Source organism: Triticum urartu, chromosome 4A (assembly GCF_056163025.1).
Source record: "Triticum urartu cultivar PI428250 chromosome 4A, HENAU_Tu73, whole genome shotgun sequence".
NCBI classification, from domain to species: Eukaryota; Viridiplantae; Streptophyta; class Magnoliopsida; order Poales; family Poaceae; genus Triticum; species Triticum urartu.
Genome location: NC_141876.1, coordinates 541,194,209 through 541,264,271, shown reverse-complemented (window position 1 = coordinate 541,264,271; position 70,063 = coordinate 541,194,209). Strand labels below are relative to the sequence as shown.

At 44.5% G+C, this 70,063-nt stretch overlaps 6 protein-coding genes and 1 pseudogene across 6 annotated transcripts; 4 read left to right on the top strand and 3 right to left on the bottom strand.

The window, feature by feature from the left end:
- The first annotated feature begins 10,242 nt into the window (after nt 1–10,242).
- LOC125554106 (serine carboxypeptidase-like 42) lies at nt 10,243–13,444 on the top strand. Its single transcript, XM_087518826.1, has 10 exons — nt 10,243–10,616; nt 11,295–11,402; nt 11,506–11,598; nt 11,694–11,786; nt 11,877–11,962; nt 12,074–12,352; nt 12,441–12,574; nt 12,720–12,812; nt 12,919–13,036; nt 13,138–13,444. Exons 1-10 carry the CDS (start codon nt 10,370–10,372, stop codon nt 13,300–13,302), a joined length of 1,416 nt encoding a protein of 471 aa, XP_087374952.1. The 5' UTR covers nt 10,243–10,369; the 3' UTR covers nt 13,303–13,444.
- Nucleotides 13,445–13,646: 202 nt separating this feature from the next.
- LOC147976487 (E3 ubiquitin-protein ligase SINA-like 10) lies at nt 13,647–14,474 on the top strand (annotated as a pseudogene).
- Nucleotides 14,475–14,695: 221 nt separating this feature from the next.
- Nucleotides 14,696–16,423, bottom strand: LOC147976486 (uncharacterized). Its single transcript, XM_087518825.1, has 2 exons — nt 15,472–16,423; nt 14,696–15,398 (listed from the first exon to the last, which is right to left on the bottom strand). Exons 1-2 carry the CDS (start codon nt 16,392–16,394, stop codon nt 14,759–14,761), a joined length of 1,563 nt encoding a protein of 520 aa, XP_087374951.1. The 5' UTR covers nt 16,395–16,423; the 3' UTR covers nt 14,696–14,758.
- Nucleotides 16,424–31,819: 15,396 nt separating this feature from the next.
- Nucleotides 31,820–35,725, top strand: LOC125552596 (aminotransferase ALD1 homolog). The gene is made up of 7 exons (XM_048716198.2): nt 31,820–32,031; nt 32,179–32,237; nt 32,339–32,406; nt 32,506–32,622; nt 34,170–34,232; nt 34,374–34,478; nt 34,573–35,725. The coding sequence occupies exons 1-7, from the start codon at nt 32,009–32,011 to the stop codon at nt 35,482–35,484; spliced, it is 1,347 nt and encodes a 448-aa protein (XP_048572155.1). The 5' UTR covers nt 31,820–32,008; the 3' UTR covers nt 35,485–35,725.
- Nucleotides 35,726–35,731: 6 nt separating this feature from the next.
- Nucleotides 35,732–39,579, bottom strand: LOC125552597 (RNase L inhibitor protein-like protein). The gene is made up of 10 exons (XM_048716199.2): nt 39,376–39,579; nt 39,073–39,110; nt 38,653–38,702; nt 38,512–38,577; nt 38,241–38,281; nt 37,750–37,886; nt 37,287–37,377; nt 36,760–36,831; nt 36,232–36,338; nt 35,732–36,109 (listed from the first exon to the last, which is right to left on the bottom strand). The coding sequence occupies exons 1-10, from the start codon at nt 39,462–39,464 to the stop codon at nt 35,946–35,948; spliced, it is 855 nt and encodes a 284-aa protein (XP_048572156.1). The 5' UTR covers nt 39,465–39,579; the 3' UTR covers nt 35,732–35,945.
- A 179-nt stretch (nt 39,580–39,758) lies between these two features.
- On the top strand, nt 39,759–49,291 carry LOC125552594 (RNA cytidine acetyltransferase 1). The gene is made up of 24 exons (XM_048716196.2): nt 39,759–40,290; nt 40,392–40,514; nt 40,658–40,831; nt 40,930–41,040; nt 41,131–41,264; nt 41,346–41,439; nt 41,523–41,621; nt 42,402–42,538; nt 42,615–42,709; nt 42,817–42,940; nt 43,025–43,112; nt 43,208–43,307; nt 43,398–43,450; nt 44,406–44,582; nt 44,694–44,731; nt 46,420–46,504; nt 46,754–46,933; nt 47,025–47,133; nt 47,367–47,436; nt 47,537–47,684; nt 48,054–48,182; nt 48,272–48,397; nt 48,574–48,636; nt 48,719–49,291. The coding sequence occupies exons 1-24, from the start codon at nt 39,922–39,924 to the stop codon at nt 48,962–48,964; spliced, it is 3,072 nt and encodes a 1,023-aa protein (XP_048572153.1). The 5' UTR covers nt 39,759–39,921; the 3' UTR covers nt 48,965–49,291.
- A 2,393-nt stretch (nt 49,292–51,684) lies between these two features.
- LOC125552595 (low affinity sulfate transporter 3) lies at nt 51,685–56,574 on the bottom strand. Its single transcript, XM_048716197.2, has 12 exons — nt 55,883–56,574; nt 55,634–55,682; nt 55,276–55,483; nt 54,988–55,162; nt 53,724–53,789; nt 53,396–53,626; nt 53,190–53,316; nt 52,824–53,110; nt 52,509–52,702; nt 52,335–52,420; nt 52,163–52,239; nt 51,685–52,051 (listed from the first exon to the last, which is right to left on the bottom strand). Exons 1-12 carry the CDS (start codon nt 56,219–56,221, stop codon nt 51,899–51,901), a joined length of 1,992 nt encoding a protein of 663 aa, XP_048572154.1. The 5' UTR covers nt 56,222–56,574; the 3' UTR covers nt 51,685–51,898.
- Between the last annotated feature and the right edge of the window lie 13,489 nt (nt 56,575–70,063).

Genomic DNA, 70,063 nt, shown 5'->3' with positions numbered 1-70,063 from the left:
AACGTGTGCTCGAACTCGGAGGTGCCGTAGTTTCGGTGCTTGATCGGTTGGATCGTGAAGACGTACGACTACTTCCTCTACGTTGTGTCAACGCTTCCGCAGTCGGTCTGCATGGGTACGTAGACAGCACTCTCCCCTCTCGTTGCTATGCATCACATGATCTTGCGTGTGCGTAGGAAATTTTTTGAAATTACTACGAAACCCAACAGTGGCATCCGAGCCTAGGTTATTTATGTTGATGTTATATGCACGAGTAGAACACAAGTGAGTTGTGGGCGATATAAGTCATACTGCCTACCAGCATGTCATACTTTGGTTCGGCGGCATCGTTGGACGAGACGACCCGGACCAACATTACGCGTACGCTTACGCGAGACCGGTTCCCCCGACGTGCTTTGCACATAGGTGGCTTGCGGGCGACTGTCTCTCCAACTTTAGTTGAACCAAGTATGGCTACGCCCGGTCCTTGTGAAGGTTAAAACGGAGTCTATTTGACAAACTATCGTTGTGGTTTTGATGCGTAGGTGAGATTGGTCCTTGCTTAAGCCCGTAGCAGCCACGTAAAACTTGCAACAACAAAGTAGAGGACGTCTAATTTGTTTTTGCAGGGCATGTTGTGATGTGATATGGTCAAGACATGATGCTGAATTTTATTGTATGAGATGATCATGTTTTGTAACCGAGTTATCGGCAACTGGCAGGGGCCATATGGTTGTCGCTTTATTGTATGCAATGCAATCGCGATGTAATGCTTTACTTTATTACTAAACGGTAGTGATAGTCGTGGAAGCATAAGATTGGCGAGACGACAACGATGCTACGATGGAGATCAAGGTGTCGCGCCGGTGACGATGATGATCATAACGGTGCTTCGGAGATGGAGATCACAAGCACAAGATGATGGCCATATCATATCACTTATATTGATTGCATGTGATGTTTATCCTTTTATGCATCTTATCTTGCTTTGATTGACGGTAGCATTATAAGATGATCTCTCACTAAATTATCAAGAAGTGTTCTCCCTGAGTATGCACCGTTGCCAAAGTTCGTCGTGCCCAGACACCACGTGATGATCGGGTGTGATAAGATCTACGTCCATCTACAACGGGTGCAAGCCAGTTTTGCACACGCAGAATACTCAGGTTAAACTTGACGAGTCTAGCATATGCAGATATGGCCTCGGAATACGGAGACCGAAAGGTCGAGCCTGAATCATATAGTAGATATGATCAACATAACGATGTTCACCATTGAAAACTACTCCATCTCACGTGATGATCGGTTATGGTTTAGTTGATTTGGATCACGTAATCACTTAGAGGATTAGAGGGATGTCTATCTAAGTGGGAGTTCTTTAAGTAATATGATTAATTGAACTTTAATTTATCATGAACTTAGTCCTCGTAGTATTAGCATATCTATGTTGTAGATCAATAGCTCGCGTTGTTGCTTTCATATGTTTATTTTGATATGTTCCTAGAGAAAATTGTGTTGAAAGATGTTAGTAGCAATGATGCGGATTGGATCCGTGATCTGAGGTTTGTCCTCATTGCTGCACAAAAGAATTATGTCCTTGATGCACCGCTAGGTGACAGACCTATTGCAGGAGCAGATGCAGACGTTATGAACGTTTGGCTGGCTCAATATGATGACTACTTGATAGTTTAAGTGCACCATGATTGACGACTTAGAATCGGGACTTCAAAGACGTTTTGAACGTCATGGACCATATGAGATGTTCCAGGAGTTGAAGTTAATATTTCAAGCAAATACCCGAGTTGAGAGATATGAAGTCTCCAACAAGTTCTATAGCTAAAAGATGGAGGGGAATCGCTCAACTAGTGAGCATGTGCTCAGATTGTCTGGGTACTACAATCGCTTGAATCAAGTGGGAGTTAATCTTCCAGATAAGATAGTGATTGACAGAATTCTCTAGTCACCATCACCAAGTTAGTAGAACTTCGTGATGAACTATAATATGCAAGGGATAACGGAAACAACTCCCAAGCTCTTCGTGATGCTGAAATCAACGAAGGTATAAATCAAGAAAAAACATCAAGTGTTGATGGTTGACAAGATCACTAGTTTCAAAGAAAGGGCAGAGGGAAGAAGGGGAACTTCAAGAAGAACAGCAAGCAAGTTGCTGCTCAAGTGAAGAAGCCCAAGTTTGGTCCTAAGCCTGAGACTAAGTGCTTCTACTGCAAAGGGACTGGTCACTGGAAGCGGAACTACCCCAAGTGATTGGCGAATAAGAAGGATGGCAAAGTGAACATAAGTATATTTGATATACATGTTATTGATGTGTACTTTACTAGTGTTTATAGCAAACCCTCAGTATTTGATACTAGTTCAGTTGCTAAGATTAGTAACTCGAAACGGGAGTTGCAGAATAAACAGAGACTAGTTAAGGGTGAAGTGACGATGTGTGTTGGAAGTGGTTCCAAGATTGATATGATCATCATCGTACACTCCCTATAATTTCGGGATTAGTGTTGAACCTAAATAAGTGTTATTTGGTGTTTGCGTTGAGCATGAATATGATTTGATCATGTTTATTGTAATACGGTTATTCATTTAAGTAAGAGAATAAATTGTTGTTCTGTTTATATGAATAAAACCTTATATGGTTACACACCCAATGAAAATAGTTCGTTGGATCTCGATCGTAGTGATACACATAATCATAATATTGAAACCAAAAGATGCAAAGTTAATAATGATAGTGCAACTTATTTGTAGCACTACTGTTTAGGTCATATTGGTGTAAAGCGCATGAAGAAACTCCATGCTGATGGGCTTTTGGAATCACTTGATTATGAATCAGTTGATGCTTGCGAACCATGCCTCATGGGCAAGATGACTAAGACTCTGTTCTTCGGAACAATGGAGCGAGCAACAGATTTGTTGGAAATCATACATACTGATGTATGTGGTCCGATGAATATTGAGGCTCGCGACAGGTATCATTATTTTCTGATCTTCATAGATGATTTGAGCAGATATGAGTATATCTACTTGATGAAACATAAGTCTGAAACATTTGAAAAGTTCAAAGAATTTCAGAGTGAAGTGAAAAATCATCGTAACAAGAAAATAAAGTTTCTACGATCTGATCGTAGAGAAGAGTGTTTGAGTTACGAGTTTGGCCTTCAGTTAAAAACAATGTGAAATAGTTTCACTACTCATGCCACCTGGAACACCACAATGTAATGGTGTGTCCGAACGTCATAACCATACTTTATTAGATATGGTGCGATCTATGATGTTTCTTACCGATCTACCACTATCGTTTTGGGGTTATGCATTAAAGACAGTTGCATTCACGTTAAAAGGGCACCATCAAAATCCGTTGAGACGACGCCTTATGAACTGTGGTTTGGCAAAAAACCAAAGTGGTCGTTTCTGAAAGTTTGGGGCTGCGATGCTTATGTGAAAAAGCTTCAACCTGATAAGCTCGAACCCAAATCGGAGAAATGTGTCTTCATAGGATATCCAAAGGAAACTATTGGATACACCTTCTATCACAGATCCGAAGGCAAGACTTTTGTTGCTAAATTCGGAAACTTTCTGGAAAAGGAGTTTCTCTCGAAAGAAGTGAGTGGGAGGAAAGTAGAAAACTTGATAAGGTAATTGTACCTTCTCCCTTATTGGAAAGTAGTTCATCACAGAAATCTGTTCTTGTGACTACTACACCAATTAGTGAGGAAGCTAATGATGATGATCATGTAACTTCAGATCAAGTTACTACTGAATCTCGTAGGTAAACCAGAGTGAGATCCGCACCAGAGTGGTACGGTAATCCTGTTCTGGAAGTCATGTTACTAGACCATGACGAACTTGCGAACTATGAGGAAGCGATGATGAGCCCAGATTCTGCGAAATGGTTTGAGGCCATGAAATCTGAGATATGATCCATGTATGAGAACAAAGTATGGACTTTGATGGATTTGCCCGATGATCGGCAAGCCATAGAAAATAAATGGATCTTCAAGAGGAAGACGGACGCTGATAGTAGTGTTACTATCTACGAAGCTAGAATTGTCGCAAAAGGTTTTTCGACAAGTTCAAGGTGTTGACTACGATGAGAGTTTCTCACTCGTATCTATGCTTGAGTCTGTCCGAATCATGTTAGTAATTGCCGCATTTTATGAAATCTGGCAAATGGATAGACAAAACTGCATTCCTTAATGGATTTATTAAAGAAGAGTTGTATATGATGCAACCAGAAGGTTTTGTCAATCTGAAAGGTGCTAACAAAATGTGCAAACTCCAGCGATCCATATGTGGACTGGTGCAAGCATCTCAGAGTTGGAATATACACTTTGATGAGTTGATCAAAGCATATAGTTTTATACAGACTTGCGGTGAAGCCTGTATTTACAAGAAAGTGAGTGGGAGCACTACAGCATTTCTGATAAGTATATGTGAATGACATATTGTTGATCGGAAATAATGTAGAATTATTCTGTAAAGCATAAAGGAGTGTTTGAAAGGAATTTTTCAAAGAAAGACTTTGGTGAAGCTGCTTACATATTGAGCTTCAAGATCTATAGAGATAGATCAAGACGCTTGATAAGTTTTTTTCAATGAGTACATACCCTGACAAGATTTTGAAATAGTTCAAAATGGAGTAGTCAAAGAAAGAGTTCTTGCCTGTATTACAAGGTGTGAAGTTGAGTAAGACTCAAAGCCCGACCACGGCAGAAGATAGAAAGAGAATGAAAGTCATTCCCTATGCCTCAGTCATAGGTTCTATAAAGTATGTCATGCTGTATACCAGATCTATTGTATACCCTGCACTGATTAAGCAAGGAAGTACGATAGTGATCTAGGAGTAGATCACTGGACAGCGGTCAGAATTATCCTTAGTGAAATAAGGATATGTTTCTCGATTATGGACATGACAAAAAGGTTCGTCATAAAAAGTTACGTTGATGCAAGTTTTGACACAGATCTGGATGACTCTAAGTCTCAATCTAGATACATATTGAAAGTGGGAGCAATTAGCTAGAGTAGCTCCATGCAGAGCATTGTAGACATAGAATTCGCAAAATACTTACGGATCTGTATGTGACAGACCCGTTGACTAATATTATCTCACAAGCAAAACATGATCACACCTTAGTACTCTTTGGGTGTTAATCACATAAACGATGTGAACTAGATTATTGACTCTAGTAAACCCTTTGGGTGTTGGTCACATATTGATGTGGACTATGGGTGCTAATCACATGGTGATGTGAACTATTGCTGTTAAATCACATGACGATGTGAACTAGATTATTGACTCTAGTGCAAGTGGGAGACTGAAGGAAATATGCCCTAGAGGCAATAATAAAGTTATTATTTATTTCCTTATATCATGATAAATGTTTATTATTCATGCTAGAATTGTATTAACCGGAAACATAATACATGTGTGAATACATAGACAAACAGAGTGTCACTAGTATGCCTCTACTTGACTAGCTCGTTAATCAAAGATGGTTATGTTTCCTAACCATGAACAAAGAGTTGTTATTTGATTAACGAGATCACATCATTAGTTGAATGATCTGATTGACATGACCCATTCCATTAGCTTAGCACCCGATCGTTTAGTATGTTGCTATTGCTTTCTTCATGACTTATACATGTTCCTATGACTATGAGATTATGCAACTCCCGTTTGCCGGAGGAACACTTTGGGTGCTACCAAACGTCACAACATAACTGGGTGATTATAAAGGAGCATTACAGGTGTCTCCAAAGGTAGATGTTGGGTTGGCGTATTTCGAGATTAGGATTTGTCACTCCAATTGTCGGAGAGGTATCTCTGGGCCCTCTCGGTAATGCACATCACATAAGCCTTGCAAGCATTGTAACTAATATGTTAGTTGCGAGATGATGTATTACGGAACGAGTAAAGAGACTTGCCGGTAACGAGGTTGAACTAGGTATTGGATACCGACGATCGAATCTCGGGCAAGTAACATACCGATGACAAAGGGAACAACGTATGTTGTTATGCGGTCTGACCGATAAAGATCTTCGTAGAATATGTAGGAGCCAATATGGGCATCCAGGTCCCGCTATTGGTTATTGACCGGAGACGTGTCTCGGTCATGTCTACATTGTTCTCGAACCCGTAGGGTCCGCATGCTTAAAGTTACGATGACAGTTGTTATGAGTTTTATGCATTTTGATGTACCGAATGTTGTTCGGAGTCCGAGATGAGATCACGGACATGACGAGGAACTCCGGAATGGTCCGGAGATAAAGTTTGATATATATGATAATAGTGTTTGGTCACCGGAAGGGTTCCGGAAATCACCGGAAGGGGTTCCGGATGTTTCCCGAAATGTTTGGGTACGAGAACACTTTATTTGGGCCAAAGGGGAAAGCCCACAAGGTTTTTGGAAAGCGCAAAAGGAAGTTTTGCGGAGTCCAGGGGCCAGACGCCAGGGTCCCTGGCGTCTGGGTCCAGACGCCGGGAACCTTGGCGTCTGGCCCTGGAGTCCGAGAAGGACTCTTGCCTTTCGGGTGAAACCGACTTTGTGTAGGCTTTTACTCCAAGTTTCGACCCCAGGGCTCAACATATAAATAGAGGGGCAGGGCTAGCACCAAAGAGAGATCAAGAAACACAAGTTGATCCACGTGATCTATTCCTTAGCCGTGTGCGGTGCCCCCAGCCACCATAGTCCTCAATAATACTGTAGCGGAGTTTAGCCGAAGCCCTACTGCTGTAGTACATCAAGATCGTCACCACGCCGTCGTGCTGACGAAACTCTTCCCCGACACTTTGCTGGATCGGAGTCTGGGGATCGTCATTGAGCTGAACGTGTGCTCGAACTCGGAGGTGCCGTAGTTTCGGTGCTTGATCGGTTGGATCGTGAAGACGTACGACTACTTCCTCTATGTTGTGTCATCGCTTCCGCAGTCGGTCTGCGTGGGTACGTAGACAGCACTCTCCCCTCTCGTTGCTATGCATCACATGATCTTGCGTGTGCATAGGAAAATTTTTGAAATTACTACGAAACCCAACAAATACTTACACTAATTTACTGCATCACCCTTTCCTCTTTAAGGGAAAACCAACGCAGTGCTCAAGAGGTAGCAGAGGGCCACCAGGGGGCCGACGAGGCAAGGGGGCGCGCCCAGGGGTAGGGCACGCCCCTCACCCTCGTGGCTGGTGGGTGGCCCCCTCTGGTACTTCTTGCGCTCAGTATTTTTTATATATTCTGGAAATAACTTCCGTGAAGTTTCAAGACTTTTGGAGCTGTGCAGAATATGTCTCTAATATTTGCTCATTTTTCAGCACAGAATTCCAGCTGCCGGCATTCTCCCTCTTTATGTAAACTTTGTAAAATAAGAGAGAATAGGCATAAGTATTGTGTCATAATGTGTAATAACAGCCCATAATGCAATAAGTATCGATATAAAAGCATGATGCAAAATGGACGTATCACACGCGGTCTCCGCCGCCGCCCGAGGCCGTCCCCATGGCTGCACCGACTTGCGCGCCGCCGTTGCGTCGCCCCTTCGGGCCGCAGCGCCACAGCCCGCGGTCCCAGGCGCCGCCCTGGGGTCTTCTGCCGTCGCTGCGTCGCCCCTTCGGTCGTAGCGCCGCGGCCCGCGGTCCACTCCGCCGTCACCCCGCGTCGACCTCCCGTGGTATGCGCCGCGCCATCTTCCTTGGCGCGAGAACGCCACCGTCCGCGTCGGTCTTCGTCACGCTATCAGGGTTCTTCGCCTACTTCAAGCATCGCTGCTGCGCTTCTAACCTAGCCGTCGTCGCTGTCGTCAGGCCGCCACCGCCGCTACCCCCGTAGCCGCTGCAGCCGCCCGTCCACTCCCTTCATCTTCGTCCAGCACCATCCCGTTGCTAGCGTCGCCGTCATCTACCCTGACCACTTCATCTACTCCGACAACCGCGGGCGACATTGGCCTCACGCCGATTGGCGTCGGAACCGTTGTCGAGTCCTTCTCCGCTGGCCTCTCCGACTTCTTCGACATGGCGTACAGCTCGTGCAGGTCCAAGTCTATGCATGCCAAGTGCTGGCAACATCGATGCGTGCCTTCGTCCACGATGTGTCCCCGGGCCTGGCAAGCCTGGTGCGGCGCTTCGTCAACTTCGTCTTCGTCCGTCTACGCATGCCCGGTGCTAGCAACACCGGTGTGTGCCCTCGTCTACGATGTGTCCCCGGGTTTGGCAAACCTGCCGCGACGCGTCGTCAACAACATCTCCTTACCAGCGCACCACTACTTCGACACCACTGCGCCCATGCTAACTCGGCGCCCCCTTGCGCCCGCGGCTCCACGGCGACTTCCTCGACACTAGCCACCCCGACTCGACATCGACCACGGCATTCTTCGCACGGCTACCTCGACCACGGCTCCACCACCCATGCTCTCGGCTACATCGACAAACGGCACAAAGGGTTACCGCCTACTTGAGCAACCTCGTTGGTTTTCACTCCAGCCACGACTCCGCGATGCGTCGACCGTTACGACTGTGGGGGGTGTCCGTCGGATTGCCTTTGGATTCTTCCCCAGTCTCATCGTCTGCGTTGCTACCGTCGTGACTGCGGGGGGATGTTGAGTAACGTGATTGTATTAGGAAACATAGGTTAGACTAGGAAATATTCTGACTTGCCTTGTACTCTAAATAGATCATGTACTCCTATATATATGCCCACGAGGCTCAAGCAATACAATAAACTATTTCACCAAATCCCTCTCTCCCTTCTAACACTACATATAGGCATAGAATATGTAGAGTTGGAAAGGGTTCCACACAAATGCCTTCACTTCAATATTTTTTTTCTCTGGCCCTGACCATGCGATTGATGGATGTGTGCATATATATGCAACACTGGATCAATTTCATGTCCATCCATCCAACTTGAGTATATCTGATGCATGCGTGCACATCAAATCTTACATTATGTTGACAAATTTAGACATATATAAGAGTATTTGCAAGCAAACCACAAACCGTACATTTTCAAAATCTGTTTTTTCTACATTTGTATCAGCTATGAACCAATAAATATTGTTTAATTTTCTATTTGATACAAAGTTCTAAAGAACATTGATCTGATGCATACTTTGGTACGGTGATAGGCTTGTTGATTTGGCGCTTGTCCATCTGCGACATACCTTACTTTTGTGGAAGGGTTGGATGAGTGCAAGCTGGATGTACCATTAACGACGGTGATGTGCATTGATTGGGGAGACGAAGATTATAAGAGGACAAGGAAGAAGAAACTATTTGATGTGCATGAGGATACTAAATGTAGTTATCTCACATGATTAATGTTGAACCAGTGGGATATTGATGCCCCCATTCCAACGCACGGACAATTGCCTAATATGTCTATCTCTATTTCTATCACTTAAAAAATAAGTAGTGTTTCTTTTTCTGTCAGGCAGAACTGTTTGTCAACCGGTTCCCACTTCCCATCATATCCCTCCATTGATTTTTTTTTCATCCATCTGAATTTTTCCCACCACGTCAGATATAATCACACCTCACAACACGCCGCTCAATACGGGCAAGATTCGAAAAACATTTATTTATACAATCACATCATACTGTTGCAATGCACAGGCATTATTCTTTCATCGATACAAAAAGACACATGGGCAGATTCAACAAATCTCGCCCATCAAACCATGTCAATGCAACGACCTATATTGCTTCAATGATGAACACTTAGCATATTTTAGCGTGCAATTAATATCACATCAAATATCAACGTATACAATATCCATGTAATTAATGCGTGATTGTTATCCTGCCTAATACCAATGTACAATTAATTTTCTTGATGATATTAACATGCATATTGCACGTATGCATTTACTTGTAAAATCGAATTTATTGTAGTATGGACAAAACATCACTCCATGTCATAATGAAATCACCTATGCATTTGGCATCGTAGATAGCAAACAATTGGAGTATGCCAACATTTACGGGGAGACTTTTCGACTCAAAAAGATAGTCTAGATTCATCATCTTATATCACAACATGTACCATATACATCCTCCAAAATCACAAATAATGATTCAATTCAATAGATATTACAACATTTTTCGGCGCCGCCGAATTTATCATCTCATAACCGGTGGGAAAGAAAAGGAAACAATGGAATCCAAGCCTAAACCAGCAACAACCTACGAATTAACTTTAAAAATCGGCGCTGTATCCTCGAAAAAAGAAAAAAAGTCCGCACTGTTTCCACGTCACGGGCGGAAAAGCTGCGTGCCCCCGGTATATATCACCCGAATTCTCGACTCAAGAACCCAGCCCACTAGGCCTCTCCGTCCTCCGATCCCTCGTCTCTCCCAATTCCGGTTGCTCTCGAGGTTCTCGCGGCAATGGCGGGCTCCTGGCGAGCTGCAGCGCTGGCGGTGGCCATGGTTTGTTGGGCCGCGAGCAGCTGCGTGCTCGGGTTCCCGGAGGAAGATTTGGTGGGGCGGCTGCCCGGGCAGCCGATCGTGGGGTTCAGGCAGTTCGCCGGGTACGTGGACGTGGACGGCAAGGCCGGGAGGAGCCTCTTCTACTACTTCGCCGAGGCGCAGGACCACGCCGCCGGCAAGCCGCTCACGCTCTGGCTCAACGGAGGTCTGTACCTAGTACCTACTCATTTCCTTGTACCTTTTCCTCCTCCACTCTACCTTTTTCTTGCACGTCCTGAACTGGAAACACAAACAACTTCCTCCCATTTGTTGACCATCCGATCCACACCTGCCAAGCAAAAAATAAATCAGTTTTGTGAGTATCTTTGAGGTCACCATCTTCACTACCTCCTCCGTTTATTTGCATATATAAAATTTGGTCAAAGTCAAACTAAACAAAGTTTGACCAAATTTATATTAAAAAAATCAACATCTACAATACTAAAATTATATGGTATATGAAAGTTAATTTCGTGATGCATCTAATAACATATTGTGAATATTGGTATTTTTCTATAAAGTTAGTCAAACATTTTAAAGTTTGACTTTGATCGAATTTTATATGCAAACTAAAAAGAAATGGAGGGAGTACCTTGGAGCCTTGCCTCATTGGGCTTTGTTTGTTGTGGTCCTTGAGAATTTTAAAAAGAAGCGAGGCACCATTTTTGCTTTCATTCCATGTATGCACACACACACACACACACACACAAAAGATTGTGCTTCTTTTCTTTGATGTAACACAGTACCTTGCTACACTACGATGTGCATAAAGATCTCAGTACATACTAAATATGGAAATGTGATTGCTAACTGTATGTTGCTGCAAAATTTCACTGATGTTCAGGTCCTGGCTGTTCTTCGGTTGGAGGCGGCGCGTTTACGGAGCTTGGCCCATTTTATCCCAGAGGAGATGGTAGAGGCCTTCGATTAAACAAGAAATCATGGAATAAAGGTTGAGCTTTTGACAAACATCTCTCCGATCACATCTTACAGGTGAAAGAATGTGTAGATCTTACTAAATCTTAGTTGCTTTATCTTTCTAAATAAATTCGCAGTGTCCAATCTTCTATTTGTTGAATCACCAGCTGGAGTTGGATGGTCCTACTCCAACACTTCGTCAGACTACAATACAGGAGATACACGGACTGGTAAACTGATGCGATATTGTGCACATCGCTGGATACCGGTTGTTAGCCTGAATACGTCGATGTGACCGTATGTTTCTTTAACTATATATATGCAGCTAATGATATGTACAAATTTCTGTTGGGTTGGTATAAGAAGTTCCCGGAGTACAGATCAACAAGCTTATTTCTCTCTGGAGAGAGCTACGCAGGTTAGGAAGGATTTCAAGTTCTACTCTACGAATCTACGTTTCAGTTATCTCTGTTCTATGGTGCGTGATTTTGCGTTAATAATAATGCAGGGCATCATATACCGCAGCTAACCGATGTTCTTCTCACGCACAATGAGAAATCAAAGGGTTTTAAGTTCAATATAAAGGGGGTAGCTGTAAGTAGTCAAACAAAGCCTGGTCCTCTCTTGAATCAACTATTATGGAACGGAGGGAGTACTTACTAGTTACTGGGACTATTTTGTTAACTCTGAGATTACCTTGAGTAGATCGGGAATCCGTTACTCGAGCTTGACAAGTATATCCGCGTGAGATATGAGTACTTCTGGTCTCATGGTATGATCTCCGATGAAATATTTCTGGCCATAAAGAAGGATTGTGATTTTGAGGATTACACATCCGGTAACCCCCACAATGAGAGCAAGTCATGCAATGATGCCATTGACGAGGCAATAGCTATGGTTGGAGAATATGTCGACGACTATGATGTCATTCGTGATGTCTGTTACCCATCAATTGTGATGCAGGAGCTACGATTGCGCAAATATGTATGCTCTTGCTTCCTCATGGTGCATGATATTTTACACCAGAACCTTTTGATTGCTCTTATGTGACTAGTGTTTTTGTGCAACCTAGGTGACCAAGATCAGTTTAGGAGTGGATGTTTGCATGTCATATGAAGGTAACTTCTACTTCAATCTTCCAGAAGTGCAGCATGCTCTTCATGCTAATAGAACACATCTACCTTATAGCTGGAGCATGTGCAGTGAGTAAGTGCTTCTATTGCTACTTCTGTCAAATACATCCGTTTGGCAGTTTCAGTAAATAAATATGTAAAGAGAGGAGAGTCGGAGTAAACAAACTGCTCATCTTTGTAACTCAAAATCACATGGACCATTTAAAATCATGTGCCAGTGTGCTGAATTTCACCGGAAAGGATGTTTACACCAACATCTTGCCTTTACTTCAGAGAATAGTGGAACAAAAGATACCAGTTTGGGTATTCAGGTATGTTAACTTACCTTTTCGTACTCCCATATACGAGTATATTTTTTCAGATAATTTCTTTCGTTCCATGTGCAATTTGCTATGACAATATGAATTAACGTTGCAGCGGCGATCAAGACTCTGTCGTGCCCCTCTTGCGCACCCGAACCCTTGTGCGAGAGCTAGCTCATGCAATGGGGCTGCCCGTCACAGTGCCGTACAGTAGTTGGTTCCGCAAAGGCCAGGTACACTACTATGCTATGAACACAAGTTGAACTGCAGATGTCCAATTTGATGATATGATAGAACATGAATGTAACATCTGTTGCTCTTCTTGATTTTCAAGGTTGGAGGCTGGGCAACCGAGTACGGTAATATGCTCACCTTTGCAACAGTGCGGGGCGCATCTCACATGGTGCCATTTTCACAGCCAGACCGAGCTCTCGGCCTATTTCGCTCGTTTGTGCTTGGACAGAGGCTCCCAAACACAACCCATCGACCCATTGACTAAGTGTACCTACAAAAGCAGCTGGATATAGAAAGAGAAGTTAAGTTCTCAATGATGTATAAGATGATCAATAAGTTCTTGATTCTGTAGAAACATTGGAAAAGTAATGCATGCATGCTAGCGAGTAGGAGTGTGATCTTTATCATATTTGCACCCCTGGAAGTCTGGAACACATATTCCAGAGTAATTGTACAAGCAATTATGTGGGTGTAGTTAATTTGGGGGGCACTTGCAAATGTAACTCTGTCTGAATCATTTCAGCGGTCCACACCAAATGAATGTTAAAAAGGTTCGTCAAGAGAAAATGTTGCCAGTTAGGTGACATTTACTTTATTGTTGCTAATGGAATGCTGGTATGATTTGCTGATCTTGTTGTTCAAAAGGCCAAACTTATTCAACAGCTTATCCAGGAACCCTTTTTTTTACTTGAGACAAATGTATTATGTAACAAACTTCTGTCCAGGGAGCACTAAAGTTACCTGCTCTCAAATGGCAGGGGCAGTTCCTTACCTTAATCAGGGTTATTTTCTAAACAAATTCAGCTGGACCAGTGTGCAAGGACACAAGGTCCAGAAAGCAGACCTGCATCAAGAGTAAAATATTCAAGCTAATCTGCATAGAAGGACAAAAAGAATACATTGCAATGCTTTTCCTGCTGGTCCAGGCTCAGCAGTAGGTGTCACGTTTGTTCTCAGGATGCTATCTTAATTTGCACAAAACATCGCACTGGAAAAGATTGTTAAGTTGATTAAGTCCTCATGCGCATATGCCAAGTGGGGCTGTATGCGCACAAATGAAAAATCATGAAGAGAAACTTGCCTTTTTGCTCCTTCAAACGTGCCCTGATCCTGGTTGTGGCTTCAAGGGGTGTTGGTCAGGCCACTTTCTTGTGAACCATAGTGCCGATTGCTTGCACTTGATCTACGGCCAGTCATTTGAAGTAAAGTGGGAGGTGTCCCTGCCTTTGTAGTTCTTCTTGTAGAGCCCCTGAACAACAACATGACGCCTTTCGGGGTTCACCTCAGGACTGACAATTTGAACTTAAGGCCTCTGTCACAAACACAGAGGAGTGTCACAAACACAGAGGAGTGGGGAGGTCTGTACCCTGCAGAAGCCTTTCTTTTGGTTTCATATATGATTTCTGCAGTTCTAGCAACCTCATTGTCTCAATGTAAACGTTTGTAGCACCGTAAACTTACTGTGCAAAGTAATTTCAGCAAGCTCATGTATATGTAAAATCATTGAGTTCCACCTGAAAATTACATCATTGCAAGGGCTAGTCTAAATTTATAGAAGAGTTCCTCAGTTCATTTATTTTATTCTCCAAATCCTTCTATACTACTCCCTTCCGATCCAAAATAAGTGTCGTGGTTTTAGTTTGACTAAAACCACGACACTTATTTTGGATCGGAGGGAGTACATAACTCTCTCATATTGTTTCATTGGCTATCTAGCTAGCTTATGAAACCCATTTACTCAAATCAACAGAGACACCATTCTCATCACACAGCAGGTCGATCCTGCACGGAGTATACACGTACGACTCCTGCACACAAGCGGGATGATAAACATCTGGTACCGGACAAAGATCACCAAGGTACTCAAGCTTGGAGGTGCTCAGGTAGTAGGCATAAGCGCAACGCTTGTACTGGTGGCCCAAGAACACAATCTCCTTATGAGGATGGTACCCCAAGAAATCCAGCCAACCAAAGGCGCCACCCCCTTCTTCTTCCTCGACATAGGCGCCATCATCGTCGCCGTTGTCAGAGTCCCATTCTCGGCATCTCTGTTCCGCAGATGATTTCCGTCTCCTGGGATCGTCCAGGATCCAAGACTTCTCAGTGTTTTGGAGGTTTTTGCGCATCAGTTGCCCGACGGAGGGCTCGAGGTCGGCGTGATGTGCCATCTCCCACACCGGCGTCGCCGTCGGTGATTCTTCTTCGGTCAGTACCCAAACCTGGAGATTTAGCATGTCGATGATGGTGCAGTAAACCCCCTTCCGAGACTTGCCCAGGCGTGGCATAGCCCACGGACGCTCGGCGACTTTGGTGACTCCTGGGGTTTTGATCACCACATACTTTCCCGTCAGCAGCGACAACCTGCAGCGTTGATGATGTAGCAAGCAAATTATCAGTGTCTATGGGATGCTGCTATGGTGATTGGTTCATGTACCTGATGATGAAACCGCCGCGGCAATGGACGTAGAGCGATTGCCGCCAGTAGACGGCGTCGCGGCGGCGCGGCCCGCAATCGGGTAGATAAAATCCCATAATGTAGCTGGATGACAGTGGATCCGACCACATGTCGGCCACCGTCCCGGCGGCGGCGCCTTCCCGGACGAACGCCCTGTAGTCCCACCGGCCGGTCTCGGACGAGAACACCTGCACCACGTACGGCGACGGCGGCCATTCCATAAGCCCCAAGGTGTCCTTGGCCTCGATGTGCTCGCGCTGACGGGGCCTCGCAGGCTTCCGCGGTTCGTCCTCCGAGTCCGAGGACAACCAGTCCTCCTCGTCGGTGACGATCTGAGGCGGCGGCGACGACTCAGAGTCCGCAAAGAAGAGCCGCGCAACGTTGAATGGCGGCAGCGGCGGCGGGTCGGTGGGTTCGGGGGCCTCGGGCTCGCCCGGCAGCTCGGGGAGCAGGAGCACCTCGTGGTGGAGAGACACGAATGGATCGAACACGAGGTAGGCGGCGGAAGCGACGCCCCAGGGCTCCGAGCACGGCGCGGGCGGCAGCACCGCCGACCTCCGCGTGGCCGGGTTGTAGACGAAGCGCGCGCCCTCGCTGGCCTCGCACAGGAGGAGCCCGTTGCAGTGGTCCAAGAAGGCGGTGCACCAGCTGGTCGGCGCATCGGCGAGTCGGGTGTCGACGCCGCCGGTGGGCCCCCCGCGCGCGAAGAAGTAGGTGCCGCGCGAGGCCTCGGGCATGTTGACGAAGGCGCCGCTCGGCGCGCCCGGCAGGAGGTGCGGGAGGAGCAGCCTGCCGGCGTCGATGGTGGCGCGCCAGTACCCACAGACGCGCCTGCACGGGGCGAGGTGGCGCGCCGGGACGCGGCGCAGGATGTCGGCGAGCAGCTCTTCGGGGAGATCCATCGCCGGCGGGCTCTCCGGATCTGCGCACGACCGCACGTACAGAGCGGCGGATGCGATGCGTGGAAGTTGTAGAACTTTATTTTTTTGTTGACAATTCGTGGAGTTTTTTTTTTTTTGAAAGCCCAGCCCAACATATATAAGTATAACTTTGCTCGGCAGTAAACCCTCTATGATTCTCAAAAAATGTAAATCCTCTTTTTTTAGACACAAAATGTAAATCCTCTATTATAACGAAATGAAATGATACACTTGGGCTACTGGTTTTCGACCTTCCATGTGATTTTCAGAAGGTTCCGACCGATTTTCCTTCATCTTCTTATGTTTTCTTTATTGAATTTTTTTCTAGTTTTATATTTTATTTTCTCCATTTTTTCCTTTTTAAATACAAGTCAATTTTTTGCAAATACATGTTGATGTTTATTATATACAAGTTGAATATTTTCCATGTACACATTTAACATTTTTCAAAGATATAATTAATGAACATTTATAATAATATATATTGTACATTTTTAATACATAGTTAAGATTTTTTAACACACATTCAACTTTTTAAATATCATGAACATTTTTGCAAACGTGCCAGCATCTCTTAAGTCTTTATAAATATTTTAATGGCACAAATATTTGATTGCTTATTTTTTTAAAATATGCATATCATTAAATATCTTTTCATGATACTTCAGAAAATTGTTCATGGCATTTAAAAATAAAAAAATAGAAAACAATGCTCGCACAAATTTAAAAAATGTTCATAACATATAAAAAATATGCGCGCCATTTATAAAATATTAATAAGTACTTAAAATGTTTGCACATTAAAAATGTTCATTTTGCATCTTAAAAGAATCTTCAACGTGCATTTTGAAATGTTCATTGTGTACCGACAATAAATGAATTTTGTACTACTCTATACAATATGTGCGGTATTCTATGGATGTCCTATTGGTTGCTCTGTGAATGCCGGTCCCTCCCAAAGAATGAGTCTTTGCACTATTCTGTCGAGGTCATATTGGTCGCTCCGTGCGATTAAATGTTGATCCCTCCCAAAGAGTGACTCACCGACTGGCCCAACCCAGATTACAAGCATGGAAGCTGGATTGTTTTCTATTCTACTGGTTAACAGTTGTTTTTTCCCTTAAAAACAACCTTTATTTTAATTTAAAAAGTGTAAAATAAAATTGGGAATTTATTTATGAACATAAACATTTTATTAAAAAATAACATATTTAAAAACTTGTGAATAGTTTTTTGAATTTTTTTAACATCTTGAGAAAAACATGAATTTATTTACAACTAGATTTTTTTATGAATATTGAACATTTAAAAAAACAGATTTTCTATTTTTTAACATTTTTAATAAAACATAAATATTCTTAACCATGGGATTTTCAAAAATGTTTTAAAAGACAAAAACTGAAACATGTAAATAAAATTCAAAAAAATAAAAAGTTAAAAAATAGACTATAACCATTTCCTGAAACAACAATTTGTAGCAAGCTAAACATGATAAACGAGCCGACCTATCTTATGTTCTATTTGATGACTCATTGTGCAATTGGGCCCTATTCTCAAGTAATAATTCTCGATGAGATCATGGGCACCGACAGTTAATGGGCCAGACATCCATGGTACGTGCCTCCACACCTGTTGCCCGCTCTTTCACTGATACAGATCTGAATAGAAAAGATCCCTCGGCACCGACCGACCATTGATCACGCGTTAGTGATAAGCCTTATCACTGACCGGCCTCTCCTGAGGTTTCAGTCATATTGACTTTTAGACTTGGCAAGATGGTTATCACATACCGGTCTAAAACTGACCGGTCAGTGATAGCTTAATAAGAAAAAGTACCAAAGATCACTAACTGGCTGCATAGTGTATTCAAATATGACCCTTTTCTCGATGGTAAGTATTGTTTCCTTCGCGGCCTGTTATAATCAATTATGCGCTGCCGCTCCACAGTGAAAACCTCACTGCCCATCCCCAACACCACTCTCTCCCTTCACCGCTCTCGTCACCACTCTCTCCCATCCGTCATGTTTTTGGCCACATGTATTCTTTCCTCTTTTACCTCCCATCTGCCCCGACAAGTATCGCTCGAAGAGAGTCTGGCTCCACGATCGACATCATGCAACACAAAGACGTAGATCGACCATCGCCCAACACGGTTGCGCCTTTACACCCTTCGTGGACACTGCCATTTCTGTTTCTGCACAACACATATCAAACTTGCAATTTTAATATCCGAAAGGCTACTCTACTCTCGCCCACGGTATTTTGCACTGTCTTACTATATGTTTCCTGATTTATTTTTTTCTTTTTTTGTCATTTTCTTTTTTTTTGTATTTCTATTTTTAAAGAAGTATAAATATTTTCTTGAAAAACTTGGACACTTCTAAAATTACATGAACAATTTTGACATGCATGAAACTTTTAAATTTTATACTAATGTTTTCAGAATACATGAACGGTTTTTAGTAGCATTAACATTTTAAAAATACAAGTTTTACCAAAATATTTTTATAAAAGTAGAGTAATTTTATTTTTATTTTCAATTTGATTATAATTTACATATTTTTCAGCAAATATCCCAAAAAAAAGTATGTGTGTGAATGTGCTGCACTGACGGTAGGGCCCACGTGGGCGATCGGTTCGGCCTACAAGTGCATGAGATAAGTTACATGAATGGGCCTTACATTATTAGACGAACATTGTGAGCCCATCACCAAATACTAAGTTTATCGGGATTAGAGTTAAATACATTGGAGATGCATTAACTTATCCTGCGCAATCAGTTTAGTGTCTAAAGTTGTAAAATACATTAAACTGGTACTCAAACTTGTATGTTCGTGCAAATACGGTATCTCCATCTGTATCCAAATGTCTGTCCTATCCGTGTGGTGTGCCAGCGTGGCAGTGCCCCACCTGATACGGGCTGAGAGTTGGGAATGTGCTGGGTGGCCCGCGTGTGAGGATTTTTTTTAATAGAAAACCCACTTATATTTTATTTAATCACATAGAAAAACCCCACAAATTAGGGTTTTTTTTTGCGTGATGTCGGATTGAACTGGTGACCTCATGATAATGGATTGCAGTGCACGCACGGGTTGTCCGCTCTGCCATACTCTGCTCAACAGATATTGCCAAGGTCGAACTCTATAAATTGCATTGCTATGCATAAAGTAACTTTGGAGCACCACCGCATTGTGTCCTTTTTTTCGAAGTTCAATGAAACGGTTTTTTACAGCTACAAAAATTATGAATTGATTCGTACGTGCACATAAAGAAGTGTAATATACCCGTGTGATTTTCATCAGAATCTATGTTTGTACGTGGGAGATAAAAAAGACAAATACATCCAAAAATCAGCTTGGTTTTTGGCTTGATTTTTGTATCTTTTTGCAGGGTATAATATAACATAATTTCATACGAAATGTGAAAATCACTTAGAGTGCATGCATATGTTTTTTTTGTGTGAAAACAATCAACTCATTTCAAACCTTTAAGTGACACTTTTTAGCCTTTCAAAAAAAGCATTCGTAGTGGCGACCGTGCTCCAAAAATCTGCTTTGGTTACTATGTACCTCTTCAATTGATATTTCTTTATATATGATGCTTCTATGGACCTGCAGAAGTTTTATTTTTGAAGTTCTTTATTTTTAGTTTTCATATTATTTTTACCATGCAAGAAAAAAGAAATATAAGAAAAATACAACTGCCATAAACTTAAACAAAGTGTTAGTGCATTTGAGAAATGGTCAACATGTTTTTAAAAATTGGTTCTCATGTATTTAAAACTACAACATGTTTTTGTTTTTTTTTTGTTTTGCATTAAAAATTGGCAATGTGTATTTTTTTAAAATTTCAACGTGTATTAAAAATAATTCTGTAACATATTGAATAATTGTATTAAAAAGTTCAACACAATCCTTTTAATGCATGTTGAATAGTTTACAAAATACAACTTTTTCAATTTGTTACTAATTAAGTATTTTAGAAATACAATGAAGATAAACAATAATAGTGTGTGCTTGTTGTCCAAAATGAACAGACATAAATTGACACAATATTTTCTAATATAGGCTGGACTATTTCAGTTCCCATAAATTTTTGAAAAAGTTCTTCTCTACCTCTTTAAAGTACACAATAAGTAAAATTAAAAATATATTTAAAATAAGAAATAATTCATATTGTATTTTTCATATGGGAAAATTTTATGCGCCACGAAACTAAACAGAAACCTGGAAATGAAATAAAAACAGCTTGAATGAAGCATTGAAGGGGTTCCGTTGAGTAAATTCAGCTTGAATGAAGCGTTAAAGGCTTCACGGCATCTCCAACAGCCGCGTCAAAAAACACGCATGCAGTAAACTGGCGTTTTAACACGCGTGGGGCGTTTTCACGCACTCCAGCGTTGGTAGGAAAATAGCGCGCGGGAAATAATTACGTGCGTGCGGGAAAAGGCGGCAGCTCGCGCGCTACTTTTGGCGCGCCACGTCCCGCGCGCCTATAAATTGCGGCGCTCGCCACGCGGCTATTCTCATCTGCACGCGCGCTCTCCCCTGCTTTCTCGTAGCTTATTTTTCTTCCTCGCCACTCCAGCGCCCCGCCACCGACGCGCCACCATGCCGCCGCGCCGCCGAGGAGCGTCGGGCTACCGCAGCGTCCGTCAGCGCCCCAACGGCTGGTACTACGCCAAGATCTGGTCCGACGACGTCCGGCTCGGCCTCGGCACCTTCTAGACTACGCACGAGGCCGCCCGCGCGTACGACGCGGCGGCGTGATGCCTAGACAGGCCGAGCGCGCAGATGAACTTTCAGGACATCCACACGCGCGTCAGCAGGCGCAAGACGTCGCCCCTCAGCCTTGTCTTATCACGGACCAGGACCATGCGGAGCACACTAGGAGGCAGCGCCGCCTCCTCATCGCTGAGGAGGACGAGTGAGGCATGGCGGAGTGGCACCGGCGCCACCCGGAGGACGTCGCCAACAAGCAAGCCTACTGGGCGAAGAAGACGGCAAAGCGCCGCGCGAATCGGTTAGGCAGGCATTGGCGGAAGGCTCTGGCGTTATCGCAGTGCGATATCGTTGAAGCAGGTGGGCAGTCGATTTTTATGGATAATAATTCTTGCTGGGAGGACATGTGGCTCGATACCTCGAACCAGACGAGCGAGGATGATGATGAGGAGGAGGAGGAGGACGACGACGACTGGGAGTGGGTTGTAGTTGCAGTATCTAGTCGTTTTTTATTTATGTCATTGCATCGTAGTTTTATCTATCTATGCTATGGAACTATGTAAAATATCTATGTATCGTTCTTATCTATAAATTATGTATCGTTTTTATTTTAAAAAAGTATGTACGCAATGTTCGTGCGATAGTGCGCGCCGCATTTTAGCGCGGCTGCTGTAGCTACGTGCACGCGCTAAATTTTAACGCGGCTGCTGGAGTCAGCGCTGCCCGACACACTTCTTTAGACGATGGACGCTCTGCAAAGCACTTTCAGCGCGCCGCGCGTTGGGCTGGTGTTGGAGATGCTCTCGAGCAAGCCGTGTCATTGCGCCATCATATCTCGAGGGGTCAACGACGAACGGACGTACGGCCGGGGGGAAAGCTAGCTAGGTAGGCAAACCGTGCTCAAGCTAGTTTCAATTCAAGCCCGTCCGTCCTCGACGGTTCAAATTCACGCCGAGGAAAAGGAGGGCCGGTCTCGGTTCAAGTTGCACCAACGAGCTCGCTCGCTCGCTAGCTAGCTAGCCAGCAGGGCCCGTTCGTTCACCCACGCGCCGACGTCCAGATAGCAACCCAGTCGGTCCCTTTCCAGCACGTAGTACGTGCGTTGCGTTGGATCAAACGCTAGGTGCTCGTCGCACACTCGCACGCACTGACCGACGGCCACGCGTTGAGTCGGATTTCCGTCCTCCCTATAGCTTTCTTACAGGAGGAAAACTTTTTCACCGCTTCCTGGACGTACGGCACACGCACGCGCGCAGGCTCCGCGTGTGTACGCACGTGACGTGACGAACGTCGCTGACGGGTATGGAAGAGACTGACTCCATTAGAGAACAGAGACGTACGGCGACGACGACGTACGGCACGGCGGTTTTACCGGCCGGCGACTGTGGCGTACGCTTGGCTGGTCAAAGCAGATGGCTCTCGACCCATCGATCGGCTCCCGTTAACAGTCTATCCACATGGATTGCCGAAGAAATGCACTGCCATATCTAACTTTATTTAACATCAAAACGGAAGATCCCGGGAACGTACGCGTGTGTTCCCGTTCCAACTTTAGTCGCCAGTGTCCCTCTCCCAAGTACTACTTACACTGGTTACTTCCTACACATGGGTTTTTACCCAGCACGCACGCACGATGGGGAGAGTTACTTGCCAGTGCGTGCGTCCAAGCCCAATGCACGAGCTGTCGAGCGCTGGATCCACACATCGATCGGTGACAGTGATACTGACAGCCGAGCCACCACCAGTTTTACTCCCCTCAGACATTGCATCATTGCATGGAGCCATCTCATCATCTCTGGAACATTGCATGCAAGATGCAACCATCTCATCTCTCCTCCACGTGGGCATCTGGAAGAAACAGTCTATCCGCATGACCGCATTGACACGCACGCCCGGCCGGAGCTCAAGACGTCACGGCATGGCATTGCAACTTGCGCGGTGCGCGCCCACACGTAAACTTTGAGTCCGTGCATGCATGCATGCATGCATGTGAGCACCGACCGACCAATCCAACAAGACCCCGGCCGTGCATGCACTTTTTTTTTTAGAACGAAGCCTCACGACGAGCCCGACTTTGAATTAACAAAGCCATCAACCGACCAGGATTACAGCAACAACCTACTTACAGGAGCAGAAAAAGAAAAAAAACAGCTAATGTATACATGGTGCTCTGCAACAGCTAGCTAGCTTCACGCAACCTACAAGTAAAGATGAAGAAAAACTAAAACCCAGGAGCAGCTTGAAGAGAGTGAAGCCCTCCATCGATCGCAATCCATCGCTCAGTGACACCAGGGAGGCCTTGAGAAGACACAGCTTGCAGATTGGAAAAAACACGTTGTCAGCTCCATGGGCTGCGGCCAAAACGGATACACCCTTCTCCATCTCCGAAAGGGGCTCCCTGCCCCCTCGCCTGGCTCGAGGCGCCGATCCGTCGGAAGATGGAAACGCTCTCCCTAGAGCTAGGATGATTAACCGTCACCGAAGCCATCGGGAAGACCAAACCAGAGCGCCGCGAACATGCAGCGCCAGGCTCAACAAGGAGAACCTTGGCACTGAGAGGAACTGCACACGAGGAGAAGCAAATGCACGGCGCGAGACTGTTGATGACAAAGCTGCAATGGAGGAAGCCTAAACAGCCTCCAACCACGTAGCCGCCGAACGCCTACCAACGGAGCAGACTCGCCATCGCCCCAAAACTCATCCAAGGCGGCACCTTCATGAAGGAGACGGTGCCACGGGCGTCACTGCCGCCCAATCCTGATGGATTTTGGCTTTCGCCCGGAAACGAGCAGGGGAGAAAGGCAAAAGGGGGAGGGAAGTACCAAAACGGCGCCTACATGTAGGGGACGGCGCCCGCGGGCGTCGCCGCCGTCATGGCCGGCTGAGTCGGCCTGGATTTCTCCGGGCACTCCACCGCCCCCAGCCCCGGCTTCAAACACGGCGCCATCAGCCAGGGACGACCGAAGACCGGATCTGAGAAGGGATCTGAGCATTGGAGGTGAAGGCGTCAGATCCGGACGGGGGGCCCCGCAGCCCGGCGTCCAGCAGCCTCCACCCGCCGCCACCTTGCCGCCCGAGCGGCCAAGGCAGCCGGCCAGCACTCGCAGCCGCCGCTGGCTGAGAACGGCGTCGCGCCACCACCCGAGGCCGCCGCCTCGGCTCCGGAGCCCCCCGCGCGCGACGGAGCAGGCAGATCCTCGCCGCCATCTTCCTCGGTGGCCGCGCGGCTTGCCGGCGACCCCCTCCGCGAGGTAGAGGGGAAGGGAAGGGGGCCCGGCGGCGGCTAGGGTTGGCGCCGCCCGAGTCGCCCCTGCGGGAGCGACGCGGGGGCCGGGGGGAAGAACTTCCCGTGCATGCACCTACGTCAACGATCGATGGACACCACTTCAGCTGGACCACACCATCAAATTCGAATGCTTTGCGCGTCGGTTTCCAAGTGCAGCTTAGTCTCACTACACGTACGTATGTACAGTTGCGAGGAAATTAAGCTCGCGCCCATGCAAGGTTAGGTGAAGCAAGTTCTTACACATTTCCGGGACAGTGCATGCCTAATCTCATCGTTATTTTCTCGTACGGAATACAACATTTGCTAGGACGATAACCAAGAAATTTCATTGGTACTTTCCGGGAGTATATGTTACCTCGCCGGCGCTATTGCAAGGACGATGGCTTAACTATTTTGCCAGTAGCTCAGAGTGAAAAACGTACTGCTTGAAACGCGCGCTCGCAGACCAAAGAAAATGAAAAGCTACTGAAACGCTGTCGGCCGTAGAATCAATGCTCAAGTTTTGAACTGAAACACGTTTTTTTTTGCGAAATAACTCTTTATTACTCAAAAATTAGGATCATAGTTTGACCATTAGTCCTATCAAATTTGCCATGAAATGACTAGCACTATTGCCACTACGACGTATATGAGTAATAGAACGTACTTGTAAACCTTCCTTTTCTAAAAAGAAACGTACTTGTAAACCTGTGAGAGTTGCCAATCGACCGAGGAAAGCTCTACGTGGAAGAAAGAGATCGAATATCTATGCACGAAAACTCGTAAACATAAGAGTGAATACCAATGGACAATGGACAATGGTTCAATTCCTTTTTTTTTTTGCAGGGCAATGGTTCAATTCCTTGACTCTTCTACGACTGAGAACGTGGAATGTTCAACCAAAAACGATTGCACTACGGCAGTGGACACTGTAGTACTGTCCAAGAGACCAACATACGTAAGAAAAATATCATTTCATGAGCGCATTACCTTTTTAGGGCGACTTTGTGACCCATTTTGCTCAGATGGAATATATCTGCTCATTATTACGTTCCAAGTATGCGCTCATTATTGGCCAATAATTTCTTCACCCCCTAAAAGAAACTATTTTTTTAGAACACTCCCTAAAAAAACTAGTTGATCAACAAAGTCCTACCTACTAGTGAGGATATGATATCTAAACATGCATGAACAATTAAGAAATATCACACGCGTTTGCTTGCTTGAATAGTATCCCCGTCAAACTTCACCTCAGAAATTCATCTGGAAATTCCCGCAAAAAAACATATGTGAATCTGATTTTTTTTAGTAAATGCTAGCAAAAGTATATCTTACAAGAGGTAAATCAATGCATACATTTCAGTTTTTTTAAGAGAAAAACTTTGTGCGCATAGAGGATGAGTAGAAATGCACAGATGCAAACTCTGGGAAAGATAAATTTATGTGCTTATAACTTTTTAAGGACTGATTTATTATTGCTGTAAAATTATATTTTATTTTGGGTTGTGTTTGACGTGTTGGGTATGTGCATTGTGCTATGCAGAGGTTAGGCATTCCTTAAATGCGGTTGTACCACCTCAACATATTCAACTGAATGAAATGCCCTTTATCGGAAAAAATAGTTTATTGCTTTAACTTGAGCAATTTGTATTTTAAGTTACACAACTTGTGTTGTAACAGTTTAATTTCCGATTTATCTCTAGCTCGTAAGCTGTCAATATTTCCCCCCCAAATATTATGATGTGTATCTACCTATCCTTTACACACATAACACTTTTTATAGTTTTTTTAAAACTTGAAAATGTGTTTTTTGTGTGAAATTTTCATTATTGGTTTTATCTGAATCTAGGTTCAAATAAACAAAATCCCATGGCACCTATTCATGTTGTGTGCACTACCAAAATAAGTTTTGTAGGTGTTTTAGTCTTAGAATCTTTGCCTAGCATTCTATGTAGAGAATTATGTGATGCACTTTCCTCACTGTTTGAGGGATAACAAACGAATTTTTTGGTGTAGGCGTGGTTACACATTTGTTTGGTCGCCATATCAGGCTCATCTTTGGCCCGTGGATGGTTTTGGTCGTGGTTGTATGGTAGTCTCTCATTGGTTGGTTGAGGGCTTGGGCGCTGCTTGGGAATATGTTTCCGATTGCCCTTGGTTGTGGTTGGCTTCACCTTCCATGCTCACGTGCATGCTTCTGCTTCCCCTGGTTTATGCCTGCTCAACCCTATGGCCCCTCTTCCTTGGCCTGGGTGGAGGTAGATCTTGTGGCGTTGGGCAGGTGCCCTCGTTGATCGGTGATGTTGCGTTCTTGTGCAATTGGTTTGGCTCAAGGCTTGTGGTGGATCCGTCCTTGTGTTGCAGTCATTGCACGTCGTGGTTTTTGTAGTCGAGTTTTGGTCATGTTGCTTTGCTATTGCATTTCAGACTTTGTAGTGGATGGTTCTCGCTTTCATGTCTTGTGATGCACCTTTTTCTCTAGTCTAGGTTGGGTTCAGTCGTCACACCATGATCCTTTGTTGTTCAGGTCTTCGGTCATTATCGTGCCACCATGGTGTGGCATTATTTTTTTAGAAAAGGGTAATCATCCCCGGCCTCTGCATCATCAATACCCTAAAAACGAGAGCAAACGATGACATGGTGTTCTAGACAATGTGTGCGTAACCGACTGCCTGGCTGACATAGCTAGTGAAATGCCAAGTACTCGCATGCTGGTCTCATGCTAACTAACCAAACAACAATGCATTAGAGCAGGTGTACTGTTTACACGCAAAGTAGGCAACACACTGCATATACGTGTATAATTTGCAGTGTGAATGCATTATAAGTTGACGAGAGCAACGACTTGTTAATGGGTTGGTCGTATATGAGTGAGCTCACAAAGATTAGGTTTGGGTTTATTGACTAAATCCCTCGAATGTATCAGCAAGAAGACCGACTACTGCTAGGACAAATCAGGAAGGAGGACTTTGTGGCCAAAAACAGTTTAGGCAAGAAGACAGAAGATGACCAGGCAGAATTCAAGGATATATACATACATACATACATACATATAATGTCAAGGCAAGCTGAACCAGTGCAGATGCATGTTAGGTTTCAGCATCATGTTGCCTGCACTGGATGGACTTGTCAACAACCAATAGCTAGCTGCTACCTGTAAAGTCCTATTAGGTATACTATACTTAATAAAAGTTGGTTATGTGGATGAACAAATAGTTCTAACTTGACTCTTCTGGTTCTCAGGAGGCCTCCCTTGCTTATTCATCCACTTAAAACAACACATTTTGTGTTCAGGAGGCCTTCCTGCATTAGATATTGTTCTTTTTGAGGTTAGGCGGCTAGGACTAATAATAGATACAAATATTAGCAATTGTTGCCACATTAAAACGTAATCTTTTTTTTTGCGGGGGACATTAAAACTTAACTTGGAGCATTCCCTTGAAGAAAAGAAAATATGGGCCGGGGCTGGGAGATAGATCAAAACTTCAGCTATCCAAAGCTTGTACCTCTACCTTCTTCAGAATGGCAAAGTAAATTTATTTTTACAGAATAGGAACAAAACACAGGTCCAAATTATTCCTTACAAGGACCTTTCAACAAATCTGGTTTAGTACGGTTTCACAGCTCATTGCCAAGACTTGGTACTGAGAACTTTACGGGTGGTCGTGGTCAACATAGAAAATCTCACTACACATGCAAAGCAGCTAATCACACAATGAAGCTGCCCACGAGGAATCACAGTGAAAATTCCCAGTCAGAATAGTCCGGGTACTTGCTTGCTGGAAACTAGCACATGGGTATATATGTCCCTTTTGCCCATGGAGGGACCATATAGTACATGCACTGTCCACCACTAAAAATCCATCGCAGTCCATCTCAAACCAAAAAAAGAAAAAATAAATCCATCACGTTTCTCTCTTTTGTGTAGCTCAAATGTCAACTTATTTTACCATCAAACATTGCACGTGTAGTATACATCCACATTAACGTGTCAAATTTGCCCCCACAAAAAAAACATGTCAAATTTGTTTTACCACATTTTGAAACTTTAGAATGTGATTGTGGAACTATTCAAAATAAAGTGCCCACTGGCACCCGTGTTTTGCTTCTAGATGTAATATATAATCAAGAAACACTATTGGTCGATGATGCAACTGGTGGTAGCTAGGTTAGCCATGGTGAATTTGAAATTTTCCAACCTCTTCCGGTCTTCGACAAACAAGATGGGCGCGTGCGCGCGCGCGCACACACACACACATGCATGGCGTTGCATTCGGTTTTTTAAATGGGAAATAAAATCATTTGTAGCTCTTCTAGGGTTTAGTGTCACCACACTCATTTGGTTCCCTCGCAACAGGCACGGGTTGACCGAGCGAGGTGTTGCTAGAGGTGCAGAGATGCTGGTTGTTGGATGGTCTACCCTTCATTGGTGAGATATGGCGTAGAAACTATCGAGACATTTCTATGGAGGTCAAAACCCTTGTTTCGATCTTTACCATTAACACTTTGATCCACAAGCTACCAAATGTGTCATTTTATTTATTGAAGATGTTGTTTGAAGATTGACTTTTAGGGCGGGAGCCCTTCTTATGACCTTTGCTGGTTGAAAAAAGATCGTCATTTGATTTCTTTAAGGTGTTGTCTTGGAGTACTAATTTGAGAAAGGGTGATCTTGCCTCCCCCCCCCCCCCCCCCGGTCCTCGCGTCATCCCCTTGGGCGACTCGGGGGCGACTAGGGTTCCGCCGCCGCCACCACCCCTTCCTCCCCCTCGCCGCTACCAGAGACGGCCGCCGGGAAGCCCGTGCGGACGCCGGTGAAGGTGGCGGCGGGGATCTCGGCGCTCCTCCCCCTCTTGGAGGCATGTGGTTCCTTGGGCGGCGGCCCTTGCCAGAGAGGCAACGTCGTCGGGCGGTGGGCGGCGTTCGCAGGGGGTGCTGGCCAGCCTGCCCGGCCGTGCGGGCGGCGGGTGGCTGGTGGAATTCGGCCACGGCGCGAACTACTTCGTCAGATCTGGAGGTGCGAAATCCCTATTCCCTGCGGCTTCTCTCTCGCCTCCGTGGTGGGCTAGCTTTGCCTGGCTCCGGCGTTGGTGTGTGTTGGTGGTCAGCCAGGGAACCGGGGGAAACCTTGGCCGGTCCGGCCGGCCCGGCGGCGGCAACGCCCAAGGGCGCTGCTTTCCTCCATGGGGGCGCAGCCGAGGTCCCCTGCTTTCCACCCCGATCCCCCTGCCCGGGTGAATACCTTTATCCCCGATGGATTTGGCGGCGGCGGCGCCTTGCACGTCGTGACCTTGCTGGAGGCGTCGTCAAGGGTGCGGGGCTCGGTCGGGAGGTTATGCAGGTGAGGGATTGCGCTACCTCCTCTGCGTCGTCCGATTCCTGAAGCTTGTCTCCAACTAGTTGGGCTTGGACTGTGGCGGAGTAGCCGGCGAGGTATATCCCAAATCGATGTGGTCATCCCATGTCCACCTTGCGTTGCGAGGGCGACATTCTTCCAGCTCTAGGGTGAGCTTCTCGAAATCCTGACGGTGCGGCGCCTACGAGCCATGGCGAGGGGGAAGGGTCCCTCTTCGGTGATTGAGAAGGAAGATGTTGGTTCCTCTCTTCTCTAAGTGTTCCTGGAGCTCGGTCCATCCTCGAAGGTCGGCTATGTCCTGATGCGCTGCTCCGTTTCTGCTACATATGATCCTAGTGTGGAGTGCTCGGCCTTTACTAGCTGTATTCATTTGTGGCCTGTGGAGGTTGTAGTGAGTAGTCTTTCCAGTGTTCCCCGTTGTATCGTTCTGACCGTTGTAAGTTGGGTTGTCTGCTGTAACTCCTGGCCGGTTGATGGCTTTGTTAATTCAAAGCCGGGCGAGCCTTCGTTCTAAAAAAAAAGGTACTAATTTGATGATGTGCCGAGTGACCAGTGTTCCATAGCGACGAGGTGTGGTAGATGAAAACAAGAATTTTGCGATCCAAGGAGCATGTGATCATGATATAGCAACTTAGTGAAAAGTCATATTTGTGAGTTCTGAATAAGTATGGAGAAAATCAGGCAAGTAATCATACATGTAGACACGTGCACATATAAAATTTGGTAGAAAATTATGATGTTCTCCGAGCTGAGAAAAATTAATTGATGAAGTTACTATAGATTGAGCTTTAGTAATTAAGTTACACTTATGTAATGTAAAAATGTCTTGAAGTTACAGTAAGTACAGGCCGCGGATGATCACATTATTTTACCAAAATTCACATGTATGTGACCCTATATCTGTACTCTTCATGTATGTTTTCTTTTCACAATTTTTAGAAACCGACTTTTGGCTAAGTTACACATACCATGATAATAAGATCTTAGAATCCATTTGCTATTTCTGTGAAAGTTGATAGATAAGCTAATTGTCAAGGCCAGGGTCTCAAACAACAGTTGCCGCGAGACCTGGTTTTCGCGTTATGCAACTTCAACGTATGTTTTTGTACATAATTATTTAGTTGATGCAAAATCCTCCACTTCGATTTCTTCTACATATACAAACACAAATTATTACGGGAAAACTTTGTTTTTGACACTCTAGATTTTGCTCACTTTGCTTATGCCATTCTAGAATTTGATCTATCACTTTTATAACTCTTAGCTTTTGACAATACATTACAAATGCCATTTCGTGGCAAAAGTAATAATTTTTTTTTTACTTTTGCCACTCTTAGATTTGACAATGTATCAGAATTGCCAATCTAAAATTGTTGCTTTTGCCATGGAATGGCAATTGTGATGTATTGTCAAAAACTAAGAATGACAACAGTGAAATGTCAAATTTTAGAGTGGCAAAAGTAAAGTGGTCAAAAGCTAGAGTGGCAAAAACAAAGTTTTCCCAATTATTACTCCCTCCGTCTGAAATAGCTTGTCTCTCATATGAATGTATCTAGCATCAAGTTAGTGCTAGATATATTCATTTGAAAGACAAGTTTGGGACAAGATTTTTCGGATGGAGGGAGTACTCTTCACCTAGCCAGCTAGCCATGCTCCGAAACCTTCACCTCCAGGATATACAGGAAGATTTCAACATCTGAATTTTATGACCAAATTCAGACGCATGGTTTGGTGCCCTTTGCCAGGAAAAATCACACATGTAGTCTGTCCACTAGCGAGCACACGTGGCGCGCGTTCGGGCCGCGCCAGGTGTGGACACCCCAAACCAAGATTTTGTCCATGGGGGGACAAACCGCGCCTAGCCGAAGACTGCCTAAACCGCAGCTGGCGATCGTATTCGTATCCTCTTGAAAAGAAATTCAGCTCTTGGCTTTGCTTCCGACCATGGACGGCATTTTTCAAAGCGGACCAGCCGGTGGCGAGGGCTACTTTTCAACGCCGGTTAGCTAGCTAGCTAGCTACTAGCTAGGCTCTTCTATAAAATCCGGCATTGCTCGCGTTGCTCTCTTGCCAGTTGCCACCTTTGGTTAGTCGTGTCTGCTCCTCCCAGCCCTATAAATACACCCAGGAGCTCCATTGTTTCTTGCCTCCTAGAGCTACCTCTTGCTGCTAGCTATTGCGACCACGCACCAAGAGACTCTCTGAATCAAGAGGCTCTCAGCCGACCAGTCCAAGGCTCCCGCATCGACCGATCATGCCGACGAACATGATCTCCAAGTATGTACTTACAATCGCGCTTTTTCGTTGTGTGTATAGACCATGGATCAATGATCCTTGCGTGCATCGACTGGTTGTGTGTAATCGCTTTTTCGTTGTGTGTAATTGATGTTTCCCTTGTTTTGTTTGATCTGATCGTCCAAGCAGGGTGCTTGAGAAGGATGTCCTTCCACTGGATGTTGCGCCTCCTGCAAAGAGGGGACCAGGTACTTACTGTTTGATCCTTGTAGCATTAGCAGTAGTACTCTTGCCATCTCCGAATGTTTGGCCATCTCTGAATTTGTGCTTGTGCATCCTAACAATTCAGCCTCGCGGACGAGCGTGCGTCGCAATCCAAACATGGAGAAGCTTCAGAACGGCTACTTATTCCCGGAGGCACGTACAGAAGATTTAGGGATTTCACTGGCCATTTGAGCATGCACGGATGTTCTTCACTCACTAACTAATATGTCATCCTTTTGGTACGTGGTTCAGATTAGCATGAGACGTGAAGCACACGAGAAGAAGTACCCGGACGCCAAGGTCATCAGCTTGGGCATCGGGGACACGACCCAGCCCATACCAAGCATCGTCACTTCGGCCATGGCCGAGGTATATATACTACTCATACATCCTTCCATATATTACTTCCAACACCACCAACATGTAGTAGAAGCTAAATTCCTTTTACCCTTGAACATGCGTACGTATATATATGAATGCAAAACCACATGATCGTTTTATAGCAGAAATGGCACTACATCAAATCTAAACGAGATATATAACCCTCTCACATCATATCTCATTGGATTTAATTCTTATCGTAATCTTATCATAAAGGCATCCACGTACGTACCCCTGCAGTGCTAGCCAAATACAACACGGGAGCTGATTAATTAGTCGAGTCTATTTTCATCCTCAAAAGTCTATTTCATGTGCAAATGCCCAATAATTGCATGGATATTTCTGACGATCTCTGTACAAGGCATACATATGTATATCATAAAGGGAATGGTTGGCAGGAACCTGGATAGCTAGGTTAAATTCCTGGTACTGCAACGGCCAAGATAATTCACCAACTACACTAATTAACTACTAGTACTATATAGAGTATATACAGGTCATTGGCCACCAAGACCATATTGTCCATCCTTGCTCTGCATCCCATCATCAGTAGTCCTCTGCCGAATGCTCCAAACAATTTTTATAGATACTAGTATTAATTAGGGTGACTTATCTGATCCTCGCTGGTTAACTACATGTATACACGTGCACAGAAGACCTTTCTCCCAAGCAGAGAAGGAGGCCACGTGTCGTACGTCGTCGTGATAGACAGCAAGTGCAACAGTGCAAGCCTAGCTAACTAGATTCTGAAGCTCCATCATACAACAGCATCAGATTGGACTTGTCAAACCCTTATCTCCAATGGCAGTCTCTTTCTTTACATGCTGCATACATTTGTCTGCTTCCATATGCCTACCATGCAATGCAACCTTTCTTTCTTTGTCAAGCCTGCCCGCACCTTTGATTTTCCTCGTCTGTGCTGCCACAAACCCCCTAAAATTGGAAGTGGATACGAGAAGATTATTTAGGTGTACTTGCATCATTCATCTCTGATCGGGTCCAGGAGATACTATATCACAGGCACGGTAGGATAAGGTGCCTGCCACTGCATGTGCACGGCTGCTCTATGTAACTATGCATGTGTATAAGCGGTCCTCGTGGACTAGTCTATGCTACCAGATTTGTGCTCGATCTTTAATTTGTGATGATCGATCGCATGTTTGTTGCACTACATCTGCGCCTGGCCAACCCTAATCCTGGAATAAGTACGCTGAAAGTGCTTGCAAATCTCGTATTACTACTGATCAGCTAATGCATGGCTGTGTCCAGCAGATATACACTGCATTTTATCATTTTATGTGGCCGGCCATGCTTGTTCTGTTACGTCACACAACGAAAAGGCGACGACTGAGACCCGACAACAGATTTACGCTTTGCTTGCTTGCGCTGCTTGACTTTGATACTTACTTCTACGTGGCTAGCTGAAATTGACCAACAAATTTGTTTCCAGAACAGTTTTGGCTGAAGGATTAACTGTGGTAAAAGAAAATGAAATAAAATTTCATGGCTTACAAAATTTCCTCCTATTCTTGCAGTACGCGCTTGCGTTATCAACTCCCGAAGGGTACCAAGGCTATGGGCCAGAGCAAGGCCAGAAGGTAATTTATTAATCTGCAGTCTGCAGTAAAATACTCTTTTATTTACCATCATACTGTTCTTGAAGAAAAGGCTTCTAAGTTCTAACCGTAACAAGAGATGATGAAGCGCCTCAGAAAACTAACACATGCATGTGCATGCAGAGTCTGAGGAAGGCCATCGCTGACGTAGTGTACCCAAACATGGGGATACGAGACACCGAGGTGTTCATCTCCGACGGAGCGCAGTGCGACATTGCGCGCCTTCAGGTTCAGCAAAGCCACCGGTTTCCATGAACGATCGAGGTTCGGTGTTCAAGTAAATGTAAAAACCTCACCTTGTTTCTCCATCCTTGTGATGCAGATGATGTTCGGGCGGGACGTGACCATCGCCGTGCAGGACCCCACGTTCCCGGGGTACGTGGACAACGGCGTGATCATGGGGCAGACGGGGCCGGCGGTGGTCGACGAGGAGTCCGGCGGCAGCCGGTACGCCGGGATCGAGTACATGCGGTGCGCGCCGGAGAACGCCTTCTTCCCGGACCTCTCGCGCGTCCGCCGCACCGACGTCATCTTCTTCTGCTCGCCCAACAACCCCACGGGCCACGCCGCCTCCCGCGACCAGCTGCGGCAGCTCGTCGACTTCGCGCGCCGCAACGGCTCCATCGTCGTCTTCGACTCCGCCTACGCCTCCTACGTCTCCCCCGGCGCCGGCGGCGACGACGGCGACAAGCCGCGGTCCATCTACGAGGTGCCGGGGGCGCGGGAGGTGGCCATCGAGATCTCCTCCTTCTCCAAGTTCGCCGGGTTCACGGGGGTGCGGCTGGGGTGGGCCGTGGTGCCCGACGAGCTGCTCTACGCCGACGGCACCCGCCTGGCCCGGGACTTCGACCGCGTGGTGACCACCTGCTTCAACGGCGCGTCCAGCGTGGCGCAGGCGGGCGGGCTGGCGTGCCTGGCCACGGAGGAGGGCCGCGCCGCCGTGGCGCGCGTGGTGGCCGGGTACAAGGAGAACGCGCGGGTGCTGGTGGGCACCTTCCAGGCGCTGGGCAAGGAGGTGTACGGCGGCGACGACTCGCCCTACGTCTGGGTGCGCCTCTTCCCCGGCCGCCGCTCCTGGGACGTGTTCGCCGAGATCCTCGAGAAGACGCACGTCATCACCGTGCCGGGGAGCGGCTTCGGCCCCGGCGGCGAGGGCTTCGTCAGGGTCAGCGCCTTCAACAGCCGGGACCGGGTCGTCGAGGCCTGCGCCAGGCTCACCAGCTTCCTCGCCTGAACCCTCCGTCGACCGTCGTACGTCTCGTATCGTGCAGTGGCGCAGCACTTTTTGCTTACTCATTCATGCATACGCACGCACGTTCGTACAATAACGCTGCGAGATACGACAACGCGTTCACACGTGAGGATACATACAGGCTCGTGCTGATCAACTACGTTTATGTACTGGACAATCATATATGTATGCTCTAATGAGAGTGCTCATTGGTTAATATACGGATGGAACAATAATGGGAACATATATATGGTCTAAATCAACGCACTCGTGTTCTCAAAGAGAGTGTGTGTGTTTACAGTTTACACTCACATATACTGGTACACGAATCCCTGAAAAGAAAAATACATCTACTGTTACACGAAGCAAGCAAGCAATACGAGTGTACAGAGATAGATTGTTTTCAGATCCACGACCAACACCTCAAGAGACCTGGATCTTATTTTGATTCGGACAAACAAACATCATTTCGCGTCGGTAATCCCTTCGTTTTCAGTTTCACTTTCCTCTTCACTTTCTTCGTCCTCGCTAAGGTCCAAGTGGTTCATGTTCTCTTCCAGAGGGGGCAAGCCATCGTCAGATTCAGAATCTGATCCTTCCTCTGTGCTTCGGTGTGGTTTATCTGCCACTGTGATGCACAAATAACAACAAAAGTAAAATCAATGTCCGCAGAACCAATCTTAGCACAATTTGCGTATGGATAGATTTTTGCCAAAATTCTAATGCTCTGAGATGCAATGTGGTTGTTACCGTTTACAGGTGACTTTGAAACACTAGATGCGCTTGACAGCCACGAGTTCTGCACGTTGATTATCTCGGTGCCATTTTCACACTTGGAGTATGCTTTCAGCAGATCCCTGCACATTATTACAAGGGAAATGGTGTGAAAACCTGACCTAATACATTACGTAAATGAAACATGTTCTGTATGAAGAATTCAGGCTAGTTAATGTGAAGGGTAGATAGTGCACAATTTGGGTATTGCATTCAAACTAAGATGATTGAATGCTGGATAAACTAAAATATGCAGCAAAGTGCCCTATCGTGGCACCATCACTGATTGCTAGTGATTAGGTCAGCAGTTAGCATGTATGACCAGAAATTAATTTGCTTCATCTATGTAATACTAACAATCATTGGGTTTTTGCGTCTTGCAGGACAATGGTACATTCAACCATCTCATTGCTTACACTACCCATAAATAAGTAGAATGGTGTACATAGTCTAAACTTCATTACAAACCTACATGTGATACAAAAAAGTAGTTAGTGGACTGACCTGTTAAGTGATAAGAATGAGTGACCCCACTTGAATTTCGCAAGCAGCTGTTCTCCTGTCTCTTCCTCCCCACTGCGAATATAGTTATAACATAAGCTAAAACCATGGCAGAAAATAACTAGCACTATCCTGAACCACGAATTCACACGCTGGATATGTCACACCATAGATTCAGACCTACTCCTTCCGTTCCTAAATACAAGTCTTTTTAGAGATTCCAATGCGGACTACATACGGAGCAAAATGAGTGAATCTACACTCTAAGATATGTCTATATACATCCGTATGTAGTTCTTATTGAAATTTCTAAAAAGACTTATATTTAGGAACGGAGGAAGTACAATTTAACTGAACATTTGGGAGAAAGTTTAGGCACTAAACCAGTTCGTCAACAACAAAATGCCCAAAACTGTCACATCTCAAAAGCCTAGAAGTAATATCATAGCTCAAAGCACCAACTTATGATTTTTTTATCTACATCAATAGCTTAACAAACAATTCTAGATAAGTGAGGCTAGAAAATTTACCATATTATGAGGGCTGCTGACAAAGCTTCCACACAGGAAAGCTGACATGGCCGGCCATAATTTACAGGGTTTGCTGCTACCAACCATGGCACTGCAAACAGTAGAATAAAACATACAATTTAATGAATCCACACAGATCTACAAGAGGCAAAGCCTTGCGACAGGAACTAATTATGAACCTAATTTTGGTTAAAGGGAAACAAGGCAAAAAAAGACTTCCTATGAAAGCATGCCAAAGTTATGTTCTAAAATATAAACTGAAAGAGCAGGGAGAGTCTGGAACTTTGACTCGAAGGGATGCATGACCCAATGATAAATTTACAAATAACAACTAGTTAACCATCTTACTTGTCTGCTATGTGTAGTTCATGCAAAACAGGTATGAGAAAATAATCCCACATTTCTAAATCAAAATACAATGATACACCTCCTTAGTGGATTTACTTAAATACGATGATCTTACAGAGACGAGGAGCACCACAACGGAGTTTCACAAAAGGGACATCATCTAAACGTGCCCAAGAACAATCAACCACGGCCAATCCTTTTCGTTGCACGATAGGATGATCTTCCTTGGACACACAATGTGTCCCAACAGGGCTGAAAGCAAAAGAAGGAAAACAATCAGCTGGAGTAAATATGTATCTCAAAGGCCAAGTTTACATGAGCATGTTTAGCTTATTTTACAAGTTTTAAAAGATTACCAAACTGAGAGAAATCACAAAACTTAGCTTCACACAGCTTCACAGTAACCAACGCTTTAGAAACTTATATAGGATAACCTAACTGAGAGAAATCAGAAAACTAAGCTTCAAAGAGTTTCAGATGATTCGCATATCACACAGCTTCACAGTAACCAACGCTTTAGAAACTTATATAGGATAACCTGACTGAGAGAAATCAGAAAACTAAGCTTCAAAGAGTTTCAGATGATTCGCATATCTAATGGATTACCTGAGAACAACACCACCAAAACCATTCGTAACTCGCAACTCCTGCAAGACAAACAACAAACTTGTTAGAGAAAGCATGTCGTAAGAAGAGTATAATTTACTAAAAGCATAGAAGAATCAGCTTGATGATATTAACTGACCTTGACTCTATACATGTGCATGCAGTATGTGTAGTTTACTTTTTCTTATTTTCTATTTTAGCAGGTACCTCGGTTTTGAGAGGAGGGAAAGAGTTTTGAATTTTAGATGTTGTGAACCAAGTGGTGCCTTACCTTTAACAGCCCAAATCTTGAAAGCTTGCGACCAGTGCATCTTTTAGCATCGCATTGCCCAAAGTCCTATAAATAAACACAAAGAGCTTACACAGACTGTCAAATGAGCAGCATAAGAAGAATTGAAAACATCATACCTACCCACATTGCAAGCTGAATTTTTGGGCTATTAGATTCCTCTTCGGCGTTGTCTGGAAAATCAAAATAGCATTATCAATACTAAGGTTTCAGGAATGTTGTAAACTGTAAAGCAATTTCATGAAGCTCACGAGTCCCAATATGGATTTGACCGCAGCCTACACTGTTTATATAACTGCGACGTTGCATCCAATAAGTAGTACCACTATAGTTTATGAGCTACTCGTATTAAACTCCAGTAAATTGTAACCTATGAAATAACTCCGGTCAATAAATGAATGGAATTCAGGTGGCATCTCAATTTACGAGCGGTATATTTTCGTCTAAACGCATCTCAATTTCACATAGCAATTTGTCAATCATAAGCCTGTTTAAAAGCAAGAGCTGTCCATAAACAACCGGGAAGTTCCAGGGAATTTGTACCTTCCTGCCTTGGAAGTGATGTCCCAGGAGCATCATCGCTGAAATTGAAGATAAAAGAATGTTATTTTACTCCCGTTTTTTTTTTCTAGAATATGTTTCCAAATTCGCAACTTCAACTGAAGCATACATTTCATCCTCTCCGCATCACTGCGATCAGCTAAACACGAGTGAAACCTAGTCTAACTGCTAAAGCCACGGCCCGAAAATTCGAGCAAAATCCTACAGGCCCTTAAGCAGAGACCTAGAGAAAGGCAGAGCTCTTTGGACTGGAAACTAACTAGCACTCGGAGGAAGTGGAGTTACCACGAGGCTTCTTGCTTGGTGCGGCGCGAAGAGGAGGAGGAGGAGGACGACGAGGATCCACGCCCGCGCCTATTGCGGTGGTACCCCATCCTGGAAGACTTGCCAGCGGCGAACCCCCCTCTTCCGGCGGCGGTGGCGGCGGTGTTTGGCTCGGGAGAGAAAGCCCTGAGCCCCTGAGAAAACTTCGGTGGAGCCCGCGTATAGCCTCTCTGCGCGTGGGTCCCTTAACACAGTTGGGCTGGGCGGGGTCGGGCCTACGAAAATGACCACGGAAGTTGGGCTGTGGGCCCAATTTAGCAGGCCGCAGTTCTACAGCCCATTCCACCGCAGAGGCCAGAGAGCGCTCTCGCCGGAAGAAATGGGGGCATCTGGACCGTCGAAGGCACACGCATCCGGCCGTCCACGCTCCCGGTTCCCCTCCTCCTCTCCGTCCCGTCATATCAGGTGGACGCCGGCAGCCGGAAAACCCTAGCTAAACCCCGTCCCTCCCAATCCCCATTCACGAGAAAGAACCGGCGAGCGGCGGCGGCGGCGGCGGCGGCGAGGATGAGGAAGAAGGTGGACGAGCGCATCCGCACGCTGATCGAGAACGGCGTGCGGCAGCGGCAGCGGTCCATGTTCATCATCGTCGGCGACAAGTCGCGCGACCAGATCGTCAACCTCAACTACATGCTGGCCAAGTCCCGCGTCAAGTCGCGCCCCTCCGTGCTCTGGTGCTACCGCAACAAGCTCGAGATCAGCAGCCACCGGAAGAAGCGCGCCAAGCAGATCAAGAAGCTCATGCAGCGCGGCCTCATGGACCCCGAGAAGGCCGACCCCTTCTCCCTCTTCCTCGAGACCTCCGACATCACCTACTGCATGTACAAGGACTCGGAGAGGGTCCTCGGCAACACATTTGGCATGTGCATACTGCAGGTATGATGATGGCTTCAGAGGCTGCGGTTTCGCTGTTTTGCGGGGATGTTGCTTGTCTGTGGTGCTCTGCCTGAAACTGACTGTGTGTTTGCTCTCTGCAGGACTTCGAGGCGCTGACGCCGAACCTTCTGGCCAGGACCATTGAGACCGTTGAGGGCGGTGGTTTGGTCATCCTGCTGCTCTCTTCGCTCTCCTCGCTGACCAGTCTCTACACGATGGTTATGGTGAGCTCATTTTTCTGTCGCGGCGTTCGTTCGCTATTGCTGCGTGATCCAATTTCATTTGATTCAATGCTGTTGATTAGCTTCTTTGCCCCCTCCCTGTCCTGCTAAGCTAAATTAAACTCACATGGTCCTTGTGCTAACAGGATGTACACGAAAGGTTCCGAACAGAGTCTCATACTCAGGCAGCCACAAGGTTCAACGAAAGGTTCTTGCTGTCCATAGCGTCATGCAAAGCATGTATTGTGATGGATGATGAACTCAACATTCTGCCTATATCATCTCACATGAAATTTATACAACCAGTTACAAAGAATGAGGTATGAGGTTCAGCTGGTGAAATTATGCATTTCTTGAAAATTCTATTTGTGCCAATTTGGTCATCTAAGACATGCATATTTTATTATCATGTGTTTAGGATTCTGAGGGATTGTCTGAAAGGGAACGAGAGTTGAAAGACCTAAAAGATCAATTCCGTGAAGACTTCCCGGTTGGCCCTTTAATCGGAAAGTGTTGCACAATGGATCAGGTACAATTTGCCTTTTACCCTGTCCAAATTTTCCTTAAGTCATGTTTTTTTATTGGTCATAAACTCAAAACTGAAAAACAATATATGCAGGGTAAAGCTGTTATCAATTTCCTAGACTCTATTTTGGACAAGTCCCTTAGGAGCACGGTTGCCTTGCTCGCTGCTCGTGGACGTGGGAAATCAGCTGCCCTTGGTCTTGCTATTGCTGGAGCCATCGCAGCTGGGTAAAGCTTAACTCAGTTGTGTTATTTATGTTTTTCATTTCATGTGTTCCTCTCGTTGAGGCTAATGATTTGTCTTTGTAGGTATTCAAATATATTTGTCACCGCACCAAGTCCTGAGAACTTAAATACACTATTTGATTTTGTCTGCAAAGGACTAAATGCAATGGAGTACAAGGTATATGTCTAATATTTTGTCTTGTTGTCAAAGTTTAAACACATGCTATGTGAACGCATCTGTGCTTCATTTCCCCCTTTCAGGAGCATTTGCATTATGATGTAGTGAAGAGTTCAGATCCAAATCTCAGGAAAGCAATAATACAAATAAACGTCCATAAGCAACATCGTCAAACAATCCAGGTAATAATAAATTAGTAAAACTACTAGTTGGTTGCTACCAGCCTACCACTTCTGCTCCTTCTGGGATGTTTAGCTTTTAGAATCTAACTTCATAGTGAATTGGTGAAGGACTTCAGCTTCTATGTTCAAAGGGATTCAAAGGGATCCTTTAGCTTCCCTGGAAAGCCTTGGAAGTTAAATTTCTAAAGCAAGAACTTAAAAGACTTTGGCTGCTTTAAGATAAAGCTTACATAGTTATGCCCTCGACAATGGTGGCAACTAGTTTGATTATTTACTTATCAAGATCCTGCTATTCCTGAGAACCATAGTTCATCTTTGCTTAGCTGATGTACAGATGAAAATATGGTATTGATGTGTTGTCTGCTTTAGCTGCTTTTTAGTAGATTGATATTCAATAATCTAACAGCTGAAGAGCCGCTGAGGATTGGAACCTTCTAGCCTTGCTAGGCGCCATTATGACTATTGCTTAATTCTTATGAAGTGTCTGCTCATATCTTGTACTACTAATAAAAGTACAAGTTAGGGTTTGATCCAAACCATCTCTCCATCCAAAAAGATCAGATCTGTAGATGAGAAATTAAGCTTACGTTTATGCCCTACGCTTATACTAATTACCCTTAATTTCATCTGATTTCAAATCGTCTCCAAAAACTAATTAAACTGGGGCTCATTCAATGCTGAAATGGTTTGAAAAGGGAGGGATGTAGACATATTTTGTACTGTTGAACATCACTTTGCTTAGCATCTGTGAACTGGTTCTAAAGTTTCTAATGTTTGCAGTATATGAAACCACATGATCATGGAAAGCTTTCTCAAGTTGAACTTCTTGTCATTGATGAAGCTGCCGCTATTCCATTGCCAATTGTTAAAGCCTTGCTTGGCCCATATCTTGTTTTCCTATCTTCCACTGTCAACGGGTATGATTGCTTTCAGTTACTAATGCTCTAGAACCATAAATCATGGGAGTGATCATTCTGGATATTTTTATTGAAGGTATGAAGGGACAGGCCGATCCTTGTCTTTGAAACTCCTCCAGCAGTTAGAATCCCAAAGCCAGCCATCAGCTTCAAGTGATGGACCCAGTTCCAGTAAGAGTCGTCTTGCTCTCATCTATAAATGAGTTGTCTACATTTGAAAGAACCTTCTGAATATTTGGATGGTTTACACGTGCCTTTTGCTTTATTTTGGTTTGTAGGCAGGCTGTTTAAAAAAATTGAATTGAATGAATCCATTAGGTATGCCTCTGGTGATCCTATTGAAACCTGGCTTAACGAGTTACTTTGTTTGGACCTTGCAAACTCCATTCCAAATATCAGTAGGTAAGTCATGTTGTTTCTTGTGGTGTTGTACATCTATTTTCTTGTACCGCCGTGTGTTTAGCAACCAAACCTGGTTTTCTTTAGGCTACCTCATCCAGAACACTGTCAGCTGTATTATGTCAACCGGGACACACTTTTCTCATATCACAAGGAGAGTGAGGTATTTTTACAGGTATGAACTAAAGATGTTCTGTGTTCCTTGTAATTATGTGCATTAGTTTTACATGTCTCTAAATGGATATTTATTCTGCATACTTAATATTTCAGCGGATGATGGCACTTTATGTTGCTTCTCACTACAAAAACTCACCTAATGACTTGCAATTAATGGCTGATGCACCCGCACATCACCTTTTTGTACTGCTCGGTATGGACCAAATTGTTCTGCAACCTCACCTCTTTATTATGGTAACACTATTACTCTATACTAACGCGTGTTCTGTTCTGTATATGTTAGGCCCAGTTAATGAGTCCGAAAACCAGCTCCCGGATATTTTGTGCGTGATTCAGGTTTGGATACTTTGTCCTGATTATCTATGGAGGATCTTATATTGAATTTTTCTCTGGACGATTGCCATTGGGTGGTTTTAATTCTTAGTTATTTAACTAATATGCTATTTTACCTTCGTTTCTGATGGGGGTCACGTGTGTTTGAACAAAATATTCTACCTTAGTTTTGTAGTCGAGCAAACTGGGATTTTTCTGTTGACTGTTGAAGTGGTAAATCGCTGCCTGCGCATACTAGACCTATGTTTTTAAAGCGTCCCTAAGGCGACGCCTAGGCGTCGAAGCGCTCCCCCTCCGCTTTGGAAAATCGACCGCTTTGGGTGCCTAGGCGTCCAAAGCGCCCGCCTAGGCGCCAAAGCGCCCCCCCTCCCTAAGGCGGTAAGGCGTCGCCTTAAAAACATAGTACTAGACATATTTCTTACCTGAAATCATGTACCCTTTATAAGTTAGAATGTTTTGTTACTTCGTTGGAGCGTTCACAAGTTACAGGGTGCAATGAGCATAACAATGATTTCTGCCTATTACCGATGTCTGCCTCAGATGCACAACACACTGTAAATAGAAATTAGACGTAGCTGGATCAGATTTTTGGACAGTTTGGTTTGACATAACTTAAATATATTTCTTTTTTACTTTCAATTTTATTTTTCTTCTAATATCATGCCGTACTGCTTCAGAGTTTTATCTCATACTATGTTATGTTACTGGTTTACTGCCATTTTTTCTGATACTCTTGTAGTTCTGTGAAAAATTATAGCTATTGTCTTACTTGAACTAATTGGTTTTGTGCTACTGATTAAACTCACCATCCAAGGTCTGTTTGTATTCCTATACCTTCCACCTTCAAGGCATGGGCAATCCACTTAGTTCATCTAGCAATTGAGATTAGATCATACTAGATAGTGTATACACGCAATCTCGGCATTTTAAGTTGTTAGAGCTTGTTTGGAATTTTCAGGTCTGCCTGGAAGGACAAATATCTCGAAAATCAGCTATCAGAAGCCTAAATGAGGGCCATGCGCCTTCCGGTGATCAAATTCCATGGAAGTTTTGTGAACAATTTCAAGACAATGTATTTCCCAGTCTATCAGGAGCTCGAATAGTACGAATCGCTGTTCATCCAAGTGCCCTGAGGGTAGGCTTTTTTGCCTCTATTGGATGTGATTCAATACCTATGTTAACATCACTCCATGCTAATGTCTGAAAAACACCACTCCTTGTTCTAATGCTCTCCTTTTTAACGCAGCTTGGGTATGGTTCTGCTGCTGTCAAACTTTTATCAAGGTTATACACTGCTCCTTTTCTTACTACATCTATGCCTTTATCAGTTGATGCTCTTACAATTTCTTTTAAGTCCAATTTGATGATTAATTAGACTGTTGTTATTCCAAAGAAAGGAAATGGGGCAGCTCTGTAGTTGCTTCTTTGCTCGGTATCATCCCAAACAAATAAGTTTGTTAAAATATTATTACTTTCACGTATTGTGCCCCAGTGTCTTTGTTAGTGGTTTGAAAGTCCTTTTTGCCGTTGTTGGCGTTGGGCTTGCTGCCATGTGGGCTTGACTTGTGTGCACTTAATAGTAGGCTAGTAACATCATTTTGTGATGGAGAGAGTAATGGCAGGCCCATATTGTCCGGCAGTTGGAATGGATTTCGTCTCCTGCATCGTGCAGAAACCATGCAGATTGAGGGGAGCAGACTTGGCTGGCTCTGGATCACGAGGCAAATCGGATGATAGTGTACAATCGCTGTAGTGTGATTGCTCCCTCGGAAATGATCAATGTAGATAAAACAGCAGGCGTAGCTCACTCCTCACTGCCGTTCACTGAACCTTGATCTTTAGCATTCTTTTGCTGGGCGATTCTCAACCAGCAATGTAGCACGTAGCTTGTTTTAATGTGGGAACTCATCACCCTCTCCGCGGTGCAGTGGCAGTGACCCATGTTGGGAAAGCGGTGTCAGCCCTGAAAGTGCAGCAGCGCACAGCTTAGGAGGTGTTGGGTATGTGTCGGCTGGGTCCTGGCTCCTAGTGATGGATGTGGTGTACATTTCTACCAGTATTTCAGAAAATTGCCATGTCAGAGGAGTATACTGTTTTTTAGTGCAAAACTGCAGGGGAGACCCTGACAGTAGTAAGATGTGTGGACCGCCTCGATACTTTGAGTACGCCTGGACCTGCGTCCTGCTTGTATTGGAGAAACTCTTATTTTCTCAGGTCAATACTTCTGGTATACTCCCCAATATCTCTATGACGTGTCTAACCCTAATCCTCTACTTCAGTCCGGGTAACAATCCTTTCTCACCATACCCATCACACTCCGTGAATGCCCACACAGTGCAAATCCCCCCTCCGTTGTGTGCGATCTGAGCACCACCACTGCTCAATCCCAGATCTTAGCGGAGCTGTTCCCATCAGTGAGCGCGCCCCCCCCCTCCCCCCCCCCCCCCTCCTGTTACCCTCTCTATCTCTTCTCCCTTCTTGTCGGGCAGGTTAGTTAGCGGTAGTAGTTCTACAGTTGGAAGCTCTAGCTCAAAATGCAGGAGCACTAGAGGAGCCTCCATATGACAAAGAAAACCACAAGGGTATTCATTTACTTCTGAATTTATTCTCTATGTAAAAACGTATCCACGTTTTGGGAAATTCCGTATGGTAGTATCAGGTTGTGTAGCAACCTAGTTGTCTGGCATAGGTTAGATTGGAGAACCAGGGCAGTTATGGAGAACCTTGGATGGAAAATGTAATGGCATTCCCATAAATGTTGTTTGGAGTGGTACTGGCAAGAGGTACCTTTCAGGTAGTATTTGCATAGCATAATTTTCCCTAGTAGCTAGTTCATGTCAAACTAGAGGAGCCTTCATAGCACAAGGGTAGTATTTGTATAGCATAAATACTAAACTCAACTTGTCAGATTATTTAAGCTTAATCCATTCCCAGTTTATTGACAAATACATATTATTTTATTGGTTTTAAAGTTATTATCAAGGAGAAATGACAGTATTTAAAGATGCGGAGGAAGATGAAGAGCCTGATGTTACAGTTTCTGAAGCTGCAGAGAAGGTAACTTGGGGATAAATCTTTGTGTGGCAGCTTGATGTTCAATTATTATAATATACCTGGTTCTGATTTTGTATTTTATACTTCAAACAAAATTAACCTGATATGCATTTGTGCATTTTTTTATGTATTTGGTTATGTAAGAATTTTAAGGATTTTTACAACCTTGTTTGCTTATTACGGCTGCCATAATTGTATGGCTTCTGCTCCTCCTCAAGTCTGTATACTCAAGTTCTGTATATGTTCTTGCAGGCTTCTCTCCTAGAAGAGAGCATAAAACCTAGGGCAAATCTTCCACCACTCCTTGTTAATCTTGAGGATCGTCGTCCCGAAAAGCTCCATTACCTTGGTGTATCTTTCGGGTTGACACAAGAGCTTTTCCGGTTTTGGCGGAAGCACAGCTTCTATCCATTCTATGTGGGCCAGATTCCAGTAATGATCTAATCTGATTACTCCATGAGCTTCTTTGTTACCCTCTCTGTTCTTTTATCATGTGCATTAATTTGCTATTTCTGTTTCCTAGAGTGCTGTTACTGGCGAGCATACCTGTATGGCCTTGAGTCCCTTAAATAGTGATGACATCAAAGCTGGTGATTCAATTCAACTTGGATTTTTGGAGCCATTTTATAAAGGTATTGCCTGAGAGTTCTTGTTACAGTTTGTAGCACATGGCATTTTGAATTGCGGCTGTTTGAGTGGTAACTGTATACATCAAATCGAATAGAAAGGGCATTGATTGGTCTCTTTTTTTTGCCTTGGCTGATAGATGCACAAGATAGTATTGCTTGCTTCTGTTACACAGCATGCTTTTGCTTTAGAAACACACTTTTACTCCACTAGCTAAGTTTGAAAGCAATATTTTCAGATTTCAGACAGAGGTTCAGGCGGCTTTTGGGAACATCTTTCCGGCATCTCAACTTTAAGCTTGCAATGAGGTGTGTTTTCTTAGCAAAAAACATGTGCTTTAACCTTCATATTGTTCTCTTAGCAAAAGGCATGTGTTTGTCTAATAATATTTTTTTGTTATGTTTTTAGTGTTTTGGCTTCAAAAATAGATTTTTCACACCACGAGCCTTCAGAACATGATACCAGTACTACATTGAAGTTATTGAGAGATGTATTATCCCCACATGACATGAAGCGGCTAGAAGCATATTCAAACAACTTGGTCGATTATCATCTGGTAAGAACTTGATGAAATAAATGGAGCATCTCTATTTTGAATGCAGTTCTCACAATATGTTTCCCTTGAAAGACTGTAACATCTGGCAGTTTTCCCTTTATACCTGCGCTGCAAATCATGGCTCCCTAATGCGCTTAGTTGTAATTATTATCTATATAATTGTTGCCTCCTAGCTATACAGTTTTGATCTTTGGGGTTTATATCTGAGGTTGTCTTCTTTTCTTCCTGCTTAGTCTATTCTATCTCCTGAAATGTGTCTCCAATGAAACTGGAAAACTTTTCCTGTATGCGGAGTGAATCTCCTCTATAAACCTATGTATAGCTATATGTGGAGGACACTTTTCCAATTTGAATATTTTTGTTTTGTAGATTTTGGATCTTGTCCCTATCCTAGCACATGAGTACTTCTCAGAGAAGCTTCCTGTAACCCTACATGGTGCCCAAGCTTCAGTTTTGTTCTGTATGGGTCTGCAGGACAAAGACATAGGTGCTACAAAGGTTAGCTCAAGTTGATTCCATTCAAACACAATCCTTTAGAACTTGTCATCAAACAGGTCGGCAATTCTTATGTTTTTTTGTGTTGACAGGAAGAGCTTGGCATAGAAAGGGAACAAGTTCTATCTAACTTCATCAAGACAATGAAGAAGTTGTATGGTTATCTTAATAACACTGCAGGAAAGGAAATTGAAGCAACCTTACCGAGACTCAAGGAAGTAAGAAACCTTACTCTTTGGGTTTTGGTTTTTGCATCATGTTATAATGTTGAGCATGCAGAGCAAAGTTTATGGTTTATTCACATATAAAAATTTGAGCATGGTCTTTACTTTGGAATAGTTTTATACCAACTTCATTGTTTGACCTGTTTGTGCTATGTTTTTGTTGTATTCAGATTGAAGCCCCACTTAGCAGATCAATGGACGAAGACCTTGACGAAGCTGCTCAGGAAGTGAAGGTGAGGTTTCAGAGATACATTCCTCACATTGTTAAATTATAATGCAGGATGACTGATAAATGTTTCTGTGGGCCTAATATAGGAGAAAAGAAGAGTCGTGGATGAAGCAACTGTGGACCCAAAGCTACTGCAGAAGTATGCGATTAAAAGCGATGACCATGAGATTGAGAAGGCTCTGCAGAATGAGAAATTGTCTGCAAGCGGCGTTATCAGTGTAAAATCCAGCAAATCAAGTGCAGACAAGAAAGAGAAGCATAGGGAAAATGAAAAATCGAAAAGAAAAGGACAAGACAGTGGTAGATCGGAGAAGAAGAAGAAGCGGACTTGAAGCTGCCGCTTGGAATTGAGATTGTCTGATTCTGGTGTTTTGTAATCGCCAGAGAAACCTCTCCAGAAGGGGTAAGAGGGGAGCAGAAGTTGGGAAGCAGGCTATAATATGTAGAATCTCCCTGAGAAACCTCTCCAAAACCCTGTGGCACCACCATGCCTCAATTTTGATGTACCATTTGCTTCACTAGAATACTGGGCAATCGGAATCGCAACAATGATTTTTGATGTATGATCTGTCTTGTTAGAATATAGTTCCTCATTCTTAGGACCGTGCAACATTCTATTTTGTTGGGAAACTTGTTGATTAAAGTGTTGTACATTCATACCTGAAAACATCCACTACATTTGAAAATCCTAAAAGAAGAAAACACAGTTGCTTGGGGAGTAGGGGTCACGGCCTCCAAGGTTTCAGGTGAGTAGCACCGAGTGGGCTTGAATCTTGGGTGCTTCAGGTGAGTTTGACCGCTGTATGCTGGCCATACATGGTGTCATCTGCAGTGCTCTTGGTTCATGTTGGGCAGTATTGCCCAAGAAAGAAGCCGGCACATTTGGAAGAGCCACCTATTATTACTCATTTACTCTAAAGTAACACATTCAGTGTGCACAGGGGGCTCACCGCATTCTGATAATTGAATTGACAACGATGAGTTTCTTTGGCTCTGCATGTGTGCTTCGAGTGCACCGCAAAGCTTCAGCTACAGCTTAAATGTGTGATGGAAAATGCAGGGTGCAAATCCTCTGTTTTTCGGCTCAAAAGGATTTCAAATGTCTCCCAAGTTTATCCTAGACACTCAATTCGTTCATCGTCCAACTGAGACTTAGCATTGGATTTTCACCGCCACGATGAAAGTAACGTGCAAGAATGCATGAACATATTCTGGTGGCATCATTGTTTATAATGGACCGTGCTAGAGCTGCTAGTGGAAAAACACTGTCAGCATTGCAGAGGTCAGAACTCCAACTGTTGATGATTTAATGACATGACTACATGAGTGAGAATTGTGATGCCAGCATTCTGGAAAGGAGAAGCAGCCATCACTTGCTTTCTGTATAGCCAGTTCAATATATATATGAAGAAATTATGAATATAAAATGAGTGAATTCTTGAGCTTCAGAGAAGAAGCATATGAAAATTTGATTGCAAGGACAAATGCTCCAGTTTTATGAAGAAATATTAATATGAAATGAGTGGATTATTGACTCTTGAGCTTCAAAGAAGAACAATATGATTGCTCACCTCCCAGAAAAATAAGTTAGATAGGATTCACCTAACCATAGGATGATAACACGCATAGTTATAGGATGATGACATCACTTGTGCCTCTAATTAACCTTGGTGATGTTGTACATGCCAGATAGACAACATACCATCGATACTTCTCACCTACAAAGTAATGAAGGAGCATTCACCAACACTGAATGGTTCTTTGTTTGGATATAATAAGTCGACTTATCGATTAAACGAAACGAATGGCACCCCGTGCGACCAACTAACAGCATCTTTTTGCAGTGTCATTCCTTTTTCCAGAGGGTCCGGAAGGGGCATTATGCAACCCCAAAGGCACGGCAAAGATACTGCCTAGGTAGAGTGGATCATATATATGACACGCGAAAATAGTTGAGTGGGCACGTTGAAGAATATACCACATTGTGCAAATGCAACTTGAAGCCAAGGTGGCGCGTCCACTCGCTGTGGAATCAAGGTTGCCAAGCATGACGCGTTCCTTTCACCGCTTAATTGGATCCAAGGGTCAACCCCAAAAAATTCAGGCGAGAAGCATGCGCGAGAAATGTGTTCAGTCTTCAGTGACCTTCAGAATGTCGTTTCTTGTGTAAAGTTGCATACAATGTAGGCCGGTCGGGAGGTGACCTGAGTACAAGGGTGGGCTGGTCGGGAGGCCTGGGATGAACGAACGAAACTATATTGGGTTGATCCGGGCCGCACAACTCGATATGGTTCAAGATGCAGATTTAATTCTTGTATTGCATTCCATCGAAGATCAAACTATAGCTAACAGTATTCAATAATTGTATATATGGTATATATATTACATAAAACACTCATGTGAAATACTCCCTCCGTCCCAAAATAAGTGACTCAACTTTGTGCTAACTTTAGTACAAAGTTCGTATAAAATTGAGTCGCTTTAGTTGGGACGGAGGGAGTATATGTGTAGCACATTTCCTTTAAATATTTTAAATTACAATTTTGTGTAGATAACTGTAAGAATAACTACACCTGCATCTCCAAATATAAATGTAGTTAAGGTGTTGTCATGCCATTAGCCAAAAGAATTTTTGTTAAGTACAAATTAATTAATGGCAATGTTTCTAGAAGAAGAAAAGCACGAGAAAACTAAAGTATGGAATAGTCTAGCACATAAGAGCAGTGCCTATGTTTCGTGATTTACGCACACTGTGCATTGTAACCCATAAAGTAAATATGAACGGTGATTATTGTAGAAGAAAATCAATTTGGAGAATTAAAGTATGCAAGATTCTGCAACAAATGAGAATTCCTTTTGTTCTGATGTTTGCACATATTGTGCAATGTGTTTAAGGCCAACCATGAAATCTTATGAATAGTACTTGTGGAAGATTCTTGCGTGGTGAAGAAGATATCCAACGGCCCATGGTGCTGGGATTTGCCGCCTCTCCGCTGACGGATCGGCTCAATCCAACAACCAATATCCAAAGTTATTCTTACACTACATAGTGGAATATGAAATAGATACATATATAGATTTTAAGTGAGTATAGTCACAAAAAGACGACTGTATACCACTTCAGTTAAATGCGTTTGATTTCTACGGAACATACATACTGTCATTGTTGCGTTTGTTACTGTTTGTAAAGCATTTGCGGAGCTATGCAAACCATGTTCACTTGATACAAATCCACAGCAAATGGTGTTATTTCTACTAGCATACACTCAACACTCCATAGCACTGCCTTTGTGTGCAGTTAGACACCCTTCCACTGCTTCACCTACTGTCAGGAAAATCCATTCTTCCCCTATCCTGTCAACAAGGTGTGCCAGCTTCATCTTCTGAATTGCCTGCCATCCTGGGCTGGCAATGGCCATCTGCAGACAATTTTTTTAACACAAGAGTGAGATATTTTGACTAGTAATAACTTGGAGATCTTTTTTCTTGGACAAAGCTACAATTTGATGCTCATCAGTAAATCACTTCACCTGTATGCCCAGAGACGCAAGCTCCTTGTGAATTTCCTCCAGTCCCACAAGTCCAGAAGTGTCAATGTTCACCACATCTGCAGACCAGAAGCATGAATGAATCAGATATATGTCTTTGGAATGTTCAGTATCTGTTTAGCACTTAGTATAAAACTTCTCTGTAGATGCTTACTTGACATGTCAAGAACAACTGAGTGCACCCTTTCCCTGACCTTCTCATTGGATGTGTCCACTTCTGCCCTCACCCATTCCATGATCCTGAATCAACAACACCTATACATATGAGCACTCACATCGAACTTCACACAATGCCAGGTTAACTTTCTTTGATCACATTGGTTGGTACCTCTCTTTGATGAAAGTCGCGTTGATGAAGCAGAGGAAGGACGTATCGATGCGTATGACCTGCACGGCCGGTGTCCGGCACGCCACGGGGTACTGCCTGACGCTGCAGAAGGTGTTTGTCCCTTGCAGCCTGCCCAGAACCTCCACCTGAGGCCGGAGGGACTGGATGATGATCTTTGCAAACGATATGGCAAGCTGCATTCGGGTCAGCCCTAAGAATGTCAGAGAACTGCTGGAAGATACTATCATGAATGTATGTAGGTATGATTCAGTCGATCATTCAGAGCAAAGGCAATGTCGATCGATCGGTATTTACCGCGACTCCGAGGCCGATCTCGACGGACCCGAAGAGCACGCCGAGGAACGCGCCGAGGCATATGAGGAAGTCCATCTTGTCGACCCTCCAGATGTTGCAGGCCTCTCGGATGTCGATCAGCCCCGGGAGCGCCGAGAGGATGATGGAGGCCAGCACCGCCATGGGCGTGTAGTAGAGGAGCTTCATGAAGAACTCCAGGGCGATGAACACCGTGGCGGCCATGACGATGTTGGACACCGTCGACCTGGCGCCGGCGCTGAAGTTGACGGCGGTCCGGGAGAAGGAGCCTGCAAGCAAACACGCCTGTCCGTCAGACACGATACATTTTGTTTCTTTCCGGAGGATTTACAGGCATCGATCGATCACCTGTTGCGACGTAGCAGGAGGATAGAGATCCGGCGACGTTGGAGAAGCCCATGGCGATCATCTCCTTGTTCCCGTCGAGCTTGTACCCTCTTATCGTGGCGAAAGATCGCCCCACGGCAATGGCTTCCTGAAAACTTGCTCGGTCAAGCCTGCATTTCTCCAAACACCTGCTGAATTTTGTGTGTGATGATGATGATGATGATTACGGTGAGCGCGATGACGGCGCAGATGACGGCGATCTTGGCGCACTCGGTGGTGTAGGGGCCGTTGAGCTGGATCTGCTTGACGGAGCTCGGGTTGAGGCCGGCGTGCACCTCGCGGATGATCTTGACGCCGTGCTTGTCGGCCTTGGTGGCGTAGACGGCGGCCGTGGACAGGATGACGGAGAGCAGCGGCGAGATCGCCGACAGCCAGAAGAGCTTCTTGTACTTCCTCCCCTGCAGTCAGTGATTCCAGCATATATATCGTAAGCATCTCCGATCCACTGAATGAAGTGACTGGAGATATCGGGGTTAATTTGTTTCTTCTTCTTACGATGAATCGTGTGGCGAGGATGAATATGAGGAAGGAGCAGCCGATGAAGAAGTTGCCCGGGTGCCACTGCCATCGATTGGACAGAACAAGTCAGATTAGACACAGTCAGACAGTAGCAGAGTCGGGTGAGTACACACGAAGGTACTCCCTCTGTTCGGAATTACTTGTCTCGGATATGGATGTATCTAGAACTAAAATACATCTAGATACATCCATTTCTGCGACAAATAATTTCGAACGGAGAGAGCATACCCGAACAGTGGGTTTCAAAACAGTAAAAACAGTAGTACTATGCATGCATGTGGTCATGTTCTTGGTCCATTAAATCTTACTGTCAAGTTGCATAATCATTCCAAGGGTTCGGACAGACTAAATTGTCTTTAGCTCTAGGCTTCTTCTACCTATTGACCATTGTGCTCTGTTCACGAGACCTGTTCAGTCAATATCTCTCTTATACTTCCTTCGTCCCATAATATAAAAGCGTTTTTGACACTAATACCATTACCTAACGAGAGGAGATCTCTGCTCCATCAGGACTGAGGTCTACTGTTCTAACATTTTAGTGGGTCTAATTAAGCCCTGTCAGAAAACAGTCGATGTAATCAAGCACTGGATTCTCAACCAGATGCGAGCTATAATTAACGGGGATTCTTGTTCTTGTTGGCGACAACTCCGAAAGGGCCCAACCGAGAAAAGGGTTTGCTATTTGCTTGTGCTATGGTGATGGTGCTTGTATTCTTGTGCGTGTCACGGGGCGCCTGGGAAATTAAGACCGCATTTGTCCCTTGCCACCAATATCATGCGGCATGTTGCGGAGAAGACGACGATAGGGACGAGCATTTCTATCTGGCATAATAAGTTTTGGTGGCACCTCGACCATCCCTTTTTTGAAGCCTCCCAACCATCTAATAAGTCCAACTGAGTATAGCATATAATGAGTAAAGCAGACAAGAGAGCGACGTTTATGGTGACTCAAACGGCTTTATTTTGTTCCATTATCCGTTAAATCTTGTTACCGCGCGCGTCACTCAGTCCTGTGGTGTTGGTGCCTCTGTGAAGGAATATAACAACGTTTAGATCACCGCTTTCTTATATTTCTTTACGAAGGGAGTAAAAGTGTGGCGCTGGAGTAGTAAATCTTGTGGATTTTAAGCTTGCAGACTGATGTGACAACGGCTGGTTGGTTGACGATCACTGGGAGGCCCGCCCGCACGGTGAAATTCATATGGTATGTTTAGGGTTATCGTCGGAGATGGACACTCACTGGGTCGTGGAGGGCGGAGAAGACGGCCTTGGCGACGGCGACGACGTCGGTGCTGTTGGTGAAGCGGGAGAGGCCGAGGAGGCCCTTGAGCTGCTGCAGCCCGATGACGATGGCGGCGCCGCCCATGAACCCCACGATGGCCGCGTGCGAGAGGAAGTCCACCAGGAACCCCAGCCTGCATGCAGTGCAGTCACACACACACACTCGGTCAGTCAATTCGTCGTTGAAAACAGAGCAGAGCTGCACGTCAACTTTTCAAAGATAAACACGGTAAACAATTGCACGTACCTGAAGAGGCCGAAGGAGACCTGGAAGACGCCGGCGAGGAAGGTGACGGTGAAGACGAGCGTGCGGTAGGTGACGGGGTCCGCGGCCGGGTCGACCACCTTCTGCACCATGGACGACAGCAGCAGCGACACCACCGCCACCGGCCCGATGGCGATCTCCCTCGACGTCCCCATCACCGCGTAGATCAGCGGCGGCACCACGCTCGTGTCTGCCCATGCCGCCACCACACATGTCACGTCCGTCGTCGTGCCAACAAGAATTCATCAGCACAGCACGGTGCGAACGAAACAAAACATGGCGATGCGAATGATTTCCGGAGATTTTAGGGAGGAAAAGCTGGCGGGTTTGTGATGCTTACAAAGGCCATACTGCGGGTCCAGCTTCGCGAGGTTGGCGTATCCAATGCTCTGCACGCAGCGGATTAATTACTCTCAGCATCATGGTATGTCTAGGCAAAAACTGAATTAATGTTCCTTGTTGATGTCAGCGGTGCATGCTATGCTGGTCAAAAAGCTAGCAATCTGTTGCTAGTACGTGGAAGAGGAGAGAAAACTGAAGCGCGCGCGTATGGCGTCAGCGGTGGCGCTGGGCGGTGGCGCGCGCGTACCTGCGGGATGCCGAGGCTGGCGAGGGTGAGGCCGGCCATGACGTCGCTCCGGAAGGACTTGAGCGTGTAGCTCCTCCCCCACTGCAGCACCGGGAACACGGCCTGCAGCGCGGCCAGGGCCCACGCCCACCGCGGCGGCCGGCGGTCACCGCCGTGGCCGCTCCCGTGCGGGCGGAACGCCTTGCCGACCACGCCGACCAGCTCCTCGCGCAGGCTCGGCGGCCGGGGGCTGTTGAGCACGAGCCCGGCCGTGTCCGGCCGCCTGGACACGTCGAATGTCGACGGCGGCGGCACCGTGACGGCCGTCTCGACGGCTGCCGCGGACGACGACGACTCCATGAATGACGGACGGTAAGGTAACTGAAGTGTTTGGGGGAACTCCTCTCCTCCTTGGTCTTAAAAGGGGGCTCTTGTCGTTGGATAGATGGAGGAGAGAATCTCTCGAGGGTGAGGTGACACGATCGACTGCGAGGCGGGCGGGCGGGCGGCTGGTTGCTCTAGATTTTCTCTCGTGTAAGCATCACCGGCGACGAGTCACGGTCGTCGTGGATTGCGATGTGATTCTTGGGGAGAGGTAGACGACACCCATGCACGCGCGCGCGGATGAGCCCCCGGCCGACCCCGAGAGAAAATTCGCTCGCGCTCTCTCGGGAGGGGATGCGTGTGTGCGGCCGTGCGGATGCAGATTGGGATGTTGGGTGCTATATATGGGTGTGCGGCTAGTGCTGCCATGGACAATGCTCACAAACCTGGCTACATGCATCTCGATGCCCAGCACTTTCACTGATTCCTCCATGATTGGCTCTCCTGCTGCTGCTGCTGCTAAACCAGCCAGTGTGACCCCCCCCCCCCCCCACCCCCCCACCCCCCCCAATCCTTCTCCCTATCTAGTTCCCCTGTTTTTGTTCTGTTTTGCTAGATGTACCTTAAGTATTGCGTATCTAAGTCCGGTGTAATTTCACTTACTCCCTCAGTTCCAAATTACTCGTCGCAGAAATGGATGTATCTAGGACTAAAATACATCTAGATACATCCATACATGCGACAAGTAATTCGGAACGGAGGGAGTAGATGACAATGACTTAGATGTGCAATAACTATATCTTTTGTCTTTTGTCTCCTCTACTGATTAATTAACTCCTATTTTTTGTCTTTTGTCTTTTTCTTTTTAGTTTGATTAAGTCATTTAGATGTGCAATAACTATGACACATTCAGATGTGTTCTAGACACACTCTTTTTTGTTTTCGAAGATTACTGATCCACTATAAATTATTTCCTAACAAAATAAACACATATTTTCACACAAATTTGGTTTCAACACATATTTAAACCACTTCGTTCCATAATCAAACAATAAGACTATGTTCTGCTTCTACCATGCTAGAATAGTTAATTAATCTAGTACATACTACTGCATCGCCATTAAACTAGCTAGATTCATCAATACATATCAATGAATTCTACTTCTACTCCTCATCGGAGGGGATGTTGATCACCCTCGCGCTGGAGGGGCCGGCCTCGTCGTCGTTGGCGGTGGGCGAAGCCGTGCGCTGTCCAATGATGCGAAGATCGCGTGGTTCCGGGCCACAATCTCCGGATCCGCCGGGAGCGCATCCACGGTTAAGGCATCGGCGTGCTCGGCCAACCTGTGCTCCTCGGCCTCGGCTTAACGGCAGTCACACTCCTTTGCCACGTCGGCTATGTGGCAACGCTGCTCCGCCTTCTAGACTTGCGTGCGACAGTGACGCTTCTCTACGCCGACTGCGCCGTCTTGCGAGTGCCGACGCTGCTCCTCCGCTTGCTCGACTTGCATGCGCCTATACTGCGCCTCCACCTCATTCATCGATAAGAGGTGGATACCGCCGACCCGGCCGTTGTGCCCACAGCCTTGAAGTCGGTGGCAGTGAATACAAAAACCAGGTCTACCACCTCCTCCTCCTCCCCCGAGCTCGTGTTCGGAGAGCTCAGGGGCTCACCAGTGGTGAAGCGTGCTCAGTGCCGCTCGTGGTAAGCACACTCCTTGGTGACGAGTGGCACGCTCCACGCGAGCGTCAACATCTTGTACGTGATGATCTTCTCTCGCGCCATGGCGGCGGTGGATCTTGGAAAAGATGTCGCCGATGGTGATGGATGAGACTGCGGCGGACGAAGAAGAAAACCGATGGGACGGCTCGAGAAGGCTGCACGGAGCTCGAGATGCGGTTGAGCTCAAGTATGGCGGTGAATTCGGGTTTGACGGCGATCGGAGCTGGTGGACGCCCGATCAGCAACGACGGTTGTCAAAATGGGTTAGGATAGGTGTAGGCTATGGTTTGGGGGTGGGGGCGCGATGCCGACATTTATACTCGGGGGCGATCAAATCAGGCGGCACGCCGACCGTCCGGGCATTACCGCAGGAGGCGAGCGTTTATACCGAAACTTGCCTTTGTTGGACTAAAAGTGGGGAAGGGGGTTGTGGTTTAGGGGGAAATCTAATCTTTTAGGGAAATGTGGTATATGGGACCTGCTAGAAGGGGTCTAAACTCTCAAAACACAATTTCTGTCATTGAATATAGGGGATCTGCTAGAGATGCACTTAGGAGTAAAAATGGGTGCTAACCTAAATAGAGTTTGTTTCAAAATCTCCATTGGAGAAGCTGGATATTCCTGTTTTAATTCAGAAAACAATTAATGGCACACACATTTTTCTTTTCTTCTGAGCTGGTAATTCAACAATACTTTTTAGAAGGCTTAACTGGATGAAGGCTCTGCGAAACTTTGATTCTGAAAATTGTCACTAAATAAAGTCATTTCACAGAAATGCTCGTTCAAATATCTCAGAGCTTTCGTTGATACCGTAATGACAATTTGTACACCAAAATGCCCCCACATTATTCCTTCTCCTCCCCTTTTTCACCTGGCAAAAACAGAATGTATTCTTGAGATCCCAACTACACCACTTGCGCTCGCCCTTCCTCCAACTGTGGATAGTTGCTTAAATTAGAGAATCACATCTAATCGAAAAGCTACATATATTCTCATATAAGTTCACAACATGGTGATTGATTATATCATTCTTTTTGGGTGAACATGATTCAACCATATTTTCATAATATCACAGCATCTAGCCATGTGGTTCCGGTGGGTTCATTAAACACTTTAGGAATTTTAGACTCTTGTAGCTCCCAGGGTTGATTACGATAAAAACACACCTATTTTTCTTCTTCCTTTGCTTTGCTTTATTAATACTGCATGGTCATCAATATTGTTGCCGGATGTTTGGATGAGGGAAAGGGTTAAAATTTTGGAAACAAAATATTTTCGGACCTCACAGAAGCATCTGAATTTTAGGGAATTCTTTGGGAGTTTGGTATCTTAAATTCACTAAATTTGATGAATGCTTCCCTAATTTAAATTTAAATATTAGTTTGTATTTGGCCCAAAATTTCAAGATTACAAATATTTGAAATTATCAAAATTTCTTTAAAATTTTAAACCTTGAATGATGGCGGATTTTCCTGTTGAATTAATAGGGTTTAGTTCAAATTCTAACTAGAGAAATACCATCCTATCGAACAAAGTGGTTGTAGGGGAATGTCTATTGACTACCCAGGGAAGCTGAATCATGTCACTGGCAGTTTGAAGAGTGGAATAATGCAATAATAATTTAACAGAAAAGGGCACATGACACAAACCTGTACCAGATAAGGATGATCCATAGTATTTTCCATGTTTAAGTACAACACATTGAAGACGCTAGGTATCTTCCTCAAGAGGACACCCAATAGTACAATAAAAAAAGATCACATGACATATACCTGTAGCAACCCGAGATATCATCTAAACCCAATGCATCGATGTAATAAAACAAAATTAATAGAGTACATCATACTGCTATTCTCCTGAGCAAATGGGACACTGCTACATGCAGTATCCTATGTGGCTTCAGAGTTCTAATCATCTGACCCATTAGGGAAAATTCAACCCTCGTGCACCAAAACATCCAATGTTTGTACCACACAGTCTAGATGCTTTTTGCCATCTAACATCCGGCACCAAATACATCATGGCGCGTCCAGGCATTTGAATTCTCATAAACCAAAAGCAAACTAGGAGGAGGTTTGCAGCCGTTCGAACCCACGTAAGCGTTCGACACCCTGGACCCAACGAAAATGGAGATGGAGCCCACGCATTTGGACAATTAGACATTGTTTCCACATGAAATCCCGCCCTTTCCCACTGTCTTCTATTAGATCGCCGCCGCCTCCCACCCCGGTTCCCGGCCGTTTTGCCGTCCACTACTACGATGGAGCCGCTGGAGGAGACGATCGTCGTGCCGCTGGAGCCAGATTGAAGAACCCGTTGGTGGTGGCCGCCTACAAGGCCAACACGATGACACGCAATGCTCGCTGCCACGCACAGAAGAATAGGGGGCACTACTATAGAACAAACTAGCAGTGGCGGGCTTGGCTGCGGAGGGCGCCCGTGACTGACCACCCACCTCTACTAGTAGGTTACCAGTGGCGGGGAAAAACTTTTGCTAAAAATTGTGTGCGACCGCTAAAAAATGAGAGGCTTAGCAAGTTTTTGAAAGTTAACTTGAGGAGTTAGCCGGATAGGAGTTCGGTTAGGTGCGGTTAACTCTTCAAAATATAATATTTTGAAGAGTTAATCCTTTTTGAGGAATCGGCTAGAGATGCCCTTAGGGAGTATAGATGGTGCCTAGAATAGAGTTAATTTGAGAATCACATCCATTTGAGAACCTAGATAATCTTATGTTAATTCAAAAGGCACTACTATAGAACAAACTAGCAATGGCGGGCTTGGCTCAGGCGCCCGTCACTGACCACCCACCACTACTAGTAGGTTACCGGTGGCGGGAAAAAACTTTTGCTAAAAATTACGTGCGACTGCTAAAAAACAAGAGGCTTAGCAAGTTTTTGAAAGTCAACTCCTCAACATTTTGAGGAGTTATAGTCGGATAGGAGTTCGGTTAGGTGCCGTTAACTCTTCAAAATATAATGGTTTGAAGAGTTAATCCTTTTTGAGGAGTTGGCTAGAGATGCCCTTAGGGAATATAAAGGGGTGCCTAGCATAGAGTTAATTTGAGAGCTAGATATTCTTATGTTAATTCAAAAAAATGGTGCATCACATGCTGATTTTTCTTTTCTTTTGAGCACAACTCATCAACGATACTTCTACAAGGGTTAGTTGGATAAATGTTCTGACCAAATTTTGATTCCAAGAAACACCACTCCCAAAAGTCGGTTTGGAGAAATGTTATTGCAAATTCTTAGAGCTTTTGCTGATACCGTTATGATAATTTGTACACCAAAATGCCCCTAGATTATGCCTTCTCACCTTTTCAAATACTCAAAACTTGTCTTCCTCAGCTCCACCCAACACCAAAAATTGTGCTCACCCGTCCTCCAATAGTAGAACACTACCAACATTATAGTTAATTAGAGATTATAGTTAATTAGAGAATACTCATGTAATCCAAAAGTCTCATATTGATTCGCAAAATAATGATTAATGATATGAATGTGGACCATGATTCAACCATATTTTCAGAATATCATAGCATCTAGCTATCCATGTTGTTGTGTTGCGTTTATGACCCCGCCATGTTTTTCTTCTTTGTCAAAAAAATTTCATGACAAAAGTGTTGAATACCTGGCAAGTTTCTGATGCTCCCCCTGCCCCACCCCCATCCAATTTCCATATATGTTGTTTTATTCTTTTTTTAACAATCACCGTGTGGGAGAGGATTTCCACCTGATATATTGTTTTATTCTTTTTTAACAATCACCGGGTGGGAGAGGATTTCCACCTGATTGTTTCATTAAATGTTGTGATTTACTTATTCTACCATATTTATTGGCATATACCTATTTAAAGGTTCAACTTTGACCCCAAAATCGTGTGTTGTGTGTTATAAAAATTATACATTCAATTCGTATTAGTGCGCTCGCAATGCTTGGTTCTTAGCACAGATTTATAGGGGAAATGCTGAGATGTCACAGTAATAAAAAAAGAAAAAAAGGTAGATCAAGGCTAGTAAAAGAATTAAAATTATGATTTTGGGAAATACCACTCCCGAAATAAGTTTGGAGAAATCGTATTACAAATTCTCAAAGCTTTTGCTGATACCGTTATGATAATTTGTTCACCAAAGTGCGCCTAAGGAAAGTCACTAAGAAATGCCACTAAGAAAAGTCAGTTTGGAGAAATCGATTCTGAGAAATGCCACTAAGAAAAGTCGGTTTGGAGATATGATATTGCAAATTTTTAGATCTTTTGTTGATACAATTATTATGATTTATACACCAAAATGCCCCTACATTATACCTTCTCATCACCTTTTCATATGCCCAAAAAGTGTCTTCTAGCTCCAACCAACACCACTACTCATGCTCGTCCCTCCTCCAGTTCGTATTACCTACATTCTATTTAATTAGAGAATCCACATCTAATCCAAAAGTTTCATATTAATTTGCAAAATGATGATTAATGAAATGAAAGTTTAATCTGAACAAGATTCAACCATACTTCAGAACATCGCAGCATCTAGCTAGCCATGCAGTTGCGGTAGGTTTACGATCACTCCATGTTTTTTCTTCTTTGCCGGAAACTTAGCATGACAAAAGTGTTGGATAACTAGCAAGTTTTTGTTTTTATTTTAAGTTCTATAATACTTTGTTTTATTAAATGTTGTGATTTACTCACTCTACCCATATTTTAACATGGCACACATGTATTTTAAGGTTCAACTATGAAGGAAAAAAGGGTTACGAGTCACCACAACTATACCATTCTATTTGTACTAAAATGTAGTTTTCAACGGTATAGTCTCTATGACACACAATTATTATATTGTTGGTGAAATTGATAGTCATCATGGAAAACAAATGCACCATGTAAATAGGGACAAGTGGAGTAAAATCTTTTATGTTCGTCAATTTTATTGCCAGATGTTTGGATGAGAGAGGTTTTCTTACCGAGTTAATAGGATTGAGTTGAAATTTAAACTAGACTATAAACAACCTCGCAATAGATGAATATGTATTGTCCATACTGGGAAGCTGAACCATGTTACTAGTAGAAATCCATTTGAAAAGTGGAATAATGCAATAGTTAAACAAAAAAGGGCACATGACATAAACATGTACCACGACAAGAATTACGGAACACAGGGAGTATCAGATAAGAATGCTCCATAGTATTTTCCCTGTTTACTACAAATTCCAAGCATTAAAAACGAAATAATACCTAGGACTTCCCCTAAGGAAGGCCCACAATAATACGTTGAAGCCAACATGGAGATATCATCAAAGCCGATGCATTGATCTAGCTAAACAAATTAAAAGAGTATATCAAGCTGCTGTTGTCCTAAATGAATGGGACACTGCATACATTTTCCCATGTGGCCCATTAGGCAAGTGATCGGGCTGTTGGTGTTTTGCATTTGCCTATATTTGATTCATGTTGTGCTAGTGTTTTTATCATCCATGTACTTATGTCATCTCATCTTAAACATTTTTGTGTTAAGAGAAACCATGTCTTATATTTGTTTACTTTTTTTAGAAGCGAGGCTACTGCCCGGCCCAAGAATAAGGCCCTTTATAAGGTTTTAAAACTTTTTTTTTTGAAAGGAAGGTTGAAACATCCAAGGATGCACACAACCATTTTATTAACTTATTCAACAGAGTCTGACAACATAAGGTTTTCAAACTTAGACAACATAAACAACAAAGTAAGGGAGGGGTTACAAGGCCAACTCTGACCCAACTCGCGACATAGCGCGCTACTGAACACTCAGCCTCATTTGAAAGAGGTGCGCCATTTATTTTTCCCAAAAATCTGCAGAGGTTGACAGTTCAATACTTTTTCCAGATGCCCTCATTTTCTGAAAACCTTGTCTGTTTTTTAACCTCCTTATTATGTTTACAAGGCATAAGCGATGGCATACACAAAAAGCCTAGGTGATTTTGGCTTCGATGGTATGTCAAAATATACATATTCATTCAGATCAGCTAGTAGTTATGTTTCGATGAAGCTTCTCTTTTCAGAGAGATGCCTTTTCTAAAGCTGGCTAGTACTAATTAATTGATCTGACTGCTGACACAATTTAGCATGTGACCGACCATAAATCAGGAAACAAGGGTGTCAGGCATTTCTCTATTTTTCGTGCAATACGGTTGATACCATTCTAGGGTTATCATGAAGGTATCTTAACTATAGCAATAGAATATGCATGTACAGCCCATGCGCCAGACCCAGCCTCCCAATAATAGAAGAATTATGCTTCTGACGGCGAACAGTTGCTAAACATGTAGCTGTAGTTAGTGAGATACTCCTGTCGGATATGGATAGTGGGACACATGAGCGAACTGAACATACTACATTTTGCTAGGTTGTCAACGGCCCTGTGCTCTTGCGCACCACGCATGGGCGAAGCCATGGAATCTGTGCATGGGCATGGGGTCGCTCCATTCGCTGTTGAATTTGGCAGATTTGAGTTGGGATCAACTGAACCTAACTCCACAATGCAGCTGCAGTAGCACTCTATTGGCCCCCATATCTGCTGGCTACGCTGCAGTGTACGTAGCTTAGATTAGTTTTGGTTTAATTTTGGCTTCTATCGGTTGCTTGTTAGCCTTGCTTTTAGTTTTGGGCTCTGCCTTGTTCCGCTTTGTAGGCCTTTGCGCCTCCTTGGTATGCTTCTTCTAATAGTAGGGACATGACCTTTAGATGCTCGGTTTTCATCCGATTTTTGTTAATTAACTGAGTAATTATCTTCTGTTTAATTAATTGATGAGTCGAAACTTTTGCCTCCGTTTCTGCGTGTTCAACTGAAAAAGAAAATCTACAATGCTGGCACCCGAGACGTTCCATCTATCCGTTGCCGGGGCGCCACGTACGTATTGGCCGGAGACGCCCGAATGAGAACGACCATTGCACATACAGGGGGCTAGGGTTCAAATCATCTGTACCCACTAGACCGGCCGAAGAATGTCAACCTCGCTCCTGTGGACGCACAGGCGATATACGGCTTAGATAAGCATTGACAAATCATGATAAGGCCAGGCCAGTCATGGCGTGTAGGGTATTTTGGTAAGTATTTTTCGACGTAACACGTCCATCCGTATTAGCTAGCACTAGAAATAATTGTGTGGTGTTCAGCTAACCTGCCATGCATGCATGTATACTCCCTCCGTTCCTAAATATTTGTTTTTCTAGACATTTCAAATGACTACTACATACGGATGTATGTAGACGTATTTTAGAGTGTAGATTTACTCATTTTGCTCCGTATGTAGGCACTTATTGAAATGCCTAGAAAGACAAGTATTTAGGAACCGAGGGAGTACATGTCTATGCCGGATCAACCTACCTACCACTGAAATTGTGTCATTGGTGACGGGACAATCCGCAGACGTAGGCCGACGAAGAATCGCAGAAAATGCTCGCAATCATGCAGGCCAGGCGAGACCGCGATGGGCAATTCAAGCCTCGGTGTGAGGTGGCGGCTGCTGATTGGAAAGAGATAGAATGTAACCCATTTTGCACTGGCGGTCAAACCCAGCTTTCTATGATGATTGATGCATGCATGGCTGATGGCTCATCCCAGGTTTAGTGCACCACATTACATGAAGCAGCAGCAGCCGAGAAGGCGAGGTAACAACGTGCGTCCTTCAGTTGGGCGTTTGCTCCTTTCCCTCGGTAACTAACTGCCTGCAAGTGACGGCCGCCGTGACGGCATCGCGCACAAGCCTCGCTCTTGTTTACTATAAAATGTAAGTGGACCTTTTTCTACACCTTCATACGTGCAACGTTTGCATGAAAAAAGTTAAGCAACGCGCATTTCAACTTTCGAAGTGCCGCCTCGCAGCCGTCGCACAGTAGCCGCCCGGTCCAAACTTCTGAAAAGGGCAAAGCCTGGACTTATTACCTTTTGTTTTCTTCCCGAAAACCCTTTATATCTTCTTTTAACAAACAGTAACGCAGACGCTCATATATACGCGCATACACTCGTCCTTACGAACACACACGCACACCCTATCCCCTATGAGCACATCCGAGAGACTGAGCTGGCATACCATCTTGAGATTGACGAAATCATCAAAGACGTCTTATAGTTGATGAGAACGTCTCCTCCCACTGAACGCGCATCACGGAAAATACTGAAATAAATCCAGAAATAAATGCGAGCACGGAAACTTGAACCCTGACAGGCTGGGGATATCACTGTCCACCTAACCATCCAAACAGACAGACCCCACTCGAGAATCAGTTGGGCCAATTAATCGCTTGGCACGCGTACGTGGCTCCTCCAAAGCTACTCTCCCCTGGCTCCCCGCAACACATTTTTTTAAGAGAAACATTCCCAATCGGCTGACGATCAATCCGGAGTTTCACCGGCTGAACGCCGGCGACACATGGCCCATGGGACTCGTGTCTGAAGCGGTCTCGTCCGAAGCCTTATCGTAACAATGAGGCGATTCTCATCCGCAAGTTTGAAGTCGTCTTAGCTCGGTCTCTCCATGCAAAGGCATGACAAGCGCTCGTTTTCGACCCCTTTGCCCGCTTCTCCGTCGACCTCCTCTGCCAGAGGCCCCCCCTATCCTTCTATATACCTCCCACATACTGCTGCTCTCGCTCCAACCGTGCACCGCCGGAGCTGCAAAAGGCAGGAGTCGTTGATACAACGACGAGTCTTGCTATGACCATGCGGCGTCGATGTTGATCCAGCAGCGTGGGTGCTGCAACATGCACGATGGTTGGGCTACGATTGACATCAGGGGATAAAAGCTCCAACGTGGGGGCGGTGGCGATGCTGGGTCGTGAATGCTGGAACCAGTAGCGACGGTGTCACGGCGATGCAACCATGCGGTGCGGATGCTAGAACCATAGGGCGGTAGAGCTACGACCGGGAGGAGGTGGAGCTGCGACGCATCACATATGTTCGAGCCATCAGTGGTTGGTGTTGTGATCGTGTGGCAAGGATGCTGGAACCGCATGACGACGGAAGTACGGCCACTTGAAGACGCGGCTTGGTGCTACCGTTTGGTATTAATATATTTTCTTTATTATTTTTTTACCACTTTGGCTTCACCTTTTTTCGCAAAGGAGGATAACCCCAGCCTTTTACATCGAGTGATGCACACAACCATATATTATTTATTATTCAAAATACAGCAACCGAACAACATCTATCCAGAAAGTAAAAAACACGAGGTCGCATGTCCCACAATAGTAACTCCATCAAATGGCCACTAACCCTAAGCCTTTAATAAAGAATAGCCGCTCGTGCACCAAAACCAAGATCATAACCAAAAACATGATCTTTGTTTTGGTAGCTTCCAATGCAACAACACTATAGTATGACAAGGCTTCTTTGTCATCTCTATCTTAGTCTCTAGTTAATTTTGGGCAATTCGTATGGGTGAGCAAGCAACACCTTAACTAGTCAACCATACAAATAAACCAAACACATCCTTGGATCTTCTCAGTGCTCCTTTGTAAGTCAAATTGACAAAGGAGTAACAATTCAGAAACTACTAGAACTTAGACTACAACTCAAAATTTTGAGCCCCCTCCTGATACTTTTTCTTTAGACCAACAATCAAGGCTAGAGTGGTGTATTTATTAGGGGAGACACTACACGTCGATCGATCGGGCGATAATATGATTGTATCGGCTGCCTGGGCATACATTGGATGGTGTGCGGGACAGCTGTGCTTCTAGCCGTTCGTAACATGGCTGGTGTTGCATTTGAGGCTTTGCAACACGAGTCAAGTTGCGCCCCGTCTTTCCTTCTATGCCGTCCTTTGCAATATGGCTCATGTTAGGACTATCGTATGAGCCATGTTGCAATCTTGGACTAAGTTCTCACACACAGACATACGTTGCCGAATCCTTTGCAACATGACTCGTGTTGTCACTCCAACATGGGTCATGTTGCAATCCTAGGCTGAGCTCCCATACTAACAACACCTCACGCTGGCCCTGTTCTTTGCAACATAGCCCGTGTTACAATTGCAACATGGGTCATGTTGCAATCTTGGTTGTGCTCCTACACGGACAAACGTGTGAGGCGGCAGATAGCGCGGCAGATATCAGTCGGTTGAGCCCAAGCCTTTCCCATATACTATTTCCAAACGAACCATCATTGCCCAAAGTGCAAAACTATTATTTTGCGGCCGCCCAAGTCCAAAGTACAACTTTGAACAACGGCTGATCCAAAGTACAACCGATGATGACACAATATCCATTCTAAAATGCAATGTGCTCGTGGAATATACCATTGGTTTGAAATACTTGCATTTCACTTTTGTTTTGAGTGGCATATCATAATTTGGGTCGGTTAGATGTGGCCATGTGGGCCCTGTTGCGACGTGAGGCAGGATCTGTTCCGCGTCCTTTGGATAGAGCTTAAGAACACAGACCTAATTAATGGTGCATTAGTGCTCAATTATCTGCTTCCTTTATTGGATTCAGCGGGGACCTAGCTGGGAGAATGAAGGAATCATGCAAGTTACCCCGTTAATTAGTCATCTGGTAAAGCTCTCAACGATGGACAATGTTCAAAGTAGCAACCATGTTTTTCTTACCGGGAGTCACCGTATTCCCTTGCCGACAATTTGTGATGCCCATTACTTAACACCTACTTTCTCTGTTCTTAAATATAAGTCTTTTTAGATATTTCAACATGGAGTACATAGGCGTAGTTTAGAGTGTAGATTCACTCATTTTGCTCCGTATGTAGCCATATTAGAATCTCTAAAAAGACTTATATTTAGGAACGGAGGGAGTAGAAATTAAAATTTACTGATGCCTAGGCACTCCTTTCAGTTGCATTGGTACAATACTGGTGGGTCATTGCCAAATTCATGTCGAAACTCGACGAAAATCCTATCAAACCCCTCTTCTAAAAATGGCAAAATATCGAACCATCATATAGTGCAACCAATTTAGCAAGAACACGTGAGTATCATCTAGTTTGCACGATACTCAAAGTCTGTTTTGGATGCCTTTTAAGTTGGTGTTCTAGTCAAATGGCAACAACAGTCTAGTTATTCCCTAGTAATCATTGAATTTGTTTTTCTTTTTAATTTACTTTTGCATGGGAAAGGGGTACTCATGAGGAGTAACATGGTTCAAAATTTTGCATGCATGGAGCTAGATGTCTACGTCTATAATAAATACACTATGCTTCCTAATTTTAGAGCTTCCTAATAATCACCGAGCAAAAATGAATCGTCAACATGCGACATTGTAGCATCAATATAATACATGCGGTCGCCAGCGAAAGAAACTTTCCTACATACATGTGGATTGATTAGCAGGTAACACAAAATCACACCTCTATAAAGGCTCAACTAAAACACTACATTATAAAAAGAAGAAAATATACACCATCATCTCCCTCATGCTCCAGACCAAATAAAAAAATTACTAAGTTTGACAACACAAACGCCGCAGCAAAGTGCGCACAACTCTTCTAGTGTATACCAGTTTACCCACCCACTAAAAATAGTAGTTGTTTTTCATTCATGACATTTTCAAGACGGTATTTGCATGCAGGTTATAATGCAAAAGTCACTACTGGACATTGCCAATTGGCTTCAGCAACTGATCATCATCGCTTCATCGTGACTACCTATATAACAAGGGTATTGGTTTGTGTCAAATATATGGCACAAAAGGAGTACTGGTAAGGAGCGTGCATCATGCATTACATATTCTCTTCAATCTTTCATGGATATGCCATCAATCGGCAAATGGCCCTTCGTTGCATCGAAATGCTAGTCCTTCCAAATGCTGCCTCCCCTAGATTATATGGAAAGATAAGTGGTACAACACGCGTACCGACGTATCGGAGCGCTGAAAGTAAACCCTCCCTGCTTATTTATCTACGTATAAAATTTCCATTGAAGTGGTATTTTAGAGTGGTACACTACATGCTGCATCGCCTACAAGATGCAAGCGCTAGCACTATAGTAAGTAGTTTTTGTCCTTTACAAATGTCAACTGAATGGTTCCTAATTTTATTTTATCAAGTACAGCCGGACATAAATGAATAGTAACCTTTTCTGGACAACAAAAACAATTTTCAAGGAACATATATAACATTCCTTGATGGCAGATTGTACTGTCTAAATATTAAGACTGAAAGCCAACTACCAAAAGAGACT

Coding starts and splice junctions, on each gene's coding strand:
- LOC125554106 (XM_087518826.1), top strand. CDS start 10,370: ATGGCGGGCTCCTGGCGAGCTGCAGCGCTGGCGGTGGCCATGGTTTGT. Junction 11,403..11,505: donor CAAGAAATCATGGAATAAAG/GTTGAGCTTTTG, acceptor ATAAATTCGCAG/TGTCCAATCTTCTATTTGTT. Junction 11,787..11,876: donor CTCTGGAGAGAGCTACGCAG/GTTAGGAAGGAT, acceptor ATAATAATGCAG/GGCATCATATACCGCAGCTA.
- LOC147976486 (XM_087518825.1), bottom strand. CDS start 16,394: ATGGATCTCCCCGAAGAGCTGCTCGCCGACATCCTGCGCCGCGTCCCG. Junction 15,399..15,471: donor CGCGGCGGTTTCATCATCAG/GTACATGAACCA, acceptor TCAACGCTGCAG/GTTGTCGCTGCTGACGGGAA.
- LOC125552596 (XM_048716198.2), top strand. CDS start 32,009: ATGCCGACGAACATGATCTCCAA. Junction 32,238..32,338: donor TCCTGCAAAGAGGGGACCAG/GTACTTACTGTT, acceptor CTAACAATTCAG/CCTCGCGGACGAGCGTGCGT. Junction 32,623..34,169: donor TCACTTCGGCCATGGCCGAG/GTATATATACTA, acceptor CTATTCTTGCAG/TACGCGCTTGCGTTATCAAC.
- LOC125552597 (XM_048716199.2), bottom strand. CDS start 39,464: ATGGGGTACCACCGCAATAGGCGCGGGCGTGGATCCTCGTCGTCCTCC. Junction 39,111..39,375: donor ACCAAGCAAGAAGCCTCGTG/GTAACTCCACTT, acceptor CTTCAATTTCAG/CGATGATGCTCCTGGGACAT. Junction 38,282..38,511: donor CAAGATTTGGGCTGTTAAAG/GTAAGGCACCAC, acceptor TTTGTCTTGCAG/GAGTTGCGAGTTACGAATGG.
- LOC125552594 (XM_048716196.2), top strand. CDS start 39,922: ATGAGGAAGAAGGTGGACGAGCGCATCCGCACGCTGATCGAGAACGGC. Junction 42,539..42,614: donor CTATCTTCCACTGTCAACGG/GTATGATTGCTT, acceptor TTTTTATTGAAG/GTATGAAGGGACAGGCCGAT. Junction 42,941..43,024: donor TCCATTCCAAATATCAGTAG/GTAAGTCATGTT, acceptor GGTTTTCTTTAG/GCTACCTCATCCAGAACACT.
- LOC125552595 (XM_048716197.2), bottom strand. CDS start 56,221: ATGGAGTCGTCGTCGTCCGCGGCAGCCGTCGAGACGGCCGTCACGGTG. Junction 53,627..53,723: donor TCCTCGCCACACGATTCATC/GTAAGAAGAAGA, acceptor CACTGACTGCAG/GGGAGGAAGTACAAGAAGCT. Junction 52,703..52,823: donor AGATCGGCCTCGGAGTCGCG/GTAAATACCGAT, acceptor ACCCGAATGCAG/CTTGCCATATCGTTTGCAAA.